The sequence below is a fragment of the Phyllobates terribilis genome, unplaced genomic scaffold (assembly GCF_046119375.1).
Source record: "Phyllobates terribilis strain yellow unplaced genomic scaffold, ASM4611937v1 Scaffold_2__4_contigs__length_985480577, whole genome shotgun sequence".
NCBI lineage: Eukaryota > Metazoa > Chordata > Amphibia > Anura > Dendrobatidae > Phyllobates > Phyllobates terribilis.
This window is the reverse complement of record NW_027362762.1, coordinates 731,534,362-731,606,450: the sequence shown is the minus strand read 5'-3', so window position 1 is coordinate 731,606,450 and position 72,089 is coordinate 731,534,362.

Below are 72,089 nucleotides of genomic sequence, written 5' to 3'. Positions count from 1 at the left end.
CCCACATCCTGGTATGCATCGTACCCCATCCCACATCCTGGTATGCATGGTACCCCGCATCCCTATTCTATTATGTATGGTACCCCTCATCCTGGTATACATGGCATCCCTCATCCCAATTCTTGTATGTATGGCCTCCTCATCCCTATCCTGTAATGCAAGGCACCCAATCCCTCATCCTGGTATGCATGGCTCCCTCATCCCCAATCCTGGTATGTATGGCCCCCTCATCCCTATCCTGGTATGCAAGGCACTCCTCATCCCCCAATCCTGGTATGCATGGCCCCCTCAGCCTTATCCTGATATGCATGGGCCCCTCACCCCCATCCTGGTATGCATGGCACTCCTCATCCCTATTCTGGTATGCATGGTACCCCATCCCTCATCCCTATCCTGGTATGTATGGTACCCCTCATCCTGGTATGGATGGTACCCCTCATCCCTATCCTGGTATGCATCACACCCATCCCTCATCCGAATATGCAGGGTACCCCTCATCCCTATCATGGTTAGTGTTGAGCCACCCCCGTAGTGTTCGAGTTCGGTTCGGTTCGTCGAACACCCGTGTGTTCGCCGAACTGTTCGTCGAACTGTTCGTCGAACACCTTCGAACACCGTTAAAACCAATGGCAGGCAAACAAAAACACATAGAAACACATAGAAAACACCTTCAAAGGTGTCCAAAAGCTGACAAACTGCTCAGAAGACACAACTAACACATGGAAAAGTGACAAGTACATATAGTCATGCGAAAAGAAAAGAGGTGGAGGAGTAAAAGGAGGGGGAGACACAGATATAGGCATGTCATGCCCTTCTAAAATCCAAAAAGTGAGAAGCCGACACGGCCAGTCCGTTCCTGCCTGTGCCACCTCTGTGTCGCCGGGTTTGTGCCAGAGCCGCGGTGGACCCTGACGGCCAGACCCCCTATCCCAATACTGGTGCCTGTCCGCCGGTGGGTCGAGGCCCCCCACGGTGGGGGGGGAGTAACATCTGCAGAAGAAAGACCATCTTCCAGCCAAACTAAGATGTCGACTTATTTTCGTGGACAATGTGATACGATCCCATTCTTACGGACACGCCCATCGCTACAAATTCTAGATGAGGCACAAAAACAGCAGGTGCTTCAACGGATATCAAGTGCTCCTTCAAGTGGGCTCTCCATCACCTCAATTTCAACATCACAAATACTCCAGTCCTCAGAGGTGTCACCCCAATCGCACTTGCTTCCTCACAGCTCCCAAGTCTCCAGCTGCCCGACTGAGTATGGGGTAACACAGATGGCTGAGTCTGTCCAGCTGTTTACTCATACTATAGCCTGGGAAACGGAGGTCTGCTCCAGAGCTTCTGTTAATCCAGATGAGGAAATGATCTGATCCGATGCCCAGAATCTTTATAAATTGGATCCAGGACCAGATGAAGAAGGTTCTGAGCATAATGTAGACCTTTGTTCCCAAACTGTAACTCCTGTTGGTGGAGACAATGATGAAGACGATGATTAGACTCAAATACCTGATTGGAGCGACAACTTGACTTTTCGGTCAGGGCAGGAAGAGGTTGGCTCTGAGGGCGACGGGTGTGATAACACACAGGGTGATGATGACGAGGTTGGAGATCCCACTTACTGTCAACCCACAGTCAGACAGTCGATGAGGTCAGCAGAGGAGGTGGAGGAGGATGTGACTAGCCCTGGGGATGGGGATGACTCGGTACCAGGGCATTTGCCTGGCCTTGGGGATGTCGCGGTGGTCGGCTCCCTGGCCCGTACCCTGGGGTCTCTCTTTAAAAGGGTGGATAATTGTTAATTTTATAAGAGTTCATGACGCCACCTGTGGTATCTGGTGACAAGCACCAGCGCTGTAGCAGTCCACTGAGGCCGGTGATAAGGCAGCTCGATGGTATAGCTCCCCACAGGTGGAGCTAGGTCTCAGGGCAGCGTATGCAGGGGGAATGCAGGACAGGCGAGACCCAGCTGGGTCAGAGCAAGAACGGGAACGGTCACGGTAGTCACTTCAGTACCTTTTACTGGTGGAAATTCAGGCACATCCCGGAGCACTGTAGGGTGAAGGGTGCATATCAGGATCCTCCCCAATGAGCGGGTGTAGGGCCTCCTGTTTCTTGCCTCTGCCTAGTAAGTTTCTGACCTGCCTGGAGCTAGGCCTAACTTTGTCTCTGTCCTGCGCTGGCTGACCTTGTGGTAGGGCCTTCTCTTGGAGTTCACGCTCCCAGTATGCGGAGCCTAAGCGTCTCCTGGCTCTGTTACATATCAGCACCTTAGCGATCCTGGGACTTGTAGTTCTCCAGGGATTCCGGTTATGCCTTACTGGGTCATAGAGATACCGGTATGCTCGGATCCTGTGTCCGGTAAATGCTTCGGGGTGAGCTGGTTAAGCTCCTCTGCCCCTTATGTACTAACTCGCCACTCGCCTTCGGCCTACTCGGGCCCTCACTAGGCTATACACACTAACGGCAGCTTGCCGCGCTTCACTGATCTTACGGCACCGGCACACCTTAAGCTGTATCTGGGCTCCCTGAATCTAGCAAGCAGGAGCCTCGTGCTCCACTGCTGAACTATTAACTGCGTTCTCTAGACTAGACTGAGCTCCACTGTAGACTGACCTCTCTTAGGCTTCTCTACTGCAGGAACTCTTCAGAGGAACTGAACTGCCTAGCTCCACCTTCCCTATTTATATCCCTAACGGGCTCCCTCTGCTGGTCTGAGGTGGAAGGTGGAGATGTGTGAATGTTTATGGGGGCCTCTTGTGGAGGATTCCATCAATGCACTCTTGTAGGATCTGTGATACCAAGCGCAGCGGGGCATCACAGATGCTATTGACGACGAGGTTAGGTTGCGCCTTCCTGAACAGAGACTGAGTACTGGAAGCACGTCAACAACTGCATCCTCAACCACAACTCTGCCTCTGACCACAAGTCGTAGTGGCTCTTCAGGTCACATGGGCTCTAAGCCTTGCATAGCCTGGGCATTTATTCAGATCGATAAGGATGACCCAACTCGTGTTATCTGTAATATTTGTCAGCAAAAGCTAAGTAGAGGCCAAAAAATACATAGTTTGAGTACTTCATGCATGTACCGTCACATGGATATGAAGCATAAGTTGCAGTGGGAAGCTCACTGTGCTACAATGCGGCCTAGCCGGCTGGGCCAACCACCGTCTGCCCCATCTTGTGCATCCGCAGCCTCTTCATCCTCTGTGTCTGGGGGGACAGCAGTCACACATGTTTTTGGACGCAGACCTGCCACCTCTTTACCCGCAACAGCCAGTGTGATTGGCAGGTCGTCAGTTCATTGGGAAGTGGAAACACCTGCTAGTGTTGAGCGCTCTCCGACATCGAGAGCACCACCTTTGGATCAAGGCAACCTAACATGTCCGCCTGCATCTTCCTCACAGACCGGCAGTTGCCGGGGACACCCTACTCAACACCGTCTAAGCACAACAGCCAGCCCTCGGTCCTTCAGATGTGGAAAAGTAAAAGACCATTTCCTCCTAGCCATGAGAAAGCTAAGAGGTTGAATTTCACCATCTGCAAGCTGTTGGCTACAGAAATGCTGCCTTTCCACCTGGAGGACACAGAGGATTTTCAAGACCTTATGTCCGTCACAGTGCCCCAGTACCAGATTCCCAGTCGGCACTACTTCTCAAAGAAAGGTGTGCCTACGCTCCACTAGCATGTCGCACACAACATCACCGCTTCTTTGAGAAACTCTGTGTGTGACAGGGTGCACTTCACCACAGACACTTGGACGAGAAGGCATGGACAGGGGCGTTACATGTCGCTGACTGGGCACTGGGTAACTATGGTGACAGCAGGACAAGGGGCTGCTGTCCAAGTCTTACCGTCCCCACGAGTTGTGTGTTAATCCTCTTTATCTCAAACTTCCTCCACTGCTTCTGCCTCCTCAACCTCCTCTCGGTCCTCCACCTGCACCCAAAGCCTGTCTGGTAATGCCACCTGCTTTCTAACTGCGCAGAAGGAATCCTGCACACCTCCTTACTATGCTGGCAGCAGGGCTCAACGCATCAGTGTTTACTTTGAAATGTCTGGGAAATGTGAGTCACACAGCTGAGGAGTTTTGGTCAGCTCTGGAGACCCAGTTTCATGAAAGGTTGTCTCCACTGGACCTGCAACCAGGGAAGGCCATGTGCGACAATGCTGCAAACCTGGGTGCGGCACTTCGCCGGGGCAATGTCACACACGTGCCTTGTATGGCTCACGTGTTGAACCTGGTTGTCCAGCAATTTTTAGACCACTATCCCGGACTAGATGGCCTTCTGCAGAGTGCACGGTCGCTGTGTGCTCACTTCCGCCGTTCGCATCCCGCAGTTCAACGACTTACATCTCTACAGAAGCCGTTGGGCCTGCCAGTTCACCGGCTGAAATGCGATGTGCCGACACGGTGGAATTCAACTCCGCACATGTTGCAGCGACTGTGGCAGCACCGACAAGCCCTGGTGCAATACGTTCTGACGTATAGCCTGGGCCAACGAGATCCAGAGGTGGGGCAAATCACGCTGGAGGAGTGGTCTCAGATCAGGGACCTATGCACCCTTCTGCACAGTCTTGAAATGGCGACGAAGATGTTTAGTGCTGACGATGCCATTATCAGCGTGACTATTACGGTGATTTACATGCTGGAGCACATGTTAAACAGAATTCGGAGTCAGGTGGTGGGACAAGAGGAGGTGGAGGAAGTAGAGGAGGAGTCATATGCGGAAGGGATAACATCTCCAAGGTCCAGACGGTTGGCAGCACCAAGGCGGCAGGCATGGGAGGGTGGGGGAGAGGGATTAACCAGGGCGCATGGTAGCAGCCAAACTGTTGAGGAAGGTGCAGGAGCCGAGGAAGAAGTGGAGGACGAACTGGCAATGGGCATGGAAGACTCATCAGATGAGGGAGACCTTGATCACATTTCTGTTGTGCGAGGTTGGAGGGAGAGGGCAGAGGAAGGAAGCATGATTCTTACCTCGCTACCAACACAACAAGGACTTGGTCCTTCTGGATGCCCAAGACACATGAGTGCCTTCTTGCTGCACTACCTGCAACATGACCCCCGGATTGTCAGAATTCAAAGTAATCCCGACTACTGGGTTGCCACACTCTTAGATCCCCAGTACAAAAGTATATTTGCCGAAATAATTCCTGCCATAAAAAAGTATTGACGAATGCAGGAGTATCTGTTGCAGAATATTACATGTGCTTTTCCACAAAACACCAGTGGTGCACGTAGTGAATCTCACAGTTCTAACTTGCCAACGGTGGGACTGTCGAGTCTTCATCACTCAAACAGTAACAGTAACACAGTATCTGCTGGTAACAGCAATTTTGTGGAATCGTTTCACCACTTTTTTAGACCATCCTTTGCAAGGCCACAGGAGACAAGAAGTCTGACACATAGTCAATGCCTAGAGAGGATGGTACAGGAGAATCTCCAAGTGAACATCGAAGCCATGACTGTGTCACTGGACCCTTGCTCATTTTGGTATTCCAATCTTGAAAAATCGCCGGAGCTCGCCACTCACGCCTTGGAGATCTTGTCATGCCATGCAGCCAGCGTTCTCTCTGAACGTGTGTTCAGCGCTGCTGGTGGTGTGCTGACAGATAAGCGCACGCGGCTGTCCACTGAGAATGTAGACAGACTCACGTTCATAAAGATGATCAAATCATGGATTCGCAAGGACATTTCTACCCCTGTGTCATCCTTGGGAGACTAAAAGCTTGGGGATTTGGTAAATCACCTCACCAACCGTTTTAAGCAACAGTGGGGCAGTTGATGCCACTTAACCCTAGAACGCATGACCATAAAAATCTACACTTTCAAATACCTGGGGCCCTTTAGGCCCGTGTGCAAATAACATGGAATAACTCAAACTCAAATGACAAACAACTATATACATGAAGAATACCTAGAGTTTCAAAATTCTAACTAAATCAATCTTGCAGAAAATAGAAAACAATTAACTGAGCGGGCCTGCAAGGCCACAGGTATGCGTTCTAGGGTTAAGTGGTGTCTGTGCCACAATTTTGGGAGTCCCCTTGCTGTGTCTTACGTGACGTTGGCATCATCAATTCCAGGTGGGTTGGGTCGCACCCCCCCTTTTAACTGTAAGAAACTACATACACTATGGCTTGGGGTAACACAGATGGTTGAGTCTGAAGAGCTGTTTACTCAGAGGTCTGCTCCAAATCTTCAGTGTCTGCTAGTCAGCATAGAATTTTTAACTGCATCTAGCCTAGGCAATACTTTGGGCGTAGTAGCCCAGCTGCGAAGCAAGCTGCACCGCCTGTGTATCTAATAAGAATTTTTAAATTAATCTAGCCTAGGCAGACTGTGGGGACCCCCAACCAAACCCAGATGCTCAGCCCCCCTACCGCCCCCCTTTCATGGACAACCCAATAATGTAACTCTTACAACTGGATGGGTGAGGATCGGTCACAGCTTTATTAACTCTTTATACTCATTCCATTAGAAAGGCATTTTATTTCTAAAATAATTCAGCTTGTTGCAGCATGCCCTGGGTCCCCACTCCGGCAAGTTGGCCAACAAGTGTAACTCTCCAACATGTCCTTTCTATTTCCAGGCCACGGAGGATCCAGCGTACTCGTATGCAGGACTCTGACCCCCACCCATCACTCTTAACGCTTGTTCCACTCCGTCCTGGAGTCCTGACAAGAATATGTCCAGTCCAATATCTATTAAGTGAACACCGTCGGGCCGTATGAGGCCTGCTTTATCTCCTTCAAGTTGTCGGTGTCGTATCACTACACCGCCTCTGTCTCTTCTAAATTTTGCCATCCGAATATTTATTACCAGCCTTGTCAATTCGATGGCCTTGATGTCTCGCGCACCTTGCCATACCGCTATCGGCACAATCTCTGACCATACTGTAGCTAATTTTGTGAAAAATTCTCTGAAGCGCTCAGTGTCTAGTTTCATTATTGCCATTAGTTATGCGCTCTTGTGATGACCTAGGTTGTTTCCCCCGGCCTGTATAACTAAGATGACCGGACCTCTTGCCTCTCTCCCTACCTTGATTACCTCCATTAGTACCTGTGGCCATAGCAGGCCTCTAATACCTCTCCAGTTGAAATATGTGTTATGAAACTCTAATTTCCTCCCGCCTGGGCGGATTTTCGCCCTTTTTGTGCCCAATATATATACGAGTGGCCTATCACTCACACTGTTGGCTTAGCGTCACCTATAAAAGAAACAAACCACGTTAGGATAACAAGTCCGGTCTTATGTATCTCGCCAAACACGTGGATCGCCATCTCCCTATCCTCTGAACTTCCGTTTCTGACAGTCCTGCTCTTGCTGCTTCCGTGGCCGCGCCTATGCGGAATGAGTGTGTCCCGTAATCTTTGGGGTGGTTCCCTGCCGTTGTTATGCATTTATTAAATATAGCTTGGAACAGGTATCTTGATAATGGCGTTCCATCAATGTGTGATATGAAGAAATTACTTTGTGATCTGATGGTTAGATATGTTTTTACTATTGTTACCCGACTCAGTGTACCGTTTGTGGGTTGTAGAAGTACCCAAGTACCCCTGCCCGCTGGAACCGTTTTCGATTGGTGTATGCGTACACGTATTGCATTATTGGCTATGACTACTTCCTGGTGTAATAAGCGTCCACTGGTGGTAATTTTGGATTGAGGGACTAATTCGCTTATACATAGCGCCCCGAAGAAGGCGATCACAAATGCAGTAGACATTAGTGTTGCTTCAAATTGTGAGTGTCATGTTAATGGTGTTAGGGATATGATGTGAGAAATCAGTTTTAGTGACACGGGACGGGACGTCTACATTCCTGACTTGGCTGACCCCTTTTCCACCCTTTTATGGATTGTCTGATGATGAATCTTTGTCACATCTCCCCAATTCAGTAGTTGGAAATGCTACTCCGGTCAGACACCGCTGCGCTGACGCCCCTGATATGCCCCTCATCATTAGCTGGTGGAGAAATTCTATGGTGACTTGTGATCTAGCTTGTTCACATTGGTCAACCCGTCTGCCTGCTACTAGTCGTGTCCACTCTTCCCATGCCTTACCGTATGCTTGCCACGTTGACGGGGCAACTGACGCTCTGATTAATGGCATCAACTATTCGCCACTAGATCCCATAGGGAGGGTGGGCAACTGTTGCCCGATGGGTGGGCGTTGTGGAAGAGCTCTGTGAAAATCTGCCAATTGAATTGTTATAAAGCGTTAGCAGCAGCTTTATACCCCTCAGCATTGTGGCTAGCGCGGACCCATACATTGTGTTTTAGGCATAGGAATACTAGCCTGCGTAGTAGGCCTAGCACTGGGAGAGACGATGATGCCATCTTATTAATGGAGTGCGCTAGGCTGGTGTTTTGTGTTATGAAGCGTATATTTTTGTTAGCCAGGTGCGCGCCTCATATTTCTATTGCTACCACTATTGGGAAAAATTATTTTCAGGGCTAGATGCAGCTAAAAATTATTATTAATTTCAAAGCTGGTGGAGCTTGGTATAGATGGCCTAATACAATGAGTCCCACACACAGCTAGAAGCCCAAATATTTTTTCAGAGGTAGATGCAGATAAAAATTATTTTTAATTTGCAACCTGATGGAGGTCAGTATAGATGGACTAATAGAGAAAGTCCCACACACTGCTAGAAGGCCAAATATTTTTTCAGAGCTAGATGCAGATAAAAATTATATTCAATTTGCAACCTGATGGAGGTCAGTATAGATGGACTAATAGAACAAGTCCCACACACAGCTAGAAGCCCAAATATTTTTTCAGAGGTACTGTAGATGCAGATAAAAATTATTTTTAATTTGCAACCTGAGGGAGGTCAGTATAGATGGACTAATACAACAAGTCCCACACACAGCTAGAAGCCCAATATTTTTTCAGCGCTAGATGCAGACAAAAAATTATTTTGAATTTGAAACCTGATGGAGGTCAGTATAGATGGACTAATAGAGAAAGTCCCACACACTGCTAGAAGGCCAAATATTTTTTCAGAGCTAGATGCAGAAAAAAATTATATTCAGTTTGCAACCTGATAGAGGTCAGTATAGATGGACTAATAGAGAAAGTCCCACACACTGCTAGAAGGCCACATATTTTTTCAGAGGTAGATGCAGAAAAAAATATATTCAGTTTGCAACCTGATGGAGGTCTGTATAGATGGATTAATAGAACAAGTCCCACACACAGCTAGAAGCCCAATATTTTTTCAGAGGTAGATGCAGAAAAAAATATATTCAGTTTGCAACCTGATGGAGGTCAGTATAGATGGACTAATACAACAAGTCCCACACACAGCTAGAAGCCCAATATTTTTTCAGAGGAAGATGCAGAAAAAAATATATTCAGTTTGCAACCTGATTGAGGTCTGTATAGATGGATTAATAGAACAAGTCCCACACACAGCTAGAAGCCCAAATATTTTTTCAGAGGTACTGTAGATGCAGATAAAAATTATTTTTAATATGCAACCTGATGGAGGTCAGTATAGATGGACTAATACAACAAGTCCCACACACAGCTAGAAGCCCAATATTTTTTCAGAGCTAGATGCAGACAAAAAATTATTTTGAATTTGCAACCTGATGGAGGTCAGTATAGATGGACTAATAGAGAAAGTCCCACACACTGCTAGAAGGCCAAATATTTTTTCAGAGCTACATGCAGAAAAAAATTATATTCAGTTTGCAACCTGATGGAGGTCAGTATAGATGGACTAATAGAGAAAGTCCCACACACTGCTAGAATGCCACATATTTTTTCAGAGGTAGATGCAGAAAAAAATATATACAGTTTGCAACCTGATGGAGGTCTGTATAGATTGATTAATAGAACAAGTCCCACACACAGCTAGATGCCCAATATTTTTTCAGAGGAAGATGCAGAAAAAAATATATTCAGTTTGCAACCTGATGGAGGTCAGTATAGATGGACTAATACAACAAGTCCCACACACAGCTAGAAGCCCAATATTTTTTCAGAGGTAGATGCAGAAAAAAATATATTCAGTTTGCAACCTGATGGAGGTCTGTATAGATGGATTAATAGAACAAGTCCCACACACAGCTAGAAGCCAAAATATTTTTTCAGAGCTAGATGCAGATAAAAATTATTTTTAATTTGCAACCTGATGGAGGTCAGTATAGAGGGACTAATAGAGAAAGTCCCACACACTGCTAGAAGGCCAAATATTTTTTCAGAGCTAGATGCAGATAAAAATTATATTCAATTTGCAACCTGATGGAGGTCAGTATAGATGGACTAATAGAACAAGTCCCACACACTGCTAGAAGCCCAAATATTTTTTCAGAGGTACTGTAGATGCAGATAAAAATTATTTTTAATTTGAAACCTGATGTAGGTCAGTATAGATGGACTAATACAACAAGTCCCACACACAGCTAGAAGCCCAATATTTTTTCAGAGGTAGATGCAGAAAAAATATATTCAGTTTGCAACCTGATGGAGGTCTGTATAGATGGATTAATAGAACAAGTCCCACACACAGCTAGAAGCCCAATATTTTTTCAGAGGTAGATGCAGAAAAAAATATATTCAGTTTGCAACCTGATGGAGGTCAGTATAGATGGACTAATACAACAAGTCCTACACACAGCTAGAAGCCCAATATTTTTTCAGAGCTAGATGCAGAAAAAAATTATATTCAATTTGCAACCTGATGAAGGTCAGTATAGATGGACTAATAGAATGATGCTATGCCCAAAAGATTTTACTTCACTAGGTGCAGTAAAAAAATTGGTATTCTATACACAGGTGGTATATCTTGCAACACAGATAGGCTACTCCACTGACTAACACACTCTGCAATAGGCCAAAAAGGATTAGCTTTGCTAGATTCAGCCAAATGCTGTGAAAAAAACTTGCACAGCACTGGCACAGACCTGCCTGGCAAAAACTGATAGGAACTGATGTAACCTAGTCCTGAAAAGGACTCCAATTACAATTAGTCTTTACTCCCACAACCTATCTATTTAAGAGCACAGACCTGCCTGATAAAAGTCATAGGAAATGCTGTAACCTAGTCCTTAAAAGGACTGCAATCACAACTATTCCCTACTCCCAAGCTATCTGCAGATTTGTGTGAAAATTGGCTTGAAATTAACAATGTATAGCACACACAGCAACAGCGGTGCCGTCTAACACGCAGCTGCAGCAGTGAGAAAATGGTGGCGACGGGGAAAATGGCTTGGTCTTATAGGGCAAGGACATGTGACATACACTGCCAATGACACATGCCCTTGCTTGTGTAAAAAAAAGCACTTCGCTCCGTGTGTGCGCTGCTGATAGGCTGACAGATTGCACCTCCCCACTGTAAATGCGGGAAAGAAAAAAAAAAAATGGAGATCTTCATTGTTCCTGCAGAGATCCATCCCCTGCCCCTCCCCCCACCCCGCTGTACACTCAAACTGCGTATTAAAATTAATTTTCATCATTACTGAGAAAAAATCCAGTTATGATTTTGGTGCACGAACAGTTATCGAACATAACCTCGAACAGCCGAATTTTTCTCAAATTGTTCGTGTTCGCCGAACGGCTCGAACACCGCCCAAAACAGCTCGAATTTGAGATTGGCGAACAGTTCGAGTAGAACAACGCTCATCTCTAATCATGGTATACTTGGTACTCCTCATCCCTATCCTGGTATGCATGGCCCATCATCTGAGTCCTGGTATGCATAGCCCCCCCACATCCCTCATCCTGGTATGCATGGTACCCCTCATCCCTATCCTGGTATGCATTGCCCCCTCATCCCCAATCCTGGTATGCATGACACCTCTTATTCCAATCCTGGTATGCATGGTACCCTTCATCCCCAATCCTGGTATGCATGGCACCCCTCATCCCTATCCTGGTATGCATAGCACCCCTCATCCCCAATCCTGGTATGCATGGCACCCCTCATCCCCAATCCTGGTATGCATGCTACCCCTCATCCCCAATCCTGGTATGCATGCCACCCCTCATCCTCAATCCTAGTATGCATGGCACCCCTCATGCCTAATCCTGGTATGCATGGCACACCTTATCCCCAATCCTGGTATGCATGGCACTCCTCATCCCCAATCCTGGTATGCATGGTACCCCACATCCCCAATCCTGGTATGCATGGCACCCCTCATTCCAAATCCTAGTATGAATGGCACCCCTCATGCCTAATCCTGGTATGCATGACAACCCTCATCCCCAATCCTGGTATGCATGGCACTCCTCATCCCAATCCTGGTATGTATGACACCCCTCATCCCCCAATCCTGGTATGCATGGCACCCCATCTCTCATCCTGGTATGTATGGTACCCCTCATCCATATCCTGGTATGAATGATACCCCTCATTCTGGTATGCATGGCACCCCATCCCTCATCCTGGTATGCATGGAACCCCACATCACTATTCTGGTAGGTATGGTGCCCCTCATCCTGGTATACATGGCTCCCCTCATCCCAATTCTGCTATGTATGGCACCCCTCATCCCCCAATCCTGGTATATATGGCCTACTCATCCCCCATTCTCGGTATGCATGGCACCCCATCCTTTATCCTTTTATGCATGGTTCCCCGTATTCCTATCCTGGTATGCATGGTACCCCTCATCCCTATTCTGGTATGTATAGTACGCCTCATCCCTATCCTGCTATGTATGGTACCCCTCATCCTGGTATGCATGGCACCCCATGCCTCATCCTGGTATTCATGGTACCCCGCATCCCTATTCTGATATGTATGGTTCCCCTCATCCTGGTATACATGGCACCCCTCATCCCAATTCTGGTATGTAAGGCCTCCTCATCTCCCAATCCTGGTATGCATGGTATCCAATCCCTCATCCTGGTATGCATGGCTCCCTCATCCCCAATCCTGGTGTGCATGGCACTCCTCATCCCCCAATCCTTGTATTCAGAGCACCCCTTCCCTTATCCTGATATGCATGGCACCCCTCATCCCTATTCTGGTATGCATGGTACCCCTCATCCCTATTCTGGTATGCATGGCACCCCTCATCTCCATTGCTGGAATGCATGGCACCCCTCACCCCATAATCCTGGTATGCATGGCCCCCTCACACCCCAATCCTGATATGCAAGGTCCCCTCACCCCCTAATCCTGGTATGAATGGTCCCCTCACCCCCCAATCCTGGTATACATCGTCCCCTCACCCCCAAATCCTGGTATGCATGGTACCCCTCATCCCCCAATCCTGGTATGTTTGCTACCCCTCATCCCCCAATCCTGGTATACATGGCCTCCAAATCCCCAATCCTGGCATGCTTGGTACCCCTCATCCCCAATCCTGGTATGCATGGCACCCGTCATTCCCCAAACCTGGTATGTATGGTACCCCTTATCCCCAATCCTGATATGCATGGCACCCCTCACCCCCCAATCCTGGTATGTGTGGCCCCCTTACCCCCCAATCCTGGTATGTGTGGTACCCCTCATCCTGGTATGCATGTCACCCCATTCCTCATCCTGGTATGCATGGTCCCCTCATCATCCAATCCTGGTATACATGGCCCCCTAATCCCCAAATCCTGGTATGCATGACCCCCTCACACCCCAATCCTGATATGCAGGGTCCCCTCATCCCCTAATCCTGGTATGAATGGTCCCCTCACCCCCCAATCCTGGTATGCATCGTCCCCTCACCCCCAAATCCTGGTATGCATGGTACCCCTCATCCCCCAATCCTGGTATGTTTGCTACCCCTCATCCCCCAATCCTGGTATACATGGCCTCCAAATCCCCAATCCTGGCATGCTTGGTACCCCTCATCCCCAATCCTGGTATGCATGGCACCCGTCATTCCCCAAACCTGGTATGTATGGTACCCCTTATCCCCAATCCTGATATGCATGGCACCCCTCACCCCCCAATCCTGGTATGTGTGGCCCCCTTACCCCCCAATCCTGGTATGTGTGGTACCCCTCATCCTGGTATGCATGTCACCCCATTCCTCATCCTGGTATGCATGGTCCCCTCATCCTCCAATCCTGGTATACATGGCCCCCTAATCCCCAAATCCTGGTATGCTTGGTACCCCTCATCCCCCAATCCTCTTATGCATGGCACCCCTCATCCCCCAATCCTGGTATGTGTGGCCCCCTCAACCCCAAATCCTGGAATGTATGGCACCCCTCATCCATTTCACGCTGCACACATACAAAAAAATAAACACTTATGCTCACCTTTCTTCCCTGTGCTCCAGCACTTCTGTGTCTTGTTCTGCCAGAGGCTGGGGAGGAGTGCGGTGCCGAAGTACGCACATGCCCATACCACGCTGTCCGGCGCCATTTTGCTGAAGACACACTGCAAATGTGTCTTCAGTAAAATGGCGCCAAACAGCACTATGCGCATGCGCCGATTCCGACGCCTCACTACTGCCTCGGTCTCCGGCGAGAAGAGAGGTGCTGCGGCAACACTCCTCCCGGTCAGGTAAGTATGGCACCGGAGAGCACGGTATGCTTTCAGTGTCTACGCATACCGCGATCTCCGGCACCATACACACTCCTCTTTCCTGTAACAGCTCCATGCGTTATTCTGTCTGGAGCCAGACTGTGCAGACATGTCGCGCTTGCGCAGTCTATAAAGGCTTCAGACAGAGGTCCGCATCTCCGGTTATATTATAGATATCTGTATTATAAGATGGTTGCCAAACATGTCCTTGAGGGGAGATATGTATAATTGAGATTGGTAGCCTCAGTGATGTAAACCTGAAAAGCACGCTGCAGCACCTATACTGCTGAGAGAGTTTATAGGGTGCATCCCGGCCTGGATGTATCATTAGTGTGGTGTTTGCAAGGTGAAAAGACCTTGCGTGTGGGGCTCAGTCTTCTATAGAGGCTGAGTGAAGGTCTGAAATTTAAATGGGTGAGACCGTGTTATGTATGAACTGTTTATTTTTCATTTTGGTTCTGTTATACCTGTTGTACCCAGAAGAGGCTGTTTTGGTTTGTTAAGCTGGACGGTTCATGGACATTTAATAAACTGCACATTTGTTTTGAACCAACGAACTGGATCCCTGTGTGCTGTTCTGAGTCTACAATATTTACATATAGAGATAACTGGAACAGGAGGCACACGACTCAGGAAAGTGAGAGCCGTGATTAGGAGAACTGTTGTTGAAACTACTGATCCTGGGTGCTGAGCCGAGGGGATGCGATGGGATTATGACTTATAAGAGCCTTAGAAGGAGCAGAAAGTGAGGGGAGGGACTTGAGTAGCTAACTGCTGTATAGAAATCAATGGACTGTAGAGAGCTGTCTGGTATGTCAGGAGATAACTCCTCTCCTGGAATGTAACTTCTGTGCACACTCGGCCAGGCACTAGTGGATGAGTGTCAAGGATGTACACTATTAAAGATAGCTATGATTAGGAGAACTGCTGTTGAAACTGCTAATGTTGGGTGCTGGGTAGAGGGCTTGTAATGGGATTATGATTCTACAGGACTTATAAGAGCCCTATCAGGAGCTAAGTGGGAGGAGAGGGAGGTGAACAGCAAACTGATGTATTGATATTAATGGGTTGTAGAGAGCTGACAAGTATGTTAGGAGTTAACTCCTTTCCTGGCATATAACTACTGAACACACTTGGCCTTGCACTAGTGGATGAGCACCATGCAAATCAGCTGTACACTGTTAAGAGTAAAAGTACTCATTGCATCAGAAAGTACTGACATGAAATGTAATGAAGTTATGAAGCTATTAGTGACAAACTTCAGAAAAAAAATATTTTGTAAAACACAGAAATGGTAATTTATAACTTCAAAAGCATTGTTATAATGCTCCTATCAGCAAAAAATATCCCAATAATGGAGATTTTCAGCTTCTAAGGGAACTGACAGGTTCCCTTTAGGCCTCGTTCAGACATCCGTGTTTGTTCAAGTATGCAAAAAATGGTACCAGTGTCATTAGTATTTTGGATCTGAATTTCATTAGTGTTTTGTCAGTGTATGGCTATGTGCCCCCGATGCAGAAATGCTTTGGATTTTTTCCTGAGCGTTTCTGCATCTCCCTTGCAGAAAAAACGCATGCGTCATGGATTTATATAGAGTGACCGTAAAGAATGGTAAAAAATAAAAAAATAAATATATACTAACCTTCTGATGGCCCCCGGAGTCTTGAATCGATGCGTCTCGGCTTGCCGGCAGCTCGCGGTACACTACACTGAAGGACCTGCCGTCACATGACTAAATGACATCAGCGCAGGTCCTTCAGTCCACCGCGATCTGCCGGCAAGCGAAGACAAGCACACCGGGGGCCATCAGAAGGTAAGTATCATGTTTATTTTTTATTTTATTCTTTTTTTTACAGGTACTATGGTACCCGAGTCTGGAGGAGTACCATCCGCACATTGAAACGCTTGGATTCCGCATGTACAGATGCAGTGATGCGGAATCCAAGCGTTCCAATGCAAGTCAATGGCGGTGAAAACGCAGCGCTTCCGCAAAATAATTGGTAGTGCTGCGTTTTTTTCCGCAATGATAACCCGCAGCGGAAATTTCCGCAGCATGTGCACAGCACATGCGGATTATCATTGGGGAACATGACAGGCATTCTACCATGCGCTTTTTTACCCTTTCTGCAGCGGAATTTGCGCTGCGGAAATGCTTAAAAAACGCATAGTGGGCACACAGCCTATCAGTTTTTATCATCAGTTATTTTTATGTATGAATTGCTAAATAAATTACAAAGTTTCACCTATGCACTACAATGTTAATCTCGGACAACACACAGACTGAATCTGATGCCATCCGAGTGCTGTCCATGAATTTCATGAACCCATAGACATGTATTGGCACTTTTCATCAGTGATGCTAGTAATAAATGGACATGTCTCTGTAATTATTGCACAGACACATGGACAATAAAAAAACCTGGACATGTAAAATGCCCCATAGACTATAATGGTTGGAGGTGTTCCACTGCCATAATGTCTGCATGGATATCCTACCACTATGATACATTTTTGGTTGTTTTGCTATCATCATTCTTAACATCTTATGTGCTGAGATGATTTTGTATACTGTTCAGTATCTGATAAGAGTCCGTTTGCCACGTATGCGATACTGCATTATGGTGGTTATTTGTAAGCTTTACCCAGTAGTATTCATAGTCTCCTACTTTAGTGTGTATGCATTCACATAATGTTACCTGCTGATCAGTAGTATTTTAGTTTAAAATGTAAGTTTTTGTTTTTGTGCTATTTATCCTATGCAATCTTTTGGTGCTTTTCTTTGTATAATTCTTCCAATTGTATATCATGCTATTATTATGAAAAAATGAAGATACGATCAATTCGTATATATTTTGTGTCAGATTGTTTTTTGGTTTAGTTTAATGGTTACTAGTGTTGAGCGAGCACTAAAATGCTCGGGTGCTCGAAGCTCTGGCAGAGCTCACCGTGATACTCGGGTGCTCGACTCGAGCAACGAGCCCAATGTTAGTCTATGGGAGACCCGAGAATTTTTGCGGCGGCACCCCGGGCAGTCTGTAGAAAGCCTAAAAAGTCCCCAAAACGATGACAGTGACAGTGTTCAAATGATTTGGGGACAGCATGGGGATCGCCCCAGGAAGCATTTCTGACCCCCAGGTCACTGCTGTCAACAACGTTGTCAGAGGTATTAAACCACTTTTACGGGCTCACAATAAAACGTTCAAAAACGAAACTGAAATGGTTTTCCTGTGAATTATGTTAAGGAACATCCTTTCCAGGGTAAAGACTTGTGTATAAGGTAAAATAAATAACCAAAAACAAAAATACTGCTCCACACCTTGGGCTATGTTCACAAGTAGCATTTTTTATGCGTTTTTGCACTTTGGTATTGCTTTCAACCGTGACAAATGCATTCACTGGGAAATGTAATTTTAACATTTTACCATCTTATCTGGCCATGTGCTGTGTGACACATGCATACATTGCTGGAAAGACATGGGAACAGCATGGGGAAGACCACTGGAAGCATCTCTGACACCCAGGTCACTGCCTAACAGTGTTACCATCAGAAGTGATCCTTGCCGCATCAGAAGATGCAGACTTGCAATTATCCCCGTGCAAGTCCTTGTCTCAGGGCAGTGTTCAATTGCACCTCCCCCATTCCTTGCAAAGCAAGCGCAAGTATGCAGCCTGCCACCCACGCACCCCCAGTCTGCAATACCATACTGCTAGCTTGCTTGCACTTCAAATTGGGCCTTTGAGGCATGTGTAGGCAGACGCCGGCCACCATGTCATGGCTGTGTCGGCGGCCTGGTATCCATACTCAGTCCCCAGCCGCCCGGCGGCCAGGTGTCCACGCTCGGACCCCACACACGGTCCCCGGCCGCCCCTATTTCTCCTGTGAACTTCCCCCACACTTTTCTTAGCCTGGCCTGCTTTAGGGCAGCATTGGACGAGCCCACCATTGAACCAGACTCCTCCAGTGGGCCCTGGCTTCTCCATCAGGGGAGTTGAGAGTGCCAAGGTGAGGAGCATGATGATGATGATAGAAGTTAGCATCTGCTTTGTTTTCTTGGAATGCAAGCGTAAGTGTGCAACCTGCCACCCACCCACCCCAGGCAGCAATACCGTACTGCTATCTTGCTTGCACTTCAAATTAGGCCTTTTAGGCATCTGGAGGCAGACGCCGGCCACCATGTCATGGCTGCATCGGCGGCCTGGTATCCATACTCAGTCCCCAGCCCCAGGGGAGTTGAGAGTGCCAAGGTGACGAGCATGGTGATGATGATAGAAGTTAGCATCTGGTTTGTTTTCATGGAATGCAAGCGCATGTATGTAGTAGCGGCTAGGCCTGAGGTGGTCAGTGTTTTGGCGCATATCCTACCTCCTCCGAAGATTGCTGGATTTTTTCCTGCTACTATTCCTGTTCTATGACTCCCGTTAAAACAAAGCTTCAGGTGATGAATGATGGATGAGGTGGTGGCAAAGGAGAAAGAGAAGGAGGAACAGGGACCATTCAGATCAATATCAGGCCTGTCAACCACACATGTCTTGTAGGATATGCTTCTGTACCAAAAGGATCGGTTCGGCTACACAGGTATAGGGTATACAGTGAGTGCAATGCCTACCAAATATTTTGAGGCACTCCAATGCCCCTTGGAAGTGACATGGAGGTCAGAGGGCCTTAACTAAACCATTTTTTCCATTTATAGCAACTGGGTCTCCTGTGCACTGTTGGCCTAAGCAGTGAATAGAAGGCTTTCCAAAAATTATGAGGAACTGCAGTGCCCCTTGAAACAGACGTGGATTACAACATACTTAAAAATTTCTACCCATTATTGGGGAGTGGGTTTCCATTAATGCCCCTTGGAAAAGTGGTGGAGGTTGCAGTAGCTTAAATAGACGGTTTTAATGCCCCTTGGAAAAGTGGTGGAGGTCGCAGTAGCTTAACAAGATGGTTTTAATGCCCCTTGGAAGAGACGTGGAGGTCGCAGTAGCTTAAAAATATAGTTTTAATGCCCCTTGGAAGAGTGGTGGAGGTCGCAGTAGCTTAACAAGATGGTTTAATGCCCTTTGGAAGAGACATGGAGGTCGCAGTAGCTTAACAAGACGGTTTTAATGTCCCTTGGAAGAATGGTGGAGATCGCAGTGGAATAAAAAAACAATATCAATGCCCCTTTGAAAAGTTGTGGAGGTTGCAGTAGCTTAACAAGACGGTTTTAATGCCCCTTGGAAAAGGGGTGGAGGTCGCAGTAGCTTAAGAAGACGGTTTTAATGCCCCTTGGAAGAGACGTGGAGGTCGCAGTAGCTTAACAAGACGGTTTTAATGCCCCTTGGAAAAGTGGTGGAGGTCGCAGTAGCTTAACAAGACGGTTTTAATGCCCCTTGGAAGAACGGTGGAGGTCGCTGTGGAATAAAAAGACAATATCAATGCCCCTTGGAAAAGAGGTGGAGGTCGCAGTAGCTTAACAAGACGGTTTTAATGCCCCTTGGAAAAGTGGTGGAGGTCGCAGTAGCTTAACAAGACGGTTTTAATGCCCCTTGGAAGAGACGTGGAGGTTGCAGTAGCTTAAAAAGACGTTTTTAATGCCCCTTGGAATAGTGGAGGAGGTCGCAGTAGCTTATCAAGATGGTTTTAATTCCCTTTGGAAGAGACATGGAGGTCGTAGTAGCTTAACAAGACCGTATTAATGCCCCTTGGAAAAGTGGTGGAGGTCACAGTAGCTTAACAAGATGGTTTTAATGCCCCTTGGAAGAATGGTGGAGGTCGCAGTGGAATAAAAAGACAATATAAATGCCCCTTGGAAAAGTGGTGGAGCTCGCAGTAGCTTAACAAGACTGTTTTAATGCCCCTTGGAAAAGTGGTGGAGGTCGCAGTAGCTTAACAAGACGGTTTTAATGCCCCTTGGAAGAGTGGTGGAGGTCATAGTAGCTTAACAAGACACTTTTAATCCACCTTGGAAGAGACGTGGAGGTTGCAGTAGCTTAACAAGATGGTTTTAATGCCCATTGGAAGAATCGTGGAGGTCGCAGTGGAATTAAAAGACAATATCAATGCCCCTTGGAAAAGTGGTGGAGGTCGCAGTAGCTTAACAAGATGGTTTTAATGCCCCTTGGAATAGTGGTGGAGGTCGCAGTAGCTTAACAAGACGGTTTTAATGCCCCTTGGAAGAGATGTGGAGGTCGCAGTAACTTAACAAGACGGTATTAATGCCCCTTGGAAAAGTGGTGGAGGTCGCAGTAGCTTAACAAAACGGTTTTAATGCCCCTTGAAAAAGTGGTGGAGGTCGCAGTAGCTTAACAAGACGGTTTCAATGCCCCTTGGAAGAGACGTAGAGGTCGCAGTAACTTAACAAGACGGTATTAATGCCCCTTGGAAAAGTGGTGGAGATTGCAGTAGCTTAAGAAGATGGTTTTAATGCCCCTTGGGGGTATGGTGGAAGTCGCAGTGGAATGAAAAGACAATATCAATGCCCCTTGGAAAAGTGGTGGAGGTCGCAGTAGCTTAACAAGACGGTTTTAATGTCCATTGGAAAAGTGGTGGAGGTCGCAGTAGCTTAACAAGACGGTTTCAATGCACCTTGGAAGAGATGTGGAGGTCGCAGTAGCTTAACAAGATGATTTTAATGCCCCTTGGAAGAATGGTGGAGGTCGCAGTGGAATAAAAAGACAATATAAATGCCCCTTGGAAAAGTGGTGGAGCTCGCAGTAGCTTAACAAGACTGTTTTAATGTCCCTTGGAAAAGTGGTGGAGGTCGCAGTAGCTTAACAAGACGGTTTTAATGCCCCTTGGAAGAGTGGTGGAGGTCATAGTAGCTTAGCAAGACGGTTTTAATCCACCTTGGAAGAGACGTGGAGGTTGCAGTAGCTTAACAAGATGGTTTTAATGCCCCTTGGAAGAATGGTGGAGGTCGCAGTGGAATTAAAAGACAATATCAATGCCCCTTGGAAAAGTGGTGGAGGTCGCAGTAGCTTAACAAGATGGTTTTAATGCCCCTTGGAATAGTGGTGGAGGTCGCAGTAGCTTAACAAGACGGTTTTAATGCCCCTTGGAAGAGACGTGGAGGTCGCAGTAACTTAACAAGACGGTATTAATGCCCCTTGGAAAAGTGGTGGAGGTTGCAGTAGCTTAAGAAGATGGTTTTAATGCCCCTTGGGGGTATGGTGGAGGTCACAGTGGAATAAAAAGGAAATATCAATGCCCCTTGGAAAAGTGGTGGAGGTCGCAGTAGCTTAACAAAACGGTTTTAATGCCCCTTGAAAAAGTGGTGGAGGTCGCAGTAGCTTAACAAGACGGTTTCAATGCCCCTTGGAAGAGACGTGGAGGTCGCAGTAACTTAACAAGACGGTATTAATGCCCCTTGGAAAAGTGGTGGAGGTTGCAGTAGCTTAAGAAGATGGATTTAATGCCCCTTGGGGGTATGGTGGAGGTCGCAGTGGAATAAAAAGACAATATCAATGCCCCTTGGAAAATTGGTGGAGGTCGCAGTAGCTAAACAAAACGGTTTTAATGTCCATTGGAAAAGTGGTGGAGGTCGCAGTAGCTTAACAAGATGGTATTAATGTCCCTTGGAAAAGTGGTGGAGGTCGCAGTAGCTTAACAAGACCGTTTTAATGCCCCTTGGAAAAGTGGTGGAGGTCACAGTAGCTTAACAAGACGGCTTTAATGCCCCTTCGAAGAGAAGTGGAGGTTGCAGTAGCTTAACAAGACAGTTTGAATGGCCCTTAGAAGAATGGTGGAGGTCGCAGTGGAATAAAAAGACAATATCAATGCCCCTTGGAAAAGTGGTGGAGGTCGCAGTAGCTTAACACGAAGGTTTTCATGCCCCTTAGAAGAGCCATGCAGTACAGCATATTAAAAACATTATTCCCATTATTGGGGAGTGGGTCACCCATAGTCTTTGCCTTTGCCTTCCAAGCAAAAGCTGACAAAAATTAGGACAGAGGAACTTGCAATGCTGGCAACACAGACCACGGTCACCCTTGTGGTATAGTGGTGGTGGAGGCTGAGGATAAGGAGAAGAGCAAAATACAGCTGAAATGAGGAAGCGTATACCCATGTATGGGTGTGAAGCGCTGCATGGGAATACACCTCCCAAAATAACACAGTGGATTTGACTTTATGTTACTCTGCTGTCATTTGGTGGTGTTGAGAAGTCTGGCTCAATCCAGCCCTTGTTCATTTTGATAAGGGTCAGCTAGTCAGCATTGTTAGTTGACAGGCGAGTGCGCTTATCAGTTATAATTCCCCCAGCGGCACTAAAAACACGCTCCGATAACACGCTAGTGGCAGGGCTGGCCAGGACCTCCAAGGCATACAAAGCGAGTTCATTCCAAGTGTCCAGCTTGGATATCCAATAATTAAAAGGCACAGAGGAATCACGGAGAATGCTGGTACGGTCGGCAAGGTACTCCTCACCATCTTTTGAAACTTTCCACTCCTTGTGAGAGTACTCCTCGCCTCAGGTCCTGTAAGCTGGGCTGGTCTCAGAAAACTGTCCCAGAATGTTGACAGTGTTCCCCTGCCTCTGCTGGATTGGAGTTGTGTCTCTCTCGCCTGTACGCCATGGTTGGTCAACGAACTGTGACCTCTGCCACTAGCATGTTCAGATGGGAATTTTTTTAACAGTTCTGCAGCAAGGGCCTTCTGGTACTGCCCCATTTTTGTAGACCTCTCCACCTCAGGAATAAGAGAGTGAAAGTTCTCCTTGTAGCGGGGGTCTAAATGTGTCACCAACCAGTAATGACTGTCACCCAACATTTTGACAACGCGAGGGTCACGGTTAAGGCAGCGTAACATAAAGTCAACCATGTGTGCCAGACTGGTAACGGACAAGACTTCCGTGTCCTCACCAAGATGACGACTGACCATGCTCTCCTCCTCCTCCTCCCCTCTGCACTCAGGCCACCCACGCTGAACCGACTGTATGACAGTTGTACAGGTACTGCCGTCTACAGCGCATGATACCAGCTCCTGTTCTTCCTCTTCCTCCTCCTCCTCTCCCTCATTGTCCCCCAATGCACGTTGGGATGAGATAAGGCTGGGCTATGTGGAATCGCCCATTACGACTTCTTGATCCATCTCATCCTACTCTGGCTGCAATGCCTCCTCTTTAATTCTCTGCAGAGAGCGTTGCAAAAAGAGAAGTTGGATGCTGATGCTAATGATGGCATCATCGCCACTCACCATCTTGGCGGACTACTCAAAGTTTGTCAGGATGGTACATATGTCAGACATCCAGGTCCACTCCTGAGGTCTTATGTGTGGAGTCTGACCTGAATATCGACCGCCTTGTTGCAGCTGGTACTCCTCAACTGCTCTCTTCTGCTCACAAATCCTTTGCAACATGTGTAGTTTAGAGTTCCAACGTGTGGGGACCTCACACACCAGTCGGTGTGCCGGAAGCTGCAAACACTGCTGCAACACAACAGGGGCGGCGGAAGCTGTAGCCAACTTGCCAAAATGAGATGACAGGTGGCGTACTTTGACGAGCAACTCGGGGAATGATTTATGAAACCGCTGAACCACAAGGTAAAGCACATGAGCCAGGCATTGTACTTGTGTGATCTCACCTCGCCTCAGAGCCGCCACCAGGTTATGGCCATTGTCACACACGACCATGCCTGGACGTAGGTTCAGTGGTCTCAGCCACAGATCTGCCTGCTCTTTCACAGCTGTCCACAATTCATAAGAAGTGTGAGATTTATCACCTAAGCTTATGAGTTTCAGCACAGACTGTTGCCGCTTGGCTGAGGCAGTACTGCAGTGCTTCCAGCTTGTAACTGATGTGGTGATATCTGAGATGGAGGCTGAACATGAGGAGGAGGAGGATGATGAGCAGGAGCTGTACACTGTGGGGGCAACTCTGACTGACATAGGTCCCACAATCCTCGGTGTGGGGAGTATGTGTTCCGTCCTAAGGTCTGACTGGGTCCCGACTTCCACTATGTTTACCCAGTCTGACGTCAGGGAGATGTACCATCCCTGGCCACAAGCACTTGTCCACGTGTCCGTTGTCAGGTGGACTCTCCCAGTAACTGCGTTGTTGATGGCACGGCAAATGTTTTGGGACACATGCTTGTGTAGTGCGGGGATGGCACACCAGGCAAAATAGTGTCGTCTGGAGACCGAGTACCAAGGGTTGGCCACCGCAATAAGGTTGCGGAAGGATTCCATCTCCACCAGCCTAAAAGGCAACATTTCCAATGCAAGCAGTTGTGAAATGTGCGAATTTAGGACTGAGGCCTGTGGGGCGTTGGCTGCGAATTTGCACATTTGTTCAAATGTCTGGGATATGGACAATTGAACGCTGCGGTGGGACGTGGACTTGGACGTTGATGCTGTTTCTTGAGAATCTGCAATAACAAGTGAAGACTGAGAGGATGCATGCAGTATGGACAGGGGATTGCCTTGCACGCACAACAGTGGGTTATATTACACGCACAACAGTGGAAGAAGCAGTGGTGGTGACACCCGCTGACACTGGTCGTGGCATGCTTTGCTGCCATGTGCCTGATCATTCTGGTGGTTGTCAGGCTGGTAGTTTTGTCATCCCTGCTGATGCTGGCATGGCAGGTGGTACGAATGGCCATTTTGAGGTTATCAGCATTGTCTTTAAAAAAATTCCAGACTCTGGAAGACCTACCGGTTGTACTGACAACGTCCCACGTGTTGGTGTTATGGGGAACTGTTGCCCGCCTTCTGTGTGCGGCCAGCACACTGCTTCTTCTTGCCTGTTGGGGTACTCTGTCTCCCTTCCCCTGTGTGCTGCTGGCCTCACTCTGCATGTCCTCCTGCCGCGTTGGGTCAGTTACTAGATCATGCACCACCTCCACCTCTTCCACTTGCGCACCACGATTCTCCTCCTCACTTCGTGGCAATTTTGTCTCGTCATCGTCCACCTGTTGTGACAAATTGCCAGCGTCGACTTCCTGTGGCCGTGGCTTTTCAAATATTTGGGCATCGCTACATAGGATCTCCACTTCCACCACTTCAAGCGGAGCAGGCGAGGGGCACAAATATGGAAATGGACCAATGAACAGCTCTTCAGAGTGTCCAAGTGTGGGATCAGTTGCTATCTGATGACACTCGGCATGGTGGGAGGAAGGAGCATCAGGGTGAGGAGGAGTATGCGGTTGAGACTCACGGCTTCTAAAACTTGACCATGTGGAAGACAGACCGGAGGTGGTGGTGCCCAGGTAACTGGAAGTACTATCTGCTATCCAATTAATAACCTGTTCACACTGATCAGTTCGCAATACTGGTGTTGTAGTGTGCTTCCCTATTAATTTGGTCAAGAAGTGGGAGCGAGAAGATGTGGCTGTTGGTTGTGGCACATTTCACCTTGGCCACGGCCCCGTCCTCCGCACTCACCATCACCAGAATGTCCAGTTCCACATCCCTTGCCAAGCGCCTTGCCCTTTGTCAATGAAGTAAAATAGCTTACACTCGCACTATCAATGGAAAAAGGCTAACAAAAAGGAAATTAGAACCGTGGAAGAGGAAAACCACAGTTCTATTTGTCTGGCCTACACCAGAATCTTTTAAACAGATATATTTGTGACTGAAAAGACAGGGAGAAACTGTTACCCTTTTTTTTTACGTAAAACAGGCCAAAAGCTGGATAATACAGAGATTTGAACAGTGGAACTGCAAAACCACAGTTCTAATTTACTGGCGTATACCAAACTTTTTTTAAATAGATAAATTTGGGGCTGAACAGTCAGCGACACACTCAAACTGCTTTTTTAGGTAAAAAAGACCCAAAAGTGGATAATACAGAGATTTGACCCGTGGAAGTGCAAAACCACAGTTATGGTTATGTTGCGTACACCAGACTCTTTAAAACAGATATATTGGTGTCTGACCAGTCAGGGAGACACTATTACAGTTTTTTTTTCGGCAAAAAATGCCAAAAGCAGGATAATACAGAGATTTGACCCGTGGAACTGCAAAACCACAGTTCTATTTTTCTGGCCTACACCAGACTCTTTTAAACAGATATATTGGTGTCTGAACAGTCAGAGAGACACTATTACTGTTTTTTTTTAACGGCAAAAAATTCAAAAAGCAGGATAATACAGAGATTTGACCCGTGGAACTGCAAAACCACAGTTTTAGTTATGTGGCGTACACCAGACTCTTTTAAACTGATATATTCGTGTCTGAACAGTCAGGGAGACACTATTACTGTTTTTTTTTACGGCAAAAAATGCCAAAAACAGGATAATACAGAGATTTGACCCGTGGAACTGCAAAACCACAGTTATATTTTTCTGGCCTACACCAGACTCTTTTAAACAGATATATTGGTGTCTGAACAGTCAGGGAGACACTATTACTGTTTTTTTTTAACGGCAAAAAATGCCAAAAGCAGGACAATACAGAGATTTGACCCCTGGAACTGCAAAACCACAGTTATAGTTATGTGGCATACACCATACTCTTTTGAATAGATATATTGGTGTCTGACCAGTCAGTGAGACACTCTTACATTTTTTTTTACGGCAAAAAATACCAAAAGCAGGATAATACAGAGATTTGACTCGTGGAACTGCAAAACCACAGTTCTATTTTTCTGGTCTACACAAGACTCTTTTAAACAGATATATTGGTGTCCGAACAGTGACAGACACACTAATTTTTATTTTTTTTTGGGAGGGGGGGGGGATACCAAAAGGTTAGTTAGACGCGTATTTGGACAGTCTGACTGAGGAAAAAAAAAACTACAGGATTTAGATGAAAAAACATTTTTTTCCTTGCCCCTGAGACCGGGGTGATAAGTCTAGTAATTTGACCAACAGGAGCACACAGGACTGTAATGCAGCATTTGCTGGTATAACCACTGCGTCTCCTATTCAGCCTACCTGCCTGCCTGCCTGATATCTGGGATGGATATTAGTCCTAAGAAGGACTGTTTGTATGATTTGGCAGGCTTTAGAGACCCTACACTACCTATTTTGCACTATATATCTCTCCCTAACTCAGCAGCACTCTCCCTACACCGTCTGATCTGGAGTGACTGTGTTCAAGATGGCGGCGCCCGGTTTTAAATACTCGAGGTGACGCTGTGCGGCCAGCCAATCACTGTAATGCCCACAAACAACATGGCTGCGGCATTACAGTGACTGGCTGGCAATCCCTGCATATTCATTGGCTCTGTAAAGAGTGCCAAACGTGCAGGGCGGAGACCTGAGCTCCCGCCCGAGTAACCCGGAAATGCTCGGTGCTCGCCGAACATCCCGAGTAGCGTGATGCTCGGGCGAGTAACGAGCAGTGTCGCGCATGCTCGCTCAACACTATTAAAGATTCTTTCTGAATTCTGAATCATTATTTAAATTTTTTCTGAAGACAGATTAAGAGTAGACTAGAGTTGAGCTAATTATTTGAAATTCAAATTTGACAAACTTTGAATCATTTTAAAAGTGTATTGAACCCATTTTGAGCTTTTTAATGCAAACACAGCATTATTAGTGTCTAATAGACCGCAACCTATCAGGCTATGGAAAGCAAATTGTAAGCAGTGGTATCCAACAGTGGTATTTTAGTGACATGCATGGGTTTAATGTTAGACTAAGGAAGTGTGCAAAAATATATATATATATATATATATATATATATACAGTGGTATGAAAAAGTGTTTTCCCACCTCCCGATTTCTTATTCTTTTGCATGTTTGTCACACTTAAATGTTTCAGATCACAAAACAAATTTAAATATAAGACAAAGATGACACAAGTAAGCACGAAAAACAGTTTTTAAATGAAGGTCTTTATTATTAAGGGAAAAATAAATCCAATCCTACAAGGCCATGTGTGAAAAAATGTTTACCCCCCCCCGAAAACATAAATTAACTGTGGTTATCACATCTTTGGTAAGCTGAGATCAAGTTCCCCAGCAACACACAGGCCTTATTACTGCCACATCTGTTCTGAATCAAGAAATCGCTTAAATAGGACTTGCCTGACAAAGTAAAGTAGACCAAAAAATTCCTCAAAAGCTAGATATCATGCTGTAGTTAAGATCTATCAGTCTGTAAAAGGTTATAAAGCCATTTCTAAAGCTTTGGGACTCCAGCCAACCACAGTGAGAATATTATTCACAAATGACAAAAACATGAAACAGTGGTGAACCTTCTCAGGAGTGGTCAAACGACCAAAATTACCCAAGAGCGAAATGGCGACTCATCCAAGAGGTCACAAAAAAACCCACAACAACATCCAAAGAACTGCAAGCATTCACTTGCCTCAGTTAAGATCAGTGTTCTTGATTCCATAATAAGAAAGAGACTGGGCAAAAATGGCATGCATGGCAGAGTCCCAAGATGAAAACAACTGCGGAGCAAAAAGAACATAAAGGATCATCTCATTTTTGCAGGAAAACATCTTGATGATCACCAAGACTCTTGAGAGAAAACTCTGTGGACAGAAAAAAAAAAAGTTGAACTTTTTGGAATTTGCATGTCCCATTACATCTGGCGTAGAGGTAACACAGCATTTCACAAAAGGAACATCATACCAACAGTAAAATATGGTGGTGGTAGTATTATGGTCTGGGGCTGTTTCGCTGCTTCAAGACCTGGAAGACTTGCTCTGGTAAATGGAACCATGAATTCTGCTATCTACCAAAAAATCCTGAAGAAGAATGTTGTGCCATCTGTTTGTGACTTCAAGCTGAAATGCACTTTGGTTATGCAGCAGGACAATGATCCAAAACACACCAGCAAGTCCACCGCTGAATGGCTTAAAAAAAAATAAAAAAAGACTTTGGAGTGGCCTAGTCAAAGTCCTGACCTTAATCCTATTGAGATGCTGTGGCATGACCTTATAGAGACGTTTCATGCACGAAAACCCTCCAATGTGTCTGAATTACTACAATTTTGTAAAGATGAGTGGGCCAAAATTCCTCTAGAGTGTTGTAAAAGACTCATTGCCAGTTATGCAAACTCTTGATTGCAGTTATTGCTGCTAAGGGTGGTCCAACCAGTTATTAGGTTTAAGGGGCAATTACTTTTTCAGATAGGGCCCTGTAGATTTGGATTTCTTTTTCCCTTAATCATAAAGACCTATATTTAAAAACTGCATTAAGTGTTTACTTGTGATATATTTGTGTAATATTTAATTTTGTTTTGTGACTGGTGTTATATGTGAGGGGAGGTATATTTTCCCATGACTGCTAGCCTTAGTGAACTGAACCTACAACTTTCCTCCAGCATGTTATATGTTGGGAGGTTAAATCACCTAAAGGGAGTGGTTTTGTGTGAATAACATAGAAATGGGAGGGAAGTCATTCACCCTACATCCACCTCCTGGTGTGGCTGAGCAATGTTAAATGCTCATTCACTATTTTTTTTTTCTGTGGTTGTGTGTCTGGAGAGACAAGTCTCCTGACTGGAAATCTTCAGCTCAGGAGTAGCTGAAGGGTGTGATATAACCTGTGCGGGTGAACTCCACACACACATATGGACTGTGCTATAATTTATCTTTTGTTTTGCCGTTATGCCAGAAAGGCCATATTTACTTTGCTGAACCTGCAGTGCTTTATGCCGTTACAATAAACCTACAGAGGAAACTGTTTCCTGAGTCTACTTCTGAAAGCAGCTGAAGCAGTCGCCTTACCACAATATATATATTGGAAGAAGCCCAAGGTGAAACGGTGTCGTCGGGTTAAATCACTGTCCTATCACTCACAAACAGCTAACTGAGTCATGTAAGTACCCTCCGCCGAATTATTATGTCTACTTTCAGTGAACTTTAGTGACTTTGTCCCTGTTTGCACATCATGCTCCCTATGAAATTATCTTGTTGCTGATTTTTTTACATTGCACTGTTCCGAATACAACTAATGATATATAGGAGATTCATTTATAGCATATAGAGATATAACTTTTGGCACTTGCACTTGATATTTTTTGAATCTCGGGCTATAATTATGTTTTTCAAAAAAAAAAATTCTCAGCACTTTACTATCAGGGAATGGGTGCAATAGAATTGGATATTTGAGCATTCTAATATTGTTAATTGTATTTATGGAGAAAACTTCCCATAATAACATAGGTTCGTGATTGATATTTGACTTTTGAATTTGAAAGTACCTGTATTTTAAAAATATTTTTAATTGGATGGAAATAAAAATTATTTCTCTTAATGATTTTGTTTATATCTTCCTTTGAGACGGGACTGATCTTGTTCTAGTTTTTTTTTTATATAATCTATAGAAAGGTGGCAACGTTTTCATGCAGCGTGCATGTATTGGTTTCTTTGGTCAGTAAGCTCTCATTTTTCCAATAGATTAGGATTTCCGAGGTAAAATTCATGGCATATCCTGTGAAAAATGAGTTTACACGTAGTGGCCTGTTTTACCATGGAGAAATGAAGTTTTCAAACTGATTGTTAATGGGCTGGACAGCAATTTAATAAGCAAATCTGCATTGCCTACTTGGAATAAAACTGAACCTCTATACCTTAGCCATACTGTGGCAACTGTGTGTGCCTTAAAATGTACCCTGAATGCAATCTGCAATTTCTGATGCTCTTCATCTATCAAGGCATGTTGGGAGTTAAGGTTCTAAAGGAAGGGAAAAGAGAAGACAATCTTTTTTATCACCTTGTAGGAGAGGGGGCAAACACAACTTTTTTTGAGTAATATCATGCTATCTGACACTTGATATACTGTAGAGTAGAGGTCCCCTTAGCTGCTCTGTCACTGGGCTTCATGTTGGTGGACAGCAGAGATTGGTGCTCATACAGCAACCATCAGGGCTTTGCATCCCCTTCTGTTCCCATTTACGTTTTGCCAAATTTAAACGATTGCCAACACCAAAGATTTCCTTATGTGGATGCACCATATCACTGCAGTATGGTTCAATCATAAGATGGAGAGAAGCCTGTGGATGAAGTAGGAGGCACCATCCATGTCAGTTAGTGCTGAGAAATGCTTCTGAAATAAGTGTATGCCCAAAAGGCCTGCCAGAAATTCAGCGCACGTTGAGGACATTGGGTAACTTGATGACATCACTTCCTTCTGTGGCAGGCCAATGACTCCAGAGTTAAAAAGCAGGGGGACATAATAGTTCAGTATGGGAGCAGTGTGAGGTCATTTTAAGTTTACTTTGTTTTTACTGGCACAAACAATGCATGGGATAGCTAGAAAGAGGACACTACGGTAGTATTGGAACACAAATGGGGGATATTATTATGTAGAGATAGAATTGTTCATTTGTGGAAGCACAAATTTGGGAAATAACCAGGTGGATGCAGTATTATTACTGAGAGGGGACCCAGCAAGCTTTTTAAATATTGTTTGAGAATTCTAAAGGTACATTGTTACTGTTTGAAGGCACAAGAGGGCGCTGTTACCATGTGGAAGCACAGAGGGTGTACAAAATACTATGGAAACACAGTGTGCATATGTGGAGGCACAAAGGGGCACTATTACCAAGTGGAGGCACAAAGGGAAATTCATTTTTTTTGGATGCAAATAAAAAAATGGTCAACAGACTCAAAAATTATTATATGGTACTAATATATAGTGAAAAAAGGAATAGTCCAGTGGACAACAATTGTCAAACTTTTACCATCCAAAAATATATATTACATGCTGAATACTAATTAAAATTTAGCTGATTAATAAAGAGCACTGATTAATAAAGGCACATACTATTTATTAGTTCATTAATGCTGCAAATCAGCTCATGTTTTTTTTATATATAAATAGTAACGTCTAAAGATGAGCTTATATCTTCAAGTAAAATTGAATTTTACTCGAACTTTACAAAAAATTTATTTTTTGCAATTCTGTTCCATGCAGATTTAACAATATGGTGGCCACTGGCTGCCATTTTTCTGAACCATAAAGGGCCATGAAAAGGTTAAAAAAAATCTGTATACCCACTGTACCCCGCATGCACACATAGGTCACTGTGCACAACATGACATAATGATGTTGTGACCTTTAGAGCTCTTTCACGTGTCCTGATATTTCCAGTACTGGAAAAGCCAGTACTGGAGTTATCCGTGTCCGTGTCTACCTATGTAGCAAAAGTGTGGCAACTGTGTGTCGCCCATGTGCCGCATCAGACTCACATGTAGCGGCTCCTGGGAATCAGTGGTATAGTTATCGATGTTCCCAAGCACCAGGTGCTGAAGGAATCTCTCGTCATTGTCCCCTGCTTGTCTATTATTAAAGAAAAAAAGTCTTTAATAATAAATTGTTCATTGCCATTATAAAAGTCCTTTTTCTTTTTAGAAGTTAGAATCTGACATATTTTACAGCGGTTACAAGTAGAGATGAGCGTTGTTCTACTCGAACTGTTCGCCAATCTCAAATTCGAGCTGTTTTGGGCGGTGTTCGAGCCGTTCGGCGAACACGAACAATTTGAGAAAAATTCGGCTGTTCGATAAATGTTCGTGCACCAAAATCATAACTGGATTTTTTCTCAGTAATGATGAAAATTAATGTTAATACGCAGTTTGAGTGTACAGCGGGGTGTGGGGAGGGGCAGGGGATGGATCTCTGCAGGAACAATGAAGATCTCCATTTTTTTTTCTCTTTCCCGCATTTGCAGTGGGGAGGTGCAATCTGTCAGCCTATCAGCAGCGCACACACGGAGCGAAGTGCTTTTTTTCACACAAGCAAGGGCATGTGTCATTGGCAGTGTATGTCACATGTCCTTGCCCTATAAGACCCAGCCATTTTCCCCGTCGCCACCATTTTCTCACTGCTGCAGCTGCGTTTTAGACGGCACCGCTGTTGCTGTGTGCGCTATACCTTGTTAATTTCAAGCCAATTTTCGCACAAATCTACAGATAGCTTGGGAGTAGGGAATAGTTGTGATTGCAGTCCTTTTAAGGACAAGGTTACAGCATTTCCTACGACTTTTATCAGGCAGGTCTGTGCTCTTAAATAGATAGATTGTGGGAGTAAAGACTAATTGTAATTGGAGTCCTTTTCAGGACTAGGTTACATCAGTTCCTATCAGTTTTTGCCAGGCAGGTCTGTGCCAGTGCTGTGCAAGTTTTTTTCACAGCATTTGGCTGAATCTAGCAAAGCTAATCCTTTTTGGCCTATTGCAGAGTGTGTTAGTCAGTGGAGTAGCCTATCTGTGTTGCAAGATATACCACCTGTGTATAGAATACCAATTTTTTTACTGCACCTAGTGAAGTAAAATCTTTTGGGCATAGCATCATTCTATTAGTCCATCTATACGGACCTCCATCAGGTTGCAAATTGAATATAATTTTTTTCTGCATCTAGCTCTGAAAAAATATTGGGCTTCTAGCTGTGTGTGGAACTTGTTGTATTAGTGCATCTATACTGACCTCCATCAGGTTGCAAACTGCATATATTTTTTTCTTCATCTACCTCTGAAAAAATATTTGGCCTTCTAGCTGTGTGTGGGACTTGTTCTATTAGTCCATCTATACTGACCTCCATAAGGTTGCAAACTGAATATAATTTTTTTCTGAATCTACCTCTGAAAAAATATTTGGGCTTCTAGCTGTGTGTGGGACTTGTTCTATTAGTCCATCTATACTGACCTCCATAAGGTTGCAAATTCAAAATAATTTTTTGTCTGCATCTACCTCTGAAAAAATATTTGGGCTTCTAGCTGTGTGTGGGACTTGTTCTATTAGTCCATCTATACTGACCTCCATAAGGTTGCAAACTGAATATAATATTTTTCTGCATCTACCTCTGAAAAAATATTTGGCCTTCTAGCTGTGTGTGGGACTTGTTCTATTAGTCCATCTATACTGACCTCCATAAGGTTGCAAACTGAATATAATTTTTTTCTGCATCTACCTCTGAAAAAATATTTGGCCTTCTAGCTGTGTGTGGGACTTGTTCTATTAGTCCATCTATACTGACCTCCATAAGGTTGCAAACTGAATATAATTTTTTTCTGCATCTACCTCTGAAAAAATATTTGGGCTTCTAGCTGTGTGTGGGACTTGTTCTATTAGTCCATCTATACTGACCTCCATAAGGTTGCAAACTGAATATAATTTTTTTCTGCATCTACCTCTGAAAAAATATTTGGCCTTCTAGCTGTGTGTGGGACTTGTTCTATTAGTCCATCTATACTGACCTCCATAAGGTTGCAAACTGAATATAATTTTTTTCTGCATCTACCTCTGAAAAAATATTTGGGCTTCTAGCTGTGTGTGGGACTTGTTCTATTAGTCCATCTATACTGACCTCCATAAGGTTGCAAATTCAAAATAATTTTTTGTCTGCATCTACCTCTGAAAAAATATTTGGCCATCTAGCTGTGTGTGGGACTTGTTCTATTAGTCCATCTATACTGACCTCCATAAGGTTGCAAACTGAATATAATTTTTTTCTGCATCTACCTCTGAAAAAAATATTAGGGCTTCTAGCTGTGTGTGGGACTTGTTCTATTAGTCCATCTATACTGACCTCCATAAGGTTGCAAACTGAATATAATTTTTTTCTGCATCTACCTCTGAAAAAATATTTGGGCTTCTAGCTGTGTGTGGGACTTGTTCTATTAGTCCATCTATACTGACCTCCATAAGGTTGCAAATTCAAAATAATTTTTTGTCTGCATCTACCTCTGAAAAAATATTTGGCCTAGCTGTGTGTGGGACTTGTTCTATTAGTCCATCTATACTGACCTCCATAAGGTTGCAAACTGAATATAATTTTTTTCTGCATCTACCTCTGAAAAAATATTTGGCCTTCTAGCTGTGTGTGGGACTTGTTCTATTAGTCATCTATACTGACCTCCATCAGGTTGCAAATTCAAAATAATTTTTTTTCTGCATCTACCTCTGAAAAAATATTTGGCCTTCTAGCTGTGTGTGGGACTTGTTCTATTAGTCCATCTATACTGACCTCCATAAGGTTGCAAACTGAATATATTTTTTTTCTGCATCTACCTCTGAAAAAATATTTGGGCTTCTAGCTGTGTGTGGGACTTGTTCTATTAGTCCATCTATACTGACCTCCATAAGGTTGCAAATTCAAAATAATTTTTTGTCTGCATCTACCTCTGAAAAAATATTTGGGCTTCTAGCTGTGTGTGGGACTTGTTCTATTAGTCCATCTATACTGACCTCCATAAGGTTGCAAATTCAAAATAATTTTTTGTCTGCATCTACCTCTGAAAAAATATTTGGGCTTCTAGCTGCGTGTGGGACTTGTTCTATTAGTCCATCTATACTGACCTCCATAAGGTTGCAAACTGAATATAATTTTTTTCTGCATCTACCTCTGAAAAAATATTTGGCCTTCTAGCTGTGTGTGGGACTTGTTCTATTAGTCCATCTATACTGACCTCCATAAGGTTGCAAACTGAATATAATTTTTTTCTGCATCTACCTCTGAAAAAATATTTGGCCTTCTAGCTGTGTGTGGGACTTGTTCTATTAGTCCATCTATACTGACCTCCATAAGGTTGCAAACTGAATATAATTTTTTTCTGCATCTACCTCTGAAAAAATATTTGGGCTTCTAGCTGTGTGTGGCACTTGTTCTATTAGTCCATCTATACTGACCTCCATAAGGTTGCAAACTGAATATAATTTTTTTCTGCATCTACCTCTGAAAAAATATTTGGCCTTCTAGCTGTGTGTGGGACTTGTTCTATTAGTCCATCTATACTGACCTCCATAAGGTTGCAAACTGAATATAATTTTTTTCTGCATCTACCTCTGAAAAAATATTTGGGCTTCTAGCTGTGTGTGGGACTTGTTCTATTAGTCCATCTATACTGACCTCCATAAGGTTGCAAATTCAAAATAATTTTTTGTCTGCATCTACCTCTGAAAAAATATTTGGCCTTCTAGCTGTGTGTGGGACTTGTTCTATTAGTCCATCTATACTGACCTCCATAAGGTTGCAAACTGAATATAATTTTTTTCTGCATCTACCTCTGAAAAAATATTTGGCCTTCTAGCTGTTTGTGGGACTTGTTCTATTAGTCCATCTATACTGACCTCCATAAGGTTGCAAACTGAATATAAATTTTTTCTGCATCTACCTCTGAAAAAAATATTAGGGCTTCTAGCTGTGTGTGGGACTTGTTCTATTAGTCCATCTATACTGACCTCCATAAGGTTGCAAACTGAATATAATTTTTTTCTGCATCTACCTCTGAAAAAATATTTGGGCTTCTAGCTGTGTGTGGGACTTGTTCTATTAGTCCATCTATACTGACCTCCATAAGGTTGCAAATTCAAAATAATTTTTTGTCTGCATCTACCTCTGAAAAAATATTTGGCCTTCTAGCTGTGTGTGGGACTTGTTCTATTAGTCCATCTATACTGACCTCCATAAGGTTGCAAACTGAATATAATTTTTTTCTGCATCTACCTCTGAAAAAATATTTGGCCTTCTAGCTGTGTGTGGGACTTGTTCTATTAGTCCATCTATACTGACCTCCATAAGGTTGCAAACTGAATATAATTTTTTTCTGCATCTACCTCTGAAAAAATATTTGGGCTTCTAGCTGTGTGTGGGACTTGTTCTATTAGTCCATCTATACTGACCTCCATAAGGTTGCAAATTCAAAATAATTTTTTGTCTGCATCTACCTCTGAAAAAATATTTGGCCTTCTAGCTGTGTGTGGGACTTGTTCTATTAGTCCATCTATGCTGACCTCCATAAGGTTGCATACTGAATATAATTTTTTTCTGCATCTACCTCTGAAAAAATATTTGGCCTTCTAGCTGTGTGTGGGACTTGTTCTATTAGTCCATCTATACTGACCTCCATAAGGTTGCAAACTGAATATAATTTTTTTCTGCATCTACCTCTGAAAAAATATTTGGGCTTCTAGCTGTGTGTGGGACTTGTTCTATTAGTCCATCTATACTGACCTCCATAAGGTTGCAAACTGAATATAATTTTTTTCTGCATCTACCTCTGAAAAAATATTTGGCCTTCTAGCTGTGTGTGGGACTTGTTCTATTAGTCCATCTATACTGACCTCCATAAGGTTGCAAACTGAATATAATTTTTTTCTGCATCTACCTCTGAAAAAATATTTGGCCTTCTAGCTGTGTGTGGGACTTGTTCTATTATTCCATCTATACTGACCTCCATAAGGTTGCAAACTGAATATAATTTTTTTCTGCATCTACCTCTGAAAAAATATTTGGCCTTCTAGCAGTGTGTGGGTCTCATTGTATTAGGCCATCTATACCAAGCTCCACCAGCTTTTCAATTAATAATAATTTTTCGCTGCATCTAGCCCTGAAAATAATTTTTCTTCCCAATAGTGGTAGCAATAGAAATATGGGGCGCGCTCCTGGCTTACAAAAATATACGCTTCATAACAAAAAACACCAGCTTAGCGCACTGCATTAATAAGATGGCATCATCGTCTCTCCCAGTGCTAGGCCTACTACCCAGGCTAGCATTCCTGTGCCTAAAACACAATGTATGGATCCGCGCTAGCCACTATGCTGAGGGGTCTAAAGCTGCTGCTAACGCTTTATAACAATTCAATTGGCAGATTTTCACAGATCTCTTCCACAATGCCCACCCATCGGGACAACAGTTGCCCACCTTCTCTATGGGATCTAGTGGCGAATAGTTGATGCCATTAATCAGAGCGTCAGTTGCCCCGTCGACGTGGCAAGCATACGGTAAGGCATGGGAAGAGTGGACACGACTAGTAGCAGGCAGACGGGTTGACCAATGTGAACAAGCCAGATCACAAGTCACCATAGAATTTCTCCACCAGCTAATGATGAGGGGCATATCAGGGGCGTCAGCGCAGCGGTGTCTGACCGGAGTAGCATTTCACTTCCAACTACTGAATTGGGGAGATGTGACAAAGATTCATCATCAGACAATCCATAAAAGGGTGGAAAAGGGGTCAGCCAAGTCAGGAGTGTAGACGTCCCGTCCCGTGTCACTAAAACTGATTTCTCACATCATATCCCTAACACCATTAACATGACACTCACAATTTGAAGCAACACTACTGTCTACTGCATTTGTGATCGCCTTCTTCGGGGCGCTATGCATAAGCGAATTAGTCCCTTAATCCAAAATTAGCACCAGTGGAGGCTTATTACACCAGGACGTAGTCATAGCCAATAATGCAATACGTCTACGCATACACAAATCGAAAATGGTTCCAGCGGGAAGGGGCACTTGGGTACTTCTACAACCCACAAACGGTACACTGAGTCGGGTAACAATAGTAAAACCATATCTAACCATCAGATCACAAAGTAATTTGTTCCTATCACACATTGATGGGACGCCATTAGCAAGATACCAGTTCCAAGCTATATTTAATAAATGCATAACATCGGCAGGGAACCACCCCAAAGATTACGGGACACACTCATTCCGCATAGGCGCGGCCACAGAAGCAGCAATAACAGGACTGTCAGAAACGGAAGTTCAGAGGATAGAGAGATGGTGATCCACATGTTTGTCAAGATACATAAGACCGGACTTGCTATCCTAACGTGGTTTGCTTCTTTTACAGGTGACGCTAAGCCAACAGTGTGGGTGATAGGCCACTCGTATATATATTGGGCAGATTAAAGGGCGAAAGTCCACCCAGGCGGGAGGAAATTAGAGTTTCATAACACATATTTCAACTGGAGAGGTATTAGAGGCCTGCTATGGCCACAGGTACTAATGGAGGTAATCAAGGTAGGGAGAGAGGCAAGATGTCTGGTCATCTTAGTAATACAGGCCGGGGGAAACAACCTAGGTCATCACAAGAGCGCATAACTAATGGCAATAATAAAACTAGACACTGAGCGCTTCAGAGAATTTTTCACAAAACTAGCTATAGTATGGTCAGAGATTGTGCCGATAGCGGTATGGCAAGGTGCGCGAGACATCACGGCCATCGAACGGACAATGCGGGTAATAAATATTCGGATGGCAAAATTTAGAAGAGACAGAGGCGGTGTAGTGGTACGACACCGACAACTGGAAGGAGATAAAGCAGGCCTCATACGGCCCGACGGTGTTCACTTAATGGATATTGGACTGGACATATTCCTGTCAGGACTCCAGGACGGAGTGGAACAAGCGTTAAGAGTGATGGGTGGGGGTCAGAGTCCTGCATACGAGTACGCAGGATCCTCCGTGGCCTGGAAATAGAAAGGACATGTTGGAGAGTTACACTTGTTGGCCAAATTGCCGGAGTGGAGACCCAGGGCATGCTGCAACAAGCTGAATTATTTTAGAAATAAAATGTCTTTCTAATGGAATGAGTATAAAGAGTTAATAAAGCTGTGACCGATCCTCACCCATCCAGTTGTAAGAGTTACATTATTGTATTGTCAAGGAAAGGGGGGCGGTAGGGGGGCTGAGCGTCTGGGTTTGGTTGGGGGTCCCCACAGTCTGCCTAGGCTAGATGCATTTAAAAATTCTTATTAGATACACAGGCTGTGCAGCTTGCTTCGCAGCTGGGCTACTACGCCCAAAGTATTGCCTAGGCTAGATGCAGTTAAAAATTCTACGCTGACTAGCAGACACTGAAGATTTGGAGCAGACCTCTGAGTAAACAGCTCTTCAGACTCAATCATCTGTGTTACCCCAAGCCATAGTGTATGTAGTTTCTTACAGTTAAAAGGGGGGGGGGGAGCGACCCAACCCACCTGGAATTGACGATGCCAACGTCACGTAAGACACAGCAAGGGGACTCCAAAAAGAGTTTCCATTTTTTCCCAAAATTGTGGCACAGACACCACTTAACCCTAGAACGCATACCTGGGGCCTCACAGTCCCGCCCTTTTAATTGTTTTCTATTTTCTGCAAGATTACTTTAGTTAGAATTTTGAAACTCTAGGTATTCTTCATGTATATAGTTGTTTGTCATTTGAGTTTGAGTTATTCAATGTTATTTGCACACGGGCCTAAAAGGCCCCAGGTATATGAAAGTGTAGATTTTTATGGTCATGCGTTCTAGGGTTAAGTGGCATCAATTGCCCCACAGTTGCTTAAAATGGTTGGTGAGGTGATATTACCAAATCCTCAAGCTTTTAGCCTCCCAAGGATAACACAGGATTAGAAAAGTCCTTGCGAATCCATGATTTGTTCATCTTTATGAACGTGAGTCTGTCTACATTCTCAGTGGACAGCCGCGTGCGCTTATCTGTCAGCACACCATCAGCAGCGCTGAACACACGTTCAGAGAGAACACTGGCTGCAGGGCATGACAAGATCTCCAAGGCGTGAGTGGCAAGCTCCGGACATTTTTACAGATTGGAATACCAAAATGAGCAAGGGTCCAGTGACACAGTCATGGCTTCGATGTTCACTTGGAGATACTCCTGCACCATCCTCTCTAGGCATTGACTATGTGTCAGACTTCTTGTCTCCTGTGGCCTTGCAAAGGATGGTCTAAAAAAGTGGTGAAACGATTTCACAAAATTGCTGTTACCAGCAGATACTGTGTTACTGTTACGGTTTGAGTGATGAAGACTCGACAGTCCCGCGGTTGGCAAGTTAGAACTGTGAGATTCACTTCGTGCACCACTGGTGTTTTGTGGAAAAGCACATGTAAGATTCTGCAACAGCGTCTGCAGATACTCCTGCATGCGTCAATACCTTTTTATGGCAGGAATTATTTCGGCAAATTTACTTTTGTACCGGGGATCTAAGAGTGTGGCAACCCAGTAGTCAAGATTACTTCGAATTCTGCAATCTGAGGGTCATGTTGCAGGTAGTGCAGCAAGAAGGCACTCATGTGTCTTGCGCATCCAGGAGGACCAAGTCCTTGCTGTGTTGGTAGCGAGGTAAGAATCATGCTTCTTTCCTCTGCCCTCTCCCCCCAACCTCGCACAACAGAAATGTGATCAAGGTCTCCCTCATCTGATGAGTCTTCCATGCCCATCGCCAGTTCATCCTCCACTTCTTCCTCGGCTCCTGCACCTTCCTCAACAGTTTGGCTGCTACCATGCACCCTGTTTAATCCCTCTCCCCCACCCTACCATGCCTGCCTCCTTGGTGCTGCCAACCGTCTGGACCTTGGAGATGTTATCCCTTCCGCATACGACTCCTCCTCTACTTCCTCCACCTCCTCTTGTCCGACCACCTGACTCTGAATTCTGTTTAATGTGTGCTCCAGCATGTAAATCACCGGAATAGTTATGCTGATAATGGCATCGTCGTCAGCACTAAACATCTTCGTCGCCATTTCAAAACTGTGCAGAAAGGTGTGTGGCGCCCCTGAGGGTGCAGTCACCACAGAGTTACTGCATCTCACCCAGAGGTGTGGTATCTCACCCTCAGGTAAGGAAGGCGTATGGCTCGGGACCCTAACACCTGCATCCAACACATACCCTCAGTGGGGTTAGGGCGAGATTGCTCCTAAGGGAGAGCACAGTCCCAGGTCCCTAGCTGGTGGGAGGATCCTATGTAGTGGGTGCTTAGGGGAGCAGCTTAGGGGAGCACATGACAGGGAGAGTATAAATAGGAAGCCATCTTAGAAAGAGCAAGCCAGTCAGAGGAGGAAAAGTGACAGGAGCAGAGGCTCGGCATGAGCTCTGCTCCGGAGGCGGGCCTAGCCTGGGAAGCCCAGGACTGAAGGAGAGAAGAGAGGAGTGGGAGCAGGAAGGCTCCAGGAACCGAAGGGACCCTAGGGCTACGGGCCGTGCAGAAGGCCACCTGTACTCCCGCTGCTACCAGGAGGTAGAGGGGTCAGGCCAGATAAGGGGAACCGGTCCCTCAACTAGAGGAGAAACAGCAAGGCTCAACTAGAAACCGGAGGCTGCAGCATTTCATGTACTGCAGGCAAAAGTCCACACCAGTCTCACTAAGAAGGTAGCCACATAGGACCCAGGGGACGGAACACAAGTCGCCCGCCAAGGCCCGAGGATACCGGATAGAAGTGTCACTGGGTGTGAGGTGCAGGGAGAAGGCCAGAGAAAGGACACACAGAAGGGGGTCCTGCTAAGTACTCCGGAGCTATCTGGGGGTGGACTGAGCCCCTCACTGAGTACGCACAGCACGACGGGTGAGATAGCTCTGGTACCTGTAATCTGGACTGCAACAACTGTGAGTAAAGATCTTGGGACTGCATCACACGGACTCTGTGTTCATTACTGACTCCCTGCACTACAACCACCATCATCCACCCACACTGCCCTGAAGCTACACTCTTCCTGTGGTGAGTAATAATACCATTGCAGCAAAACCACCAGCTTCAGAGGACTGTTCCGCAGCGGCGGCCCCTTTGGCCGCACTCCACAGGTGGCGTAGTCGGACATTATAAAATCCATATATACAAATTACCGTTGGATTGACCGCCCTGGGTCACGGACCGGGTCACCGCCACCCCACTACAACCCCCAGTGTCTACCGGCCCGGCTCCGGGTACCCCACGGCCCAGGGGGCGCGTCAACTTCATAGGTCCCTGATCTGAGACCACTCCTGCTGTGTGATTTGCCCCACCTCTGGATCTCGTTGGCCCAGGCTATATGTCAGAAACTATTGCACCAGGGCTTGTCGGTGCTGCCACAGTCGCTGCAACATGTGCAGAGTTGAATTCCACCGTGTCGGCACATCGCATTTCAGCCGGTGAACTGGCAGGCCCAACAACTTCTGTAGAGATGTAAGTCGTTGAGCTGCGGGATGCGAACGGCGGAAGTGAGCACACAGCGACCGTACCCTCTGCAGAAGGCCATCTAGTCCGGGATAGTGGGCTAAAAATTTATGGACAACCAGGTTCAACACGTGAGCCATACAAGGCACGTGTGTAACATTGCCCCGGCGAAGGGCCGCACCCAGGTTTGCAGCATTGTCGCACACGGCCTTCCCTGGTTGCAGGTCCAGTGGAGACAACCATTCATGAAACTGGGTCTCCAGAGCTGACCACAAGTCCTCAGCTGTGTGACTCACATTTCCCAGACATTTCAAAGTAAACACTGATGCCGTTGAGCCCTGCTGCCAGCATAGTAAGGAGGTGCGCAGTTAGAAAGCAGGTGGCATTACCAGACAGGCTTTGGGTGCAGGTGGAGGACCGAGAGGAGGTTGAGGAGGCAGAAGCAGTGGAGGAACTTCTAGATAAAGAGGATTGACGTACAACTCGCGGGGACGGCAAGACTTGGACAGCAGCCCCTTTTCCTGCTGTCACCATAGTTACCCAGTGCCCTGTCAGCGACATGTAACGCCCCTGTCCATGCCTACTCGTCCAAGTGTCTGTGGTGAAATGCACTCTGTCACACACAGAGTTTCTCAAAGAAGCGGTGATGTTGTGTGCGACATGCTGGTGGAGCGCAAGCACACCTTTCTTTGAGAAGTAGTGCCGACTGGGCATCTGGTACTGGGGCACTGCGACGGACATAAGGTCTCAAAAATCCACTGTGTCCTCCAGGCGGAAAGGCAGCATTTCTGTAGCCAACAGCTTGCAGATGGTGAAATTCAACCTCTTAGCTTTCTCATGGCTAGGAGGAAATGGTCTTTTACTTGTCCACATCTGAGGGACCGAGGGCTGGCTCTTGTGATTTGACGGGGTTGAGTAGGGTGTCCCTGGCAAACTGCCGGTCTGTGAGAAAGATGCAGGCGGACATGTTAGGTTGCCTTGATCCAAAGGTGGTGCTCTCGATGTCAGAGAGCTCTCAACACCAGCAGGTGTTTCCACTTCCCAATGAACTGACGACCTGCCAATCACACTGGCTGTTGCAGGTAAAGAGGTGGCAGGTCTGCGTCCAAAAACATGTGTGACTGCTGTCCCCCCAGTCACAGAGGATGAAGAGGCCGCGGATGCACAAGATGGGGCAGACGGTGGTTGGCCCAGCCTGCTAGGCCGCATTGTAGCACAGTGAGCTTCCCACTGCAACTTATGCTTCATATCCATGTGACGGTACATGCATGAAGTACTCAAACTATGGATTTTTTGGCCTCTACTTAGCTTTTGGTGACAAATATTACAGATAACACGAGTTGGGTCATCCTTATCGATCTGAATAAATGCCCAGGCTATGCAAGGCTTAGAGCCCATGCGACCTAAAGAGCCACTACGACTTGTGGTCAGAGGCGGAGTTGTGGTTGAGGATGCAGTTGTTGACGTGCTTCCAGTACTCCGTCTCTGTCCAGGAAGGCGCAACCTAACCTCGTCGTCAATAGCATCTGTGACGCCCCGCTGCGCTTGGTATCACAGATCCTAGAAGAGTGTATTGATGGAATCCTCCACAAGAGGCCCCCATAAACATTCACACATCTCCACCTTCCACCTCAGACCAGCAGAGGGAGCCCGTTAGGGATATAAATAGGGAAGGTGGAGCTAGGCAGTTCAGTTCCTCTGAAGAGTTCCTGCAGTAGAGAAGCCTAAGAGAGGTCAGTCTGCAGTGGAGCTCAGTCTAGTCTAGAGAACTCAGTTAATAGTTCATCAGTGGAGCACGAGGCTCCTGCTAGCTAGATTCAGGGAACCCAGATAGAGCTTAAGGTGTGCCAGCGTCATAAGATCGGTGAAGCGCGGCAAGCTGCCGTTAGTGTGTATAGCCTATTGAGGGCCCGAGTAGGCCGAAGGCGAGTGGCGAGTTAGTACATAAGGGGCAGAGGAGCTTAACCAGCTCACCCCGAAGCATTTACCGGACACCGGATCCGAGCTTACCGGGATCTCTATGACCCAGTAAGGCATAACCGGAATCCCTGGAGAACTACAAGTCCCAGGATCGCTAAGGTGCTGATACGTAACAGAGCCAGGAGACGCTTATGCCCCGCATACTGGGAGCGTGAACTTCAAGAGAAGGCCCTACCACAAGGTCAGCTAGCGCAGGACAGAGTCAAAGTTAGGCCTAGCTCCAGGCAGGTCAGAAACTTACTGCGCAGAGGCAAGAAACAGGAGGCCCTACACCCGCTCATTGGGGAGGATCCTGATATGCACCCTTCACCCTACAGTGCTCCAGGATGTGCCTGAATTTCCTCCAGTAAAAGGTACTGAAGTGACTACCGTGTCCGTTTTCGTTCTTGCTCTGACCCAGCTGGGTCTCGCCTGTCTTGCATTCCCCCTGCATACGCTGCCCTGAGACCTAGCTCCACCTGTGGGGAGCTATACCATCGAGCTGCCTTATCACGGGCCTCAGTGGACTGCTGCAGCGCTGGTGCTTCTCACCAGATACCACAGGTGGTGTCACAAACTCTTATAAAATTAACAATTATCCACCCTTTTAAAAAGTGACCCCAGGGTACGGGCCTGGGAGCCGACCACCGCGACATCCCAAAGGCCAGGCAAAGGCCCGGGTGACCTCATCGACTGGCTGACTGTGGGTTGACAGTAAGTGGGATCTCCAACCTTGTCATCATCACCCTGTGTGTTATCACACCCGTCGTCCTCAAAGCCAACCTCTTCCTGCCCTGACCGAAAAGTCAAGTTGTCGCTCCAATCAGGTATTTGAGTCTCATCATCGTCTTCATCATTGTCTCCACCAACAGGAGTTACAGTTTGGGAACAAAGGTCTACATTATGCTCAGAACCTTCTTCATCTGGTCCTGGATCCGACTTATAAAGATTCTGGGCATCAGTGCAGATCATTTCCTCGTCTGGATTAACAGAAGCTCTGGAGCAGACCTCCGTTTCCCAGGCTATAGTATGAGTAATCAGCTGTGCAGACTCAACCATCTGTGTTACCCCATACTCAGACGGGCAGCTGGAGACTTGGGAGCTGTGAGGAAGCAAGTGCGATTGGGGTGACACCTCTGAGGACTGGAGTATTTGTGATGTTGAAGTTGAGGTGGAGGAGAGCCCACTTGAAGGAGCACTTGATATCCGCTGAAGCACCTGCTGTTTTTGTGCCTCATCTGGAATTTGTAGCGATGGGCGTGTCCGTAACAAAGGGATCGTATCACATTGTCCACGAAAAGAAGTCGACATGTTAGTTTGGCTGGAAGATGGTCTTTCTTCTGCAGATGTTACTCCCCCCCCCCGCGGGGGGCTCGACCCACCAGCGGACAGGCACCAGTATTAGGAGAGGGGGGCTGGCCGTCAGGGTCCACCGCGGCTCTGGCACAAACCCGGCGACACGGAGGTGGCACGGGCAGGAACGGACTGGCCGTGTCGGCTTCTCACTTTTTGGATCTTAGAAGGGCATGACATGCCTATATCTGTGTCTCCCCCTCCTTTTACTCCTCCACCTCTTTTCTTTTCGCATGACTATATGTACTTGTCACTTTTCCATGTGTTAGTTGTGTCTTCTGAGCAGTTTGTCAGCTTTTGGACACCTTTGAAGGTGTTTTCTATGTCTTTCTATGTGTTTTTGTTTGCCTGCCATTGGTTTTAACGGTGTTCGAAGGTGTTCGACGAACAGTTCGACGAACAGTTCGGCAAACACACGGGTGTTCGACGAACCGAACCGAACTCGAACACTACGGGGGTGTCTCAACACTAGTTACAAGGAAAAAAGCCCTTAATATTCAAAAAGGATGTAATTTGTCTACTTGGTTTGTGTGGTTCTTTTATAGTAGGGGCCATCAAATTTCCAATATTACGAGTTTTGCGATATATAAAGCATGGTTGGTTTGGTAAGGATTCCCCTATAATTTTGTTATGTTAAAATGACATCCTTCTTGAATATTAAAGACATTTTTCCTTGTAACTGCTGTAAAATATGTCAGATACTATCTTCTAAAAAGAAAAAGGACTTTTATGAATGAACAATTTATTATTAAAGACCCCATTACATGTCAATAAAAAGGAGTAATTTACTGCATAGAGTGCCCATGTCACAAAAAGTACAGTGGTAGCACAAAGAGAACACTTACTCAAAGAGTAACACGCAATATTTTAAAAAAAATTGAAGGACACCCACTTTCAAAACACTATGCAACCAAACATTGGGGTTTCTTAGTAGGTACAACAATGTGGGGAATTCATATAGTTCCAAAGGAAAATGTCACGGATGGAAAGCGAATATATGTTTCACCTGTACACCTTAAAACCCAATGGGATGAATAGTGAAATAGAAATGTTCACATTCCATTAAACAGGAGTAAGACCAAAGCTTGTTAAAAGACAGCTCTGCTCACTAAGGACCAAAGTTCATCACTGTAACGTCACAAGCAAGGATGCTGGAGTTCCCCAAGGATTCAGCAATCATCCCAGAATCCGGACATAGATCCCCATTTGACCTGACCTCAGGTGCGCTCCACCAGCCAGGGGCCACCTGAATTACTGAGCTACTAACTACAAATGTGGAGCATCACATCTATTATAATAACCCAGCACCTAGCGGAGGAAAGAACCAGTGAACCCTCATCATCCCCACTACAGGTCAGTTACTATACTCACCTAGTTGAAATGAGGCACAGTTTGAATTGATCTCTATATCCATAATATACAGGAATCATTGAGAGGAGACAACTCCTCTCAGGGGACTGATATACAGTACATGCAAGATACCGATGCACTAAGAAAGAAAATCTATACTGATAGATGCATGCTGTAGTATTGGTCTCTGCCCCCTAACAGGCAGAGACGCTGTCCCTCTTACCGCCGCGCTCCCCGCCCGGCGTCCTCTGGCGTTCCTGCATCTGCTGCTGCCGGCAGGGGACGCGCGCGCCGTCCTAAGGGGTCCCCATATGGAAGGCTCCTCCTCCAAAATGGAGGTGCCCATGCAAGGTTGTAGCTTTGTGTGTTATACTCTGCTTCAGCCCTCAGGTCCTGCTGCTAGCCTGACTACCAGTCCAGCCCGCCAGCCTGACTACAAGTCCAGCCCGCCAGCCTGACTACAAGTCCAGCCTGCCAGCCTGACTACTAGTCTAGTCCGCCAGCCTGAATACTCTCCAGCCCGGCAGTCTGTCTACAGTCCAGTCCGCCAGTCTGTCTATGGGGTCTGCCCGCCTGCTTACCTGGAAGCATCAGCCCATTACCTGCCGTGCCTGCCAGCCCGCTTACCTGGAAGCACCTGCCAGTTACCTGCCGTGCCTGCCAGCCCGCTTACCTAGAAGAACCTGCCTGTTACCTGCCGTGCCTACCAGCCAGCCTACCTGGAGGCTCCTGCTTGTTACCTACCGTGTCTGTCAGTCCGTCTGCCCTTATCACCCATCAGTCTGCCTGCCGTGCTCATCTGCTGTATCGGTCAGTCCCTGCCTTCTGACCCATGGTAGTCACCTGCTCTCATACAAGGTCGGTCCCCAGAGTAGCACCTGGTCCCTCTGCTTTGTCCTTCCCTGGTCACGGAGTCGATTGAGCCGCCATACAACCTTGGTTGGTACGAATTGATACCTAGTTACGCCCCTCTGGCCCCTCCTTGCACCTCAGCACAGAGGTTCCACCACCCGGATGCGTAACACATGCAGCATCAGGACATACTCTTAATGACCCCTCTGCATAATTGCACTATTTAGGTATACAACTACACCACTGTCCAATTGTATAATAAGTTACAAATACGGGGACAAATACGGGGACAGATCACACTGCTCTATGTGTATCACTCTCTGCCAGTGACATCTGGATATGCAGTTTATGGATGAAAGTTTTTTCTATCAGTAAAATGTGCAAAATACTAATCCATTAAATATATTTAAAACAATCCCTGCATAGGAATACTGACATTCTTGCTAAGTGAGATAACAGTACAGAACTATACTTTTGCTTTTAGTTCTGTAATCCTTATGTGCCACTAACCTCCAGCGCTAATTGGCCACATTTTATCCCGCTCCTAGTATTCTAAACTACTGGTATTAAGACCATGGGCTTAGCAAGGAGGGATGACAAGCTGTGGTTCTTACCTTCTTTAGATAACAAAATTATGACCACCATGCTGATTACCCCACAGGACTAAACCACCCTACAACCAACAAGCCTTTTGCAGTTGAACCAACTGCCAGTCAATACAAGAATTCCTTTGTTATACTAGACCATATAGATCAATAGAATATCAATAGAACCAGACCACCCTGCAGCCAATCAGATGACTTTAATATTCATAATACTAGATCACTCTATCACCAATTAGATCTTGACAATATTTACACTGTGTTCCAAATTATTATGCAAATAATATTTTCTCAGATTTTCCCAAATTACCTATATGAATTGCAGTCATTGTAATTTTCCAGTCAAATAACTATTAGAGTACAATTGAAAGGTTTTTGTACAAACTGCTTATGATAACAGTATATTTTTTAAAAAATAAAACATTCAAACTGCACTCAAAATGCATGTTCCAAATTATTATGCACAGCAGAGTTTTCAACCTTTTCATTTTAATAAAGAACAAAAAAATGGTCATTTTTGAAATTATAAGCATTAGCAGGTTATTACAAACTGAAATCAAACAGTTTTCAACACAAAACTTTATTCTAGGTGATGTTACATTTGCACTTAGGACCGCTTGTTCGAAAGGAGCTTCTGAACTCTCTCATTCATTAAATTTGTCAGGTTTTGGATGGTTTCTGCTTCAATTGTTTTGCATGAGGATACAATACCCTCCCAGAGCTGTTGCTTAGATGTGAACTGCCTCCCGCCATCATAGACACTCCTTTTGATGATGCTCCAGAGGTTCTCAATGGGGTTGAGGTCAGGGGAGCATGGGAGCCACACCATAAGTTTGTCCTCTTTTATGCCCACAGCAGCCAGAGATGCAGATGTGTTATGTGCAGCATGAGACGGGGCATTATCATGCATGAAATGATCTCGATGGTCCAGATGGATGGAGTGGAGGATGGCTGGTTGATGGACACTCCATGCAAACACGGCTACGGCGCCAACAAGGAGGAGGTGCAGTAATGTTTTGGGCTGGAATCATGGGGAGAGAGATTGTCGGCCCTTTTAGGATCCCTGAAGGGGTAAAGATGAACTCCATAATGTATGTTGAGTTTCTCAAACAGCACTTCCTGCCATGGTTCAAGAAGAAGAACCATGCATTCCGCAGCAAGATCATTTTCATGCATGATAATGCCCTGTCTCATGCTGCACATAACACATCTGCATCTCTGGCTGCTGTGGGCATAAAAGGGGACAAACTTATGGTGTGGCACTCAAGCTCCCTTGACCTCAACCCTATTGAGAACCTTTGGAGCATCATCAAAAGGAGTGTCTATGATGGCGGGAGGCAGTTCACATCTAAGCAACAGCTCTGGGAGGGTATTCTGTCCTCATGCAAAACAATTAAAGCAGAAACCATCCAAAACCTGACAAATTCAATGAATGAGAGAGGTCAGAAGCTCCTTTCGAACAAGCGGTCCTATGTGCAAATGTAACATCACCTAGAATAAAGTTTTGAGTTGAAAACTGTTTGATTTCAGTTTGTAATAACCTGCTAATGCTTATAATTTCAAAAATGACCATTTTTTTGTTCTTTATTAAAATGAAAGGGTTGAAAACTCTGCTGTGCATAATAATTTGGAACATGCATATTGAGTGCAGTTTGAGTGTTTTATTTTTTTAAAAATATACTGTTATCATCGGCAGTTTGTACAAAAACCTTTCAATTGTACTCTAATAGTTATTTGACTGGAAAATTACAATGACTGCAATTCATATAGGTAATTTGGTAAAATCTGAGAAAATATTATTTGTATAATAATTTGGAACACAGTGTACAACATAAACTGCAATATTATGAGCTTCAGTAGATTACTCCTGCATTGTGCGTTGTATAATTTAAGGCCTGTTTATATGGAGGTTTTAAACAGATCTGTATAGATTTAAATGTTTGGCATCCCTGGTCCTTTTGTCTTTATGTGACCTAAACCAATTGAACTCCACTTTGGTGAAGGAAAGAAGAGAACACACTGCTCTTCCTAAACTGTTTGCACTGCACATATCATGAATTGGCACATGTATTGTACATTGCAGTAGATATACTATGGAGGTAAGTCTGCCAAAAAGTACACATGGCTGAAAAGTGAAAATCAGATTTTTGTGGATTTTCCCAAAATTTTTAGACAGTTGAGGACCCTGCCTAACATTAGACATTCAAAGATTCAAAGCTTACACCCTAAATATAATAGTAACCTGATTAATTTATGTTTGTAAAGACACTACTCTTGTGACTTCTAGTAAGTCACTGTTGCCATTAATACCTGCTATTACTCAAAGTGCAAGAATACAAAGAGGAATAGATGAAGATCATTCCTAATCAGGGTGGCTGTAAGATATAGGAATATTGAAGTTTGAGTGATAATATACAGGTGCATCTCACTAAATTAGAATATCATCAAAAAGAAAATTTATTTCAGTTCTTCAATACAAAAAGTGAAACTCATATATTATATAGAGACATTACAAACAGAGGGATCTATTTCAAGTGTTTATTTCTGTTAATGGTGATGATTATGGCTTACAGCCAATGAAAACACAAAAGTCATTATCTCAGTAAATTCGAATACTTTATAACAACAGCTTGAAAAATGTTTTTAAAATGCGAAATGTTGGCCTAGTGAAATGTATGTTCAGTAAATGCACTCAATAGTTGGTCGGGGCTCCTTTTGCATCAATTACTACGTGGCATGGAGGCGATCAGCCTGTGGCACTGCTGAGGTGTTATGGAAGCCAGGTTGCTTTGATAGCAGCCTTCAGCTCATCTACATTGTTGGGTCTGGTGTCTCTCATCTTCCTCTTGGCAATACCTCATAGATTCTCTATGGGGTTATGGTCAGGCGAGTTTGGAGGCCAATCAAGAACAGTGATACTGTTGTTTTTAAACCAGCTATTAGTACTTTTGGCAGTGTGGACAGGTGCCAAGTCCTGCAGGAGGATGAAATTTCCATCTTCAAAAGCTTGTCGGCAGAGGGAAGCATGAAGTGCTCTAAAATTTCCTGGTAGACGGCTGCGTTGACTTTGGTCTTGATAAAACACAGTGGACCTACACTAGCAGATGACATGGCTCTCCAAACCATCACTGATTGTGGAAACTTCGCAAAAGACCTCAAGCAGCTTGGATTGTGTGTCTCTCCACTCTTCCTCCATCCTCTGGGACCATGATTTCCAAATGAAAATTGGAACTCTGGGACCTTGTGAAGTGTGTCAATGACTGCCTTCTGGACATCTGACAAGTCAGCAGTCTTTCACATGATTGTGGAGTCTACTGAAACAGACTAAGGGACCTTTTTAAACACTTAGGAAGCCTTTGCAGGTGTTTTTTGTTAATTATTCTAATTTACTGAGATAATAACTTTTGTATTTTCATTGGCTGTAAGCCATAATCATCAACATTAACAGAAATAAACACTTGAAATTGATTACTCTGTTTGTAATGACTCTATATAACATATGAGTTTCACATTTTGTATTGAACTGAAATAAATTAACTTTTTGATGATATTCTAATTTAGTGACATGCACCTATATATATATATTTAAATAAAATCATGTGTTTTGAAATGTCCCAAAGTCTTCATAAGACATAACAATAATAAGACATTGACATTTTTTAAAGGAATTGAACATATGGTGTGACTTTATTTTAAAAAAATTATGAAGTACAAGTGGGTACGGAAAGTATTCAGACCCCTTTAAATTTTCACTCTTTGTTTCATTGCAGCCATTTGGTAAATTCTAAAAAGTTAATTTTTTCTCATTAAAGTGCACTCTGCACCCCATCTTGACTGAAAAAAACAGAAATGTAGAAATTTTTGCAAATTTATTAAAAAAGTAAAACTGAAATATCACATGGTCATAAGTATTCAGACCCTTTGCTCAGACACTCATATTTAAGTCACATGTTGTCCATTTTCTTGTGATCCTCCTTGAAATGGTTCTACTCCTTCATTGGAGTCCAGCTGTGTTTAATTAAACTAATAGGACTTGATTTGGAAAGGCACACAACTGTCTATATAAGACATCACTGCTCACAGTGCATGTCAGACCAAATGTGAATCATGAGCTCAAAGGAACTGCCCAAGGAGCTCAGAGACAGAATTGTGGAAAGGCACAGATCTGGCCATGGTTACAAAATAATTTCTGCATTACTCAAGGTTCTTAAGAGCACATTGGCCTCGATAATCCTTAAATGGAAGAAGTTTTGGACCACCAGAAGTCTTCCTAGACCTGGCCGTCCAGCCAAACTGAGCAATCGTGGGAGAAGAGCATTGTTGAGATAGGGAAAGAAGAACCCCAAGATCACTGTGGCTGAGCTCCAGAGATGCAGTAGGGAGATGTGAGAAAGTTCTAGAAAATCAACTATCACTGCATCCCTCCACCAATCAGGCCTTTATGGAAGAGTAGCCCAACGGAAGCCTCTCCTCACTGCAAGACATATGAAAGCCTGCATAGAGTTTGCTCAAAAACACATGAAGGATTCCCAGACTATGAAAAATAAGATTCTCTGGTCTGATGAGATGAAGATGGAACTTTTTGGTGATAAGTCTAAGCGGTATGTGTGGAGAAAACCAGGCACTGCTCATCACCTGCCCAATACAATCCCAACAGTGAAACATAGTGGTGGCAGCATCATTCTATGGGAGTGTTTTTCAGCTGCAGGGACAGGATGACTGGTTGCATTTGAAGGAAACATGAATGCAGTCAAGTACAGATATCCTGGATGAAAACCTCTTCCAGAGTGCTCTGGACCTCAGACTTGGCCAAAGATTCACCTTCCAACAAGACAATGACCCTAACCACACAGCTAAATAACAACGGAGTGGCTTCAGAACAACTCTGTGACCATTCTTGACTGGCCCAGCCAGAGCCCTGACCTAAACCCAATTGAGCATCTCTGGAGAGACCTGAAAATGGCTGTCCACCAACGTCACCATCCAATCTGACGGAACTGGAGAAGATCTGCAATGAAGAATGGTAGAGGATCCCCAAATCCTTGTGTGAAAAACTTGTTGCATCATTCCCAAGAAAACTAATGGCTGTACTAGCTCAAAAGCGTGCTTCTACTCAATACTGAGCAAAGGGTCTGAATACTTATGACCTATTCAGTTTTTCTTTTTGAATAAATTTGCAAAAATTTCTACATTTCTGTTTTTTTCAGTCAAGATGGGGTGCAGAGTGTACTTTAATGAGAAAAAAATGAACTTTTTTGAATTTACCAAATGGCTGCAATGAAACAAAGAGTGAAAAATGTAAAGGGGTCTGAATACTTTCCATACCCACTGTATTTTGTTTCTTCAGAAAGTGCAACAAACCCTTTATGGTTTGTGGTGGTTGCAAAGAGTATAAGTTAGCCAACAGAGAAATGTCCTAGACTTCTAATTCTTCAAGAAAATTATGGATTATAGCCCCCTCTATTGAAAGTGAGCTCATCTGACTTATTCTTTACAACAAAGCTGACAACTAAGCTAAAGAAACTGAATGTGTCAACCTGTTGTATCTATGGAAGTGACCAATGTGAAAATTGGAATATTTCAACATTTCGGATAGGGAAAATAAGAATGAAAAAGTTATATTTCTAATTTTTTATATTACATATTCTTGAAAATAAGTATGTGTAGTTTTATACTTTCAAACATTAGTAAATTATCAAAATGTTTTATTTAAATAAAATAATTTGTATTATTCAATCTCAGAGCTTTTTTTTATGATAAAGATCCCTGACTATTCTCCCTTTATTTTTTTCTTTGGTTGAAAATAAATCTGACCTATTGTACTTTATTTCTTCGTTACCATTTTAATAAACTCTTACAATTTCCTTGCCCTTTTATAAAAGCATCTGACATTTTTGAATAAAGCAGATTGTGTTCTAAAATAGATATAGTACATGGATATACAGATTGAGATGATGCAATATAAACAATGAATCACTAAACTAAAATATGTGGAATTCTAAATGCATACATGGGTAGTAATGATGTGTTTAGTGACATTCGTCTTTTCAAAGGGAACATGTCATGTCTGGGAACGCTACTAACCTTAGACAGGGCCGGCTGCAGGTTTTTCTGGGCCCCGGGCGAAAGAGTCTGAGTGGGCCCCTTGAACACATACCGCGATTCATAATGCACAGAAACTGCAGAGAAATATATATATATATAGTACACTGCCAAAGATTTCACTTCTTACATTACATGAGCGATATCTATTGTAAATTCCACAATAGCTCAGAAACCGGTGAATCGCTCCATACAGAATACTGGCCCCCATAAAATGCTCCATACAGGATACTGGCCCCCATATAATGCTCCATACAGAATACTGGCCCCCATATAACGCCCCATACAGGATACTGGCCCCCATATAACGCTACATACAGAAAACTGGCCCCCATATAACACTCCATGCAGGCTGTTCCCCCCACATAATGCCCCACACAGGCTGTTCCCCCCACATAATGCCCCATGCAGGCTGTTCCCCCCTTCTAATGCCCCATGCAGGATGTCACACACCCCCTCCCTTATAATGCCCCATGCAGGATGTCACTCCCCTCCCATATAATGCCCCATGCAGGATGTCACTTCCCCCCCTTTTAATGTCCCATGCAGGATGTCACACCCCCTCCCTTATAATGCCCCATGCAGGATGTCACCCTCCCCCTTATCATGCCCCATGCAGGATGTCACACATCCCCTCCCTTATAATGCCCCATGCAGGATGTCACTTCCCTTCACATATAATGCCCCATGCAGGATGTCACTTCTCCACCCATTTAATGCCCCGAGCAGGATGTCACACCCCCTCCCTTATAATGCCCCATGCAGGATGTCACCCTCCCCCTTATAATGCCCCATGAAGGATGTCGCACACCCCCTTCCTTATAATGCCCAATGCAGGATGTCACTCCCCCCCATATAATGCCCCATGCAGGATGTCACTTCTCCACCCTTTTAATGCCCCGTGCAGGATGTCACACCCCCTCCCTTATAATGCCCCATGCAGGATGTCACACCCCCATCCCTTATAATGCCCCATGCAGGATGTCACTCCCCCCCATATAATGCCCCATGCAGGATGTCACTTCCCCCCTTTTAATGCCCCATGCAGGATGTCACCCCCTTTTATAATGTCCCATGCAGGATGTCACCCCCCCTTATAATGCCCCATGCAGGATGTCACCCCCCCTCCCTTATAATGCCCCATGCAGGATGTCACACACACCTCCCCTCCCTTATAATGCCCCATGCAGGATGTCATACCCCCCCTTGCTTTTAATGCCCCATAAGGATGTCACACACCCCCACCCCACCATATAATGCCCCATTCAGGATGTCACAACCCCCCCACCAAATAATGCCCCATGCCTCCATACAATAAAAAAAATCAAATACTCACCTCGCTTCTCACCTGCTGCCGCTGCTCCGGACTCCAGCGTCGCCGGTGTCTTCCTGCTCTGTGCTGTGACGGCTCAGGAGAGAGCACGGTGGAAAGACATCACCACGCCCTCTGACCTGAGACGTCACTGTGCAGCAGCCACGGAAGAGACCGGAGCTGCTCCAGAGGCACGGGGAGAGGAAAGCATTGCGCCAGGTGCCGGGGCCCTGAGCAAGCGGCGGGGAGCGGGTGCTGGCACTGCTCTCCTCCGCTCACGGGTCCCATAGCGCAGCGGGGTGCCTGACGGCGAGTGGGCCCCCCCCCGTCTAAGGGCCCCGGCACTTGCCCGGGTGCGCCGGGTGCTGACGCCAGCCCTGCCTGTAGATATAGAGTTAATCTTCAAATTAATAGTGTGATGAAGGTGCCCTGATGCTGTACTAAAAGTTATGCACCAGAGAAAAAATTAACTTCATTTCTCCCGAGAGCTGCCGACTTTCATTTAGGCGTGCCGGCCTGGCTTCAGTCATCCCTCGCTATATGTAATCACTCCCTGGCTCTTTGATTGACATCTCGAGATTCAGTGCATCAGTGCAGAGCCATCTGTCTTTCAAAGTGTCGGGGTGTGCTAAAAGTATACAGTGACTAAGGCTGCTCAGGTATGACTGAAAGCGAGTGGCTCCCAGGAGAAATAAAATTCATTTTGTCCAGGGTGCTGCACATTCAGTACAGGGGCATCTTCATAACAATATTAACCTACAGATTAACCCTATATCTGCAGATTTATAGCATTATCGGACCTGGCTTCAAAAATTTCCATTGTCTCATAGCTCTAAGGGTATATCTATTATTTCTTTCAGCATATGTGAATAACTTGGTAAGTACTATTTTCTATCTGCAACATCTGCCTATTTCAAGTAGATTGATTTTTTTTTAATGAATTTGTTTTTTTCTTGCAAATTAACTTTAGTAATTTTTAAGTGATAGGAAGAATTAATCAAGGATTTAATTGTTTCTTTTCCCTGGGTATTCTCAAGTCTTATCCGGCATCAAAGTTCAAAGGAATCAATACTTCCCTAAAACATAAAAACATGGCTAATCAAATACAGGCCCAGGCAAAATGGGATAATATTAAGAATGCATGAAAAAAAAACACAAAATAAATTGTAAAGTAAATGCATTTTTCCATTTTCAATAGCCTAATATGATCGTTTAGTCGTAACCAAAATTTGAAAAAAAATTCTTTCCAAATCAGACAATGTGATTTTCAGGATTTGTTTTCTCATTTAGTCTCTCATAGTTGAGGTCTACCTATGATGTCAATTACAGGCCTCTCTCATCTTTAAAAGTGGGAGAACTTGCATAATTGGTGGCTGACTAAATACTTTTTTTCCCCACTGTATGTTCCTTTGTGGTTTTGCTTTATTCAGTCTAAACCTACAATATGCACATTCCTATAAGAACAAGGAAAACCATAGAATGAACAGGTGTGTTAAAACTTTTGACTAGTACTGTACATTTATTTTTTACATTAAAGCCTACGGTAATGGATAGCTGACTTCATTTGTTACAGTAATACAGGAAAAAAATCTATCTGGTTTAAGTTGAGCTCAGTTGAGCATATAAAAATGCGTATGTTTTGAGTCACAAGGCTGTGAATTATTATTCATCCCATTGGAGTTCTATTTGTGCTAAAATCATGGCCATATAGTAGAGGGCAGCTACTGGGAGCACCATTCTACAACTCTGGATGTAAATAAGACAGGATGTAACAATATTGATCTTTAGGTATTTTGCTATACTTCACTTCCTAAAGGCTGCAAAAGTCTATGATTTTCTTTGTTTCTTAACACCCATTCATTACACTGCCATAAAGCACACACACTTTGCTGTACTGTCAATGCAAACAATATAGGTAGTAAGTGTATCTTTAATATGGCTGTCCCAGAAACATTTCAAGAAAAAAAAAATGCAAATATGGATGCCAATTTCTCAAGAGATAAGATCAATACAATATCACAGTATTTTAGCCAAATTCTTGACAGGATAAAATTTACATTATAATCAATGGGTGGACATATAGAGTATCAACAACTCTTGACAGAGTATTGCAAAATCATGTATTTTTTTTCCTTAAAGGGGATATGCCTTAAAAAATAAGGCATGTAGTTGCTAACAGACGCAACTACCTGTCTGTTGTACCCTGGGCCAGTCATTGACTGCTCCTGACAGAGATTCAGCTACTCCCTGTCAACAGAGCAGAAGTTTCTCTTCCTGTTGACAGGGCGGGTCTATTTTTACAGCCTTACTATTCTTAAAGGGCTAGCAGTCAGCCTTCGCTGTTGTTAGAGAGCCATCAGTCGGCTATTCTTTGTTGTTCCCATTATCAACGAGTGGGTCTCCTATTCTGTTATTGCGTATGCAGTAACTGCAAGGGCTGCCAAAAATTCGGACGCAACCCAATACCCCTTTGAAGAGACATAGAGGAGGGTCTCAGTAAAAAAAATGTTCCCATTATAAAAGAACGTGTCTCCTATAGTGATAATGCCCATGCTGTGACTGCAAGGGATGCCAAAATTTGGGAAAAACTCTCCCACTAACAATTTAAAGACACATAGAGCTGGGCCACAGTAACGAGCACGACATATTCCCATTAGAATGGAGAGGGTCTGCTATTCAGTTATTGGGTATGCAGTGAGTCCAACGGCTGTCAAAATTTAGGAAAAACCCTACTAACAATTTAAAGACACATGGAGCTAGGCCTCAGTAATGACATGTTCCGATTAGAAAGGAGAGGGTCTGCTATTCAGCTAAAGGGTATGCAGTGAGTGCAACCGCTGCCAAAATTTATTAAAAACCCTACTAACAATTTAAAGACACACAGAGCTGAGCCACAGTATCAACATATTTCGAATAGAAAGGAGATGGTCTCCCATACTGTTTGCCTACGCAATGACCACAATGGCTGTCAAAAATTTGGAGGCACTCCAATGCCCCTTGCAAGAGATGTAGAGGTCAGAGGGACTCCTGAAACCAATGTTCCCATTATTAGGAAATGGTTCTCCCATACTGTTTGCCTATGCAGTGAAGCAACGGCTGTCAAAAATTTGGAGGAACTCCAATGTCCCTTGCAAGAGACGTAGATATGTTGATATGGTACATACAGTGGTGGAGGATGAGGAGGACAAGTGCAAAAAGACAAAATCAGGAAGCGTACACCCATGTCTGGGTGTGCATGGGAATAGAGTTAGACCTCCCCAAAAAAAAGACACTGCATTTGAGTTTATGTTACGCTGCTATCATTCGGTGGTGTTGAGAAGTCTGGCCCAATCCAGCCCTTGTTCATTTTTATAAGAGTCAGCCTGTCAGAATTTTCAGTGGACAGGTGGATGTGCCTATCAACTATAATTCCACCAGCAGCACTAAAAATCCGCTCTGACAAAATGCTAGTGGCAGGGCAGGCCAGGACCTCCAAGGCATAGAGAGCCAGTTCATGCCATGTGTCCCACTTCGATATCCAATAATTATAAGGCACAGAGGAATCATGGAGGACATTGGTAGGGTCGGCAAGGTACTCCCTCAGCATTTTCCAAAACTTTTCCCTACTTGGAAGAGTACCCTGCACCTCAGGGCCTGTGCAATGGGAGGGTCTGAGAAAACTGTCCCAGAACTTTGACAGTGTTCCCCTGCTTCTGCTGGATCGCATTTGTGTCACTCTTGCATGTACTCCTTGGTTGTCCAACGAACTGTGACCAGCGTTTTCAGATGGGAATTTTTTTAATAATTTCGCAACAAGGGAGTTCTCATACTGTCCCATTTTATTAGGCCTGTCCTGCGCGGGAATAATAGACAAAAAGTTCTCCTTGTAGCATGGGGCTAGAAGTGTCACCAACCTATAATTACTGTCACTCAAAATTTGGACAACCAGAGGGTCACAGGAAAGGCAGCATAACATAAACTCAGCCATGTATGCCAGACTGCAAAGAGGCAAGACTTCCGTGTCCTCACCAAGAGGATGACCGACCATGCTCTCCTCCTACTCCCTGGTATCCACGCTAAACAGACGGTATGACAGTTGTGCAGGTAGTAACATCTATAGTGCAGGAAACTGGCTCTTGTTCTTCCTCCTCCTCTTTCTCATTGTCACCCAATGCACGTTGGGATGAGATGAGGCTGGGTTGTGGGGAATCAACATGTATGGCTCCTTGCTCCATCTCATCGTGCTCCACCTGCAATGCATCATCTTTAATAGTGAGCAGAGAACATTTCAGACGACAGAGAAGCGGGATGGTGACATTAAATATGGCATCATCGTTGCTCTCTATTTTGGTGGAGTCCTCAAAGTTTTGGAGGACAGTACTTATGTCTGACATCCATGTCCACTCCTGAAGCTTTATATGTGGAGTCTGACCTGAATACCGACGGCCTTGTTGATGCTGGTAGTCAACAACTGCCCTCTTCTGCTCACAAATCCTTCCCAACATTTGTAGAGTTCCAAAGCGTGGGGACATCGCAGATCAGTCGGTGAGCTGGAAGCTGCAAATGCTGCTGAAGCATGGCAAGGGCGGCAGAAGCTGTATCTGACTTTCTAAAATGGGCACACAGGCGGCGTACTTTGACAAGCAGATCCAACAGGTCTGGGTAGGTTTTAAGAAACTGCTGAACCACGAGGTTAAACACATGGGCCAGGCATGGTACATATTTGAGCTCGCCTCGCCTCAGAGCTGCCACCAGGTTCCGGCCATTGTCACACACGACCATGCCTGGCTGTAGAGTCAGCGGTGTCAGACACAGATCTGCCTGCTCTTTCAGAGCTGTCCACAACTCTTCAGTGTTGTGTGGTTTGTCTCCTAAGCATATTAGCTTAAGCACAGCCACTTGGCCTAGGCAGTGTTGCAGTGCTTCCAGCTTGCGACTGATGTGGTAATTTCGGAGATGGAGGCAGAAGAGGAGGTGCAGGAGCTGTACAATGTGGGGGCAACCCTGATTGACCCATGGCCTGCAATCATCGGCGTCAGGAGGACGTGTTCCGTTCCAAGGTCCGACTGGGTCCCGGCTTCCACTATATTAACCCAGTGTGCCATCAGCAAGATGTACCCTCCCTGCCCACAAGAAATTGTCCAAGTGTTCATGGACAGGTGGACTTTCCCAGTAACTGTGTTGTTGAGAGCACATCTAATGTTGTGGGACACGTGCTCATGTAAATGCGGGGACGGCACAGACGAATAAATAGTGGCGGCTGGAGACCGAGTACCGAGGGACAGCCACCACCATCAGGTTTCAGAAAGCTTCCGTCTCCACAAGCCTAAAAGGCAACATTTCGAGTGCAAGTATTCGTGAAATGTGTGAATTTAGTAGTGTGGTCTGTGGGGCATTGGCTGCGTATTTGCGCTTGTGTTCCAAGGACTGGTATAGAGACAACTGAATGCTGCACTGGGACAAGGATGTGGACGTACTTGCTGATTGTGCTAGTTGAGAGTATTCAACGGCAGGTGCAGTACAGGAAGCATCTTGGCATGTTCCATGGACAGGGGATTGGCGTGCATGTACAACAGCGGAAGAAACAGTGGTGTCACTCGCAGACACTGTTGCTGGACCCTTGGGTTCTGCCCACTTAGTCGGATGCTTTGCTACCATGTGCCTGATCATGCTGGTGGTGATCAGGCTGGTAGTTTTGCTATCCCTTCTGATGCTGGCCTGGCAGGTGGTGCAAATGGCCTTTTTGGGGTTATCTGCGAGTCTTTAAAAATAACCAGACTCGCGAAGACCTTACAGTTTTACTGGCAACTTCCGTCATGTTGGCGGTACGAGGAACGCTTTCCAGCCTTGTGTCTGCGGCCACCACACTGCTTCTTCCTGTCTGTTGTGATGCACTCCCCCTGTGTGCTGCTGTCCTCGCTCTGTATGTCTCCCTGCCAGGTTGGGTCAGTTACTATATAATCCACCACCTCGTCTTCCACTTTCACAACCTGGTCCTGCTCCTGACTTTCTGGCAATTGTGTCTTATCATCATCATCATCCACCTCTTGCGACAGTAATTGCACTTTTCCACCATCGCCTTCGTGTGACCATGACTGCTCCAATATTTGGGCATCGCAACACGCGTTCTCCTCTTGACTCATTTGAAGATGGCCTGGCGAGAGGCCTAAATCTACAAATGGAAAAGTAAACAGCACTTCAGAGTGTCCAAGTGTGGGATCAGTTGTCTCCTGGCACTTGACATGGTGGGAGGAAGGAGGTTAAGGCTGAGGAATATTGAGTCCAGACTCACGGCTACTGAGACTTGACCGTGCAGAAGACAGGGTGGTGGTGGTCGTGGCAAAGTGACTGGAAACATTATCTGCTATCCAACCAACAACCTTTAGACACTGTTCGTTGTTCAATAGTGGTGTTCTGCGGTCCCCTAGTAATTTGGACAGGAAAGTCGAGTAACAAGTTGTAGGTGTTTGCTGTGGCACAATTTCTGCTTTCCCACAGTCACGTCCTTGACCTTTGCATGCACGTCCACTTCTCCATCCCTTTGTGACGCACCTTGCCCATTTTTAATGGAGGATGATATTTCCACGTTCACGATTAATGGCTGATTTTGGAAAGCAGCTGTAGTACAGACCAGAAGTTTGGACACACCTTCTCATTTTAAGACTTTTCTGTATTTTCATGATTTTGAAAATTGTACATTCACACTGAAGGCATCAAAACTATGAATTACCACATGTGGAATTATATACTTAACAAAAAAGTGTGAAACAACTGAAAATATGTCTTATATTCTAGGTTCTTCAGAGTAGCCACCTTTTGCTTTGATGACTGCTTTGCACACTGTTGGCATTCTCTTGATGAGCTTCAAGAGGTAGTCACCGGAAATGGTTTTCACTTCACAGGTGTGCCCTGTCAGGTTTAATAAGTGGGATTTCTTGTCTTATAAATGGGGTTGGGACCATCAGTTGTGTTGTGCAGTAGTCAGGTGGATACACAGCTGATAGTCCTACTGAATAAACTGTTAGAATTTGTATTATGGCAAGAAAAAAGCAGCTAAGTAAAGAAAAACGAGTGGCCATCATTATTTTAAGAAATGAAGGTCAGTCAGCGTGAAAAATTGGGTAAACTTTGAAAGTGTCCCCAAGTGCAGTTGCAAAAACCATCAAGCGCTACAAAGAAACTGGCTCACATGTGTACCACCCTAGGAAATGAAGACCAAGAGTCACCTCTGCTTCTGAGGATAAGTTTATCCGAGTCACCAGCCTCAGAAATCGCAGGTTAACAGCAGCTCAGATTAGAGACCAGGTCAATGCCTCACAGAGTTCTAGCAGCAGACACATCTCTTCAGCAACTGTTAAAAGGAGACTTTGTGCAGCAGGCCTTCATGGTAAAATAACTGCTAGGAAACTACTGCTAAGGACAGGCAACAAGCAGAAGAGACTTGTTTGGGCTAAAAAACACAAGGAATGGACATTAGACCAGGGGAAATCTGTGCCTTGGTCTGATGAGTCCAAATTTGAGATCTTTGGTTCCAACCACCGCGTCTTTGTGCGACGAAGAAAATGTGAACGGATGGAATCTACATGCCTGGTTCCCATCGTGATGCATGGAGAAGGAGGTGTGATGGTGTGGGGGTGCTTTGCTGGTGACACTGTTGGGGATTTATTCAAAATTGAAGGCATACTGAACCAGCATGGCTACCACAGCATCTTGCAGCAGGATGCTATTCCATCCGGTTTGCGTTTAGTTGGACCATCATTTATTTTTCAACAGGACAATGACCTCAAACACACCTCCAGTCTGTGTAAGGGCTATTTGACCAAGAAGGAGAGTGATGGGGTGCTACACCAGATGACCTGGCCTCCACAGTCACCAGACCTGAACTCAATCGAGATGGTTTGGGCTGAGCTGGACCACAGAGTGAATGCAAAAGGGCCAACAAGTGCTAAGCATCTCTGGGAACTCCCTCAAGATTGTTGGAAGACCATTTCCGGTGACTAACTCTTGAAGCTCATCAAGAGAATACCAAGAGTGTGCAAAGCAGTCATCAAAGCAAAAGGTGGCTACTTTGAAGAACCTAGAATATAAGACATATTTTCAGTTGTTTCACACTTTTTTGTTAAGTATATAATTCCACATGTGTTAATTCATAGTTTTGATGCCTTCAGTGTGAATGTACAATTTTCATAATCAAGAAAATACAGAAAAATCTTTAAATGAGAAGGTGTGTCCAAACTTTTGGTCTGTACTGTATATATGTTGTGGAATATATAGACTAACCACTGTATAAAGAAGCAAATCTCTCCCTGATGCAGCAGCACCTCTCCCTACTCTGCCTGATTCCGGGGTGCACTATAATGAGCATAGTGGTGCCAGGTCTTATATATACCTGATGATGATGTGAGGCCTGCCAATGACTGTAATGCCCACTGCCAACATGGCTATGGCAGTACAGTGCATGGCAGGCAATCCCTGCATGTTCATTGACTCTCTAAAGAGCGCCAAACATGCAGAGAGGAGACCTGAGTTCCCGCCTGAGCAACCTGTAAATACTCGCCAAGTACTGAGCTTGTCGAGCACCGTGATGCTTGGGTGAGTACTGAGCAGTGGCGAGCACGTTCGCTCATCACTAGCTATTATCCTAATTCATATTGCAATACTCGTGAAAGGGTCGATTGTGACTTGTAGGATTGCTACTTCCAATAGGTGGTACATCTCTGAAGAGGCAATTAGCTTATTAAATATCACAGAGGAGCATTGCATGGCAAATAAGACTCCTTATCTTGGCATGCCAGAGCCGGTATGTCACTCTCCACAAGAAGAAACATTACCCCTTAGATCTCAATTCACATGTGTGAAACTAATATAGAAAAGTGTTTTGCAGCATATTGCTCCATAAAATTATACATGACAGATTGAGAGAAAGTCAGCTGTCTAAAGTGTCTAACCTCACATTATTATTCATTTTCTACTCAGGATTACATTCTAGTAAAACAGCAGATATCATGTTCATGGTGCTGAAACGCTCCAGAAATGTGTTCAAGGCATTACCTTTAGAATTCTAGTATAATATAAGCAACAATGTAAAAATTTAAATATGGTAAAAATTCACATTTGCTAAATACTTATACTCACCTTATCGCTCACTTCTTATCTCACAGATGAGAAGTGGAGGGGCTGGAGAGGTGAGGTAAGTATAAGGATTTCTTTATTTTTTAATCTTACATTTATTATATTCTAGGGTCTGAAGAGCTCCCAGAGTATAATAAGAGACATTAAATTCCCCTAGAAAATCCACGCGAGCAGGCCAATTCGAGTTTTGCTTGATCCGGTCATCTATAACCTTGTCTGTCTAAATTAAATTGTTAAAGTTAACTAATAGCACCTTTGTCTTATCTAGGAAATTTGACTAAAGTATCCACAAGTGTCATACCTTACCCCCCATGCTCTGTTCACAGAGCCATATAATAACTAAAGAGAACCATAAGAAGATCACATAACATCATATTGTGCCAAATTGCCAGATAGAAACTCTACTGTCTATATTCTCATAACAATGATGCACTACCAACTATTATGCATTAAAAATTACAAAATAAGTATGATTACTGATAATCCCATTGCTTTATAAAGCTATTAAACATAAATATCTAAGTATGACGTTTTTAAAGTTTTCTGATTACTAAGGTTCATGCGTTAATTAATCCTTTCTGCTCTTTGTGAATCAGAGAGAAAAACACTCTTCCAACTTGTGTAAAGCCCTAATATGGCTGTGTGCATGAGGCATTATATATTAGTTACTATTACTAAATGTTATTTAAAAAAATCCAACATGTGAGGTGGCCAGAATTTTTGCTAGTCTGTTTTTTTAGATCATTTGTTTTAATTGACATTACCTCTTAGGCTATGGTCGCACTATCAGTATTTGGTCAGTATTTCACATCAGTATTTGTAAGCCAAAACCAGGAGTGGGTGAAAAATGCAGAATTGGTGCATGTGTTTCTATTATACTATTTCTCTGATTGTTCCTCAGAGAAATTACTGACCAAATACTGAACATGTGAACATAGCCGTAACAAGATGAGAGTAGTCATAACCGGCTATTTTATCCTGTTTGCCATTTTAGTAGCTCTCCAGCCCCTCCACTCTACCTTACTGTGATTCTTGAAGATCACTTTTTTGTGGTTATTACTTGATAAACTTTTTTCAATAATCCGTGATTCATTTCTAAGTAAAAATCAACTCCCCAAACAATTATTTTCTTTTGAGCTTGACAGTCAGCAGTCAATTTAAACCAGCAAAGCTTAGTTTAAAAACTAGAAGTAAAAATTGTAGTCTGAAAGTACAAGTTAGCAAGTGACTTTCATACTATTTTGGAATCTCTTTAAAGATGAAAGTTAAGAAGAATTCCCTGGCCACAGTTGTGGTAGACAAAAAACAACCAAGAAGCAACCGAACAAAGAAAATGTAGTATGAAAGTTATACTCAAAGGTACCAATTGATATTTTGTGGGCAGCTGCTGAGCCATGTAAATGCAGCCCTAAATATTTTAAAGACATTGTGGTTTATAGTATCAATATACAAATGTGTATAGCATTTTTCAACACAACAATGCCAGGCTGCATGTTGTGCATTCTATTGTGAACAGGGTGCATGGCCTACAGCATTTCCAAACTTGTTTTTCTTCAAGTACATCTGGTACATCATTGGTCGGCAATTGCAAAGGAAGCAGCCAGCAGCGGATCTTGATGATTTACGTGCCAAAATGCATTTAGCGTAGCAGAACATTCATCAGACGACCATTACTTACCTCATTAATACCAAGGACTGTAAGTGCATTTATTTCTGCGTGCGGTGCTCATATCCCCTTCACCACCTTGGGATTTTCCTTTTTTGCATTTTCGTTTTTTGCTTTACTTCTTCCCAGAGCCATAACTTTTTTATTTTTCCATCAATATGGCCATGTTTTTTGTTTTTTACCATGTTCACTAAATATTAAAACCAACTTGCATTATGATTCTCCAGGTCATTACGAGTTTGTAGATACCAAACATGTATAGATTCTTTTGTATTTAAGTGGCGAAAAAAAAATCAAAAATTTGCAAAAAAAAAAGAAAAAAAATGGTGCAATTTTCCGAGACCCATAACATGTCCATTTTCAGGATCTGGGCCTGGGTAAGGGTTTATTTTTTGCATGCCAAGCTGACGTTTTTATTGATACCATTTTGGAGTAGATTCAATTCCCTGTTATTGTATTTTATTGCAATGTTGCTGAGACCAAAAAAACGTAATTCTGGCATTTTAATTTTTTTTCTCGTTACGCCGTTTATCGATCGGATTAATTATTTTTATATTTTGATATATCTGGCATTTATGAACAAGGCGATGACAAATATGTGTATTTATGATTTTTTTTATTGTTTTATTTTGAATTGGGCAAAAGGGGGGTGATTTGAACTTTATTTTTTTTACATATATTTTTGAAAATTGTTTTTTTTAACTTTTTACATGCTTCAATATTCTCCATAGTAGATTTGAAGCTACAATCTTCTGATTATTAGCCTGGGAAAGGGACCATTAGCCAAAAATGTTCCCTGGCAATTAATAACAGCTCACAGATGTTTGATTAGAGTTTACTAAACAGATTACAGGTGGACCCCAGAAGGCTAAATTATAATCAGCAAAGGCTAAACAGACAGCTGTGGGTTGATATTAATAGCCAGGGAAGGGGCCATGGATATTGGCCCCCCTCTGAGGCTAATAACTTCAGCCCTCTGCGGCCCCAAAAATGGCATATCAAAAAGACGCACCATATTTAGCGCTTAGCCTTGGCTCTTCCCACTTGCTCTGATGCGGTGGCAAATGGGGTAATAGGGTTTGGGTTGATGTCAGCTTATTAATGCAAGCTGACATCAAGCCCAGGGGTTAGTAATGGAGAGGCGTCTATAAGACGCCCCCATTACTAACCCCATAGTAAGTTTTAAAATAAACACACAGCAAGAATAAAATCCTATATTTGAAAGAAAAGTCAACACCCTGTTTTACACATTTATTAAAAAATAAAAACAACAGTTATACTCACCTTTACATCTAATCCATTGAAGCCAATGTTCCCTGTAATAAAACAAAAATAAAAAGCAAACTTATACTCACTTTAACGCCTAATCCACTGAAGCCAAAGCTCTCTCACTGAATACAATGGATGTGCGTCTGTTATCCATATTTGCGGCCCTTAAAAAACATACCGCAATAAAAAACAGAAGTATGAAGGGGCCGTTAAAGTGACAGTAGCCAAAACACTTTGTGAGCCATTATATCTGCAGTTCTATTCAGTAACGTTGAACAATTTAAATTGAATGGTGTGCAATTATCTTCTTTTTATCACTTAAGATCTCCAACATCACAAGATGACATCTGATTCAGACCACTGGATTAAGTATCATGAGTAGTGTTGAGCGAGCATGCTCGACACTGCTCGGTACTCGCCCGAGCATCACGCTACTCGGGATGTTCGGCGAGCACTGAGCATTTCTGGGTTACTCGGGCGGGAGCTTGGGTCTCTTTACAGAGCCAATGAACATGCAGGGATTGCCAGCCAGTCACTGTAATGCTGCAGCCATGTTGTTTGTGGGCATTACAGTGATTGGCTGGCCGCACAGCGTCACCTTGAGTATTTAAAACCGGGCGCCACCATCTTGGACACAGTCGCTCCGGATTAGACAGTGTAGGGACAGCGCTGCTGAGCTAGGGAGAGATTTTTCCAGCAAAATAGTTAGTGTAGGGTCTGTAAAGGCTGACAGAACAAACATACAGTCCTTCTCAGGACTAATATCCATCCCAGATTTCAGGCAGGCAGGCTGTATAGGAGATGCAGTGGTTATTCCAGCAAATGCTGCATTACAGTCCTGTGTGCTCCTGTTTCTGAAATTGCTGGACTTAGCTCCAGGTCTTGGGGGCCAGTAAAAATCCATTTTTTTTTCATCTACATCCTCTTTTTTTTTTCCTCCTTCACACTGTACAAATACCCGTCTTATTAACCTATTGCTGCCCCCCCCAAAAAAAGTGTGTCTCTGATTTTTCAGACACAAATATATCTGTTGAAAAGAGTCAGGTATAGGCCACAGAAACAGAAGTGTGGTTTTGCATTTCCACTGGTCAAATCCCTGTAGTATCCATTTTTGGGCCTTTTGTATCGAAAAAAAAAACAGTTTCAGTGTGTCGCTCACTGTTCAGCCACAAATATATACATTTAAAAAAGTCTGGTATACACCAGTAAATTATAACTATGGGTTTGCTGTTCCATGGTAAAAAATCTCTATTATCCTGCTTTTCGCTTTTTTTGCCTTAAAAAAAAACAGTAGTGTCTCCTGACTGTTCTGACACAAAAATATATATGTTGAAAATAGTCTGTTGTAGGCCCGACAAATCCCAGTGTGGTTTTGCATTTCCACGGGTCAAATCTCTGTAGTATCCAGTTGTGGGCCTTTTGTATCTGAAAAAAAAACAGTTTGAGTGTGTTGCTCACTGTTCAGCCACAAATCTATAAATTTAAAATAGTCTGGTATACACCAGTAAATTATAACTATGGGTTTGCTGTTCCACGGTAAAAATCTCTATTATCCTGCTTTTTGCTTTTTTTGCCTTAAATAAAACAGTAGTATCTCCTGACTATTGTGACACAAAAATATATCTGTTGAAAATAGTCTGTTGTAGGCCCGACAAATCCCAGTGTGGTTTTGTATTTCCATGGGTCAAATCTCTGTAGTATCCAGTTGTGGGCCTTTTGTATCTAAAAAAAAACAGTTTGAGTGTGTCGCTCACTATTCAGCCGCAAATCTATATATTTAAAAAAGTCTGGTATACACCAGTAAATTATAACTGTGGATTTGCTGTTCCACGGTAAAAAATCTCTATTATCCTGCTTTTCGCTTTTTTGGCCTTAAAGAAAAACAGTAGTTTCTCCTGACTGTTCTGACACAAAAATATATGTATTGAAAATAGTCTGTTGTAGGCCTGACAAATACCAATGTGGTTTTGCATTTTCACAGGTCAAATCTCTGTAGTATCCAGTTGTGGGCCTTTTGAATCTAAAAAAACCCAGTTTGAGTGTGTCGCTCACTGTTTTTCCGCAAATATATATATTTATAATTTTATGGTATACCCCAGTAAACAATAACTGTGGTTTTGCCATTCCACGGTAAAAAATCTCTATTATTCAGCTTTTGGTAAAATTTCCGGAAAGAAAAACAGTAATAGTTTATCCCTGATTTTTCTGATTGTTTAAAAGAGTCGGGTGTAGGCCAGAGAAATAGAACTATGGTTTTCCTCTTCCACGGTTCTAATCTTTTTATTACCCTTTTTCCATTGATAGTGCAAGTGTAAGCTATTTTACTTCCTTTTCAATGGGCAAGGCGCGTGGCAAGGGACGTGGAAGTGGACATTCTGGTGATGGTGCATGCAGAGGACGGGGCCGTGGCCAAGGTGAAAATGTGCCACAACCAACAGCCACATCTTCTTGCTCCCACTTCTTGACCGAATTACTGGGGCAGCACAGAACAACACAGGTATTGCAAACTGATCAGTGTGAACAGGTTATTAATTGGACAGCAGAAAATACTTCCAGTTACCTGAGCACCACCACTTCCGGTCTGTCTTACACACGATCAAATATTAGTAGCCGTGAGTATCGACCGCATACTCCTCCTCACCCTGATGCTCCTTCCTCCCACCATGCCGAGTGTCGTCAGACAGCAACTGATCCCACACTTGAACACACTGAAGAGCTGTTCACTAGTCCATTTCCATATTTGTGCCCCTCGCCTGCTCCGCTTGAAGTGGTGGAAGAGTAGATCCCATGTAGCGATGCTCAATTATTTGAACAGCCACGGCCACAGGAAGTCGACGCTGGCAATTTGTCACAAGAGGTGGACGATGACGATACACAATTGCCAGGAAGTGAGGAGGAGGATCGTGGTGAGCAAGTGGAAGAGGAGGAGGTGGTGGATGATCTAGTAACTGACCCAACGTGGCAGGAGGACATGCAGAGTGAGGCCAGCAGCACACAGGGGGAGGGAGGCAGAGTACCCCAACAGGCAGGAAGAAGCAGTGTGGTGGCCGCACACAGAAGGCAGGCAACAGTTCCCCGTAACACCAACACGAGGGACGTTGCCAGGACCCTGCTGACAACTAGTGTTGAGCCACCCCCGTAGTGTTCGAGTTCGGTTCGGTTCGTCGAACACCCGTAAGTTCGCCGAACTGTTCGTCGAACTGTTCGTCGAACACCTTCGAACACCATTAAAACCAATGGCAGGCAAACAAAAACACATAGAAACACATAGAAAACACCTTCAAAGGTGTCCAAAAGCTGATAAACTGCTCAGAAGACACAACTAACACATGCAAAAGTGACAAGTACATATAGTCATGCGAAAAGAAAAGAGGTGGAGGAGTAAAAGGAGGGGGAGACACAGATATAGGCATGTCATGCCCTTCTGAAGGCAAAAAAGTGCGAAGCTGACACGGCCAGTCCGTTCCTGCCCGTGCCACCTCCGTGTCGCCG